Consider the following 69,232-nt stretch of genomic DNA (forward strand, 5'->3'; position numbering starts at 1 on the left):
TACCCCAGCAGTAAGACACAACTCTGCCATCTGCTGCAGACCAAAGCTGACTCACCAACATAGCCTGGTTCATTTGCTAGCTCCTGGCAGGGGCATACATGCTGTCGACAGACACAAACACAGGGAGGCTTTCAGAATGCCAGAGAGGCTGTGTCTAAATCACAGCAGCACTGCTGGAGCACTAAACAAGCTGCAATGTGCTGGATGAAGAGCCACAAAGGCATAAGACCTTCCCCTCCCTTCCCCTAGGAGAGGTCCAACATAGGCACCATCATGACAAACGCCATCTCCACTACCTCTTATCACTGTGTTTCAACCTAACCCTACAACAACCTCCTTTGGGCCCTCAAAACAGCCTGTGCTCACTGTCTTGCTCCACAGGCTCTCCCTTCTGCTGGGACTGCCAGCAGGAGAGCCACTGCTGTGCCAGGTTAAAGTCAGTGATTCTACCAGACCCCTGTTCTGCTACAGACTGCAGCCAAATTCTGCATTTTTGGCAGCAGAAAGACAGTCAAAGGGTCTCTTTTCCTAGATTCTTGTATTCAGTCTTCTCTTTCACAGCACACACCCCTACTGCAAGAATATAAGTAAAAAAGGAAATGAAAGAGAAATAGAACAAACCAAGACCTAGCAGCAGAAAACTACCACATCAACAGCCTCACCACGTAAGAATGTATCTACCAGATGAACCTAATGAAGAAAGCAAAGTTCTTCTTTAAGAACTTGTCTGTACCTTCATGATCTACTTAAAGGTACAGAACTATCTCAAGAAGAATTTAGTATTAGCAATCACACAAGTGGTCTGGGCAAGTTCTAGACCAAGAAAGAAAGCATGTCAAATGCTGTAAGGGAAAAGGGAAATTGCCTAAAGCAAAATGTCAGCATTAAGAGTTCAATAGTTACTGATGGGAAAGCAGTAAATGCCAGTGTTTGGCCTGGCTCTGTCTGAAGCGTAGCTGCCTTTTTTGTAGCAGCCTGTACAAAGGCATATTGAAACACATCATCCTGAGGGTGCAGCAGCACACAGAACTTAACCCAGCATAACTGTGGTTTGCTTCCAAAGAAGCAGTCACATATTGTCCATCCCGCTTCTGCCCTGTGGCTATGTGCTTCCACTCCTGCTTTCCTACTGGCTCCAGCAATCACACAGCTGGAGGGCAAATCAATGGCAGTTTGGCAGTTGGACACAAAAAACTTGAAAAAAAAGCAGTAGTTTTCTGCTGGTTCATTGAGCTGAACTTACTAACTCTGTAGCCTCACAACAGCTAGATATGCAGAAAGAGGAGGCACTGAACTTGTCAACTGAAAACACAGTAAGCTTCTTTTTGTGTTCATTTATTGTTTCCAGTGACTTGAGTCATTCCTGGTGCCCCAGATAAATGGAGAGATTCTCAGATCAGAACAAGAAACCCAACACTCACCCAGCTGGGAGAAGCGAAAAAGTTCATCCTCATTCTCTGTCGTATGGTCCACGTTGAGCTGAGTCACCTGCAGCCCATCCACCGTGGACTTGCATAGCAGTGCCCGATTGGTACCTGTGGTGGGAGCAGTGAGATGAGGCACCAGATAACTTTGCTGTTAAGAGGGGGAACATATCCAAATGGAAAAGGAATGGCAGAAGGGAATAAAGGCAAAAAAGAAAAGAAAGCCTCATGTGCTGTCTCATGATTATCTCCAAAAAGTAGCCTTGCTAGCAGCATAGTAAGCCTGTTAGGCAGCTCTTCAATCAGGCCTGAGCCAGTACCTCACAAGAAAGCCCTCAAATTCTCAGTGAACCTGCACTACTGCCTCTCAGCCCTTTTTCCTCTCCGTTCTTTGGTCATAACACATTGCATCAGCCAACGCGTGTAGAGATAAAGAGCCAGGCTGATTTCAAATGCTCCTGTAAGTAACAAGCATATCATTTCTTGGCCACAGAGCAAAGAAACTGTCCCCCACATTCAAATTTCTTTCACTTCCCAGAATCACAGCCATCCTCAGAAACACCTAGACTGAGCTGCTGATAAAAAACAACTCACCCACATTGGCAATATAGAGCTTGTTGTTGAGAACAACAGCCACAATAGCCATGGCTCCTCCAGAGATCTCCTGCTCTACAACCTTCAATCTCTCCACAATCTTCTGGTACTGAGGAGGCAGCTGGTGATGAGGGACACCCTGGAAGCCAAAATGAGGGAAAAACTGAAACGCACAGTCCACAGTACAGAAATCACACCTGGAATCAAAATTCTGTAGGGAAGGGACTTGTCTTGGCATATCTTAGCCTCATGCCAAGCCTGTGCAAGACATAAAATTATTTGCTCAATCCTAACAAATGACACAGCTCCAACAGGTTCAGGAAACAAGGGTCCTGTTCACTTGAAGAACATGATCCACATCTGCCCAGATGCCATACAAGTTTGAGGCCTTGCCTCTCATCTGTGCCATATGGCTTTGTCCTGGAAGAGCCATACGTACAGGCTGAGCTCTTCTCCATGATATATCCACTCCTTACTAACATAACCAATAATGTGTCAAAGTAATACCAGCATGAACAGTGGGAACTCTGGAAAATGGAGTTTGCTTCACTTCATGCAAGCTCCCAAAAGAGAGCCACGGAGAAATAATTTTCAGTTACAGCCTCCCTTGCACCAGACTAACAAATATGCCCATATCACATCCAGCAGCCTGGATGGTGGGACCTCCAGCAGTGTCTGCTCTTAAGGCTACATTACCTCTGGTAGCTGGGACTGCAGGCTGGCCTTCTCTGCCAACGCATCATCAATAGACTCCAGGAAACTTCTTTCCACCACATCAAAAGCCTAAAAAAGGCCATAAAGACAAAGTAAGCTTTTATCCAATGCCTACAGACCTTTAAGGCTGCCCATCACCACCTCCATAGGACAAGCTCATGAGGGTAGATGATCACTGTACATTCTAGGATCGCTACATCAACACTGAAACACAATTATTTCAGCGCAACTAGTTAACAGCTTGTAAAAACAATCTGCAACAGCTCAAAATAGGCGACAAAAACATTGAAATCACGTTCTCAGCAATGTCAGAGACCTATCTGATCTTGTGTGCTGATTGTAAGAACTTGCCTGTCACTCAGGAAAGCACACGCACAAATCCATCTCCCCATACATTAACTTTTCCCTTTCACCCACTGTCATCTCCTTGGCAGGCTGACTTGTTCCTACATGTCCAGTGCAGACTAGCTGCAGCTTTCTGGAGAGCTCTCAGCAGTGTGCTGAGAGAGCCAGAGGGACAGATGGATATGAGGCGGGAGTGAAACAAAGCCCCACAGCTGCTCAGGATGAGTGCAACTGCAACCATTGGCAGATGTTTCCAACTCCCCCAGAAATCAGATGCTGCTCCCCTGGCGGCAGAAAGAGGAGGTGGGTAGTGTGAGAAGCAGGAGCCGTTCAAAGCCAAAGCTCCTTTACCTGCAGCAGAACTCGACGCACATCAGCATCACTGTGATCTGCGTGTAGCTGACCCAGCAGCAGTTCTGCAGAAAGCCTCTGACCCACGAAGTTGGTGACTCGGTTGCCGTCGTAGCCATTGAAGACACCATAGAGGTAGCAGTTGTTCTCGCTCCTGTCAAAGAAGACAGAAGCAAAGAGGTCACAGATGTCTGCAAAACACAGTAACAAGTTCCTCCAGACACCTCCTGCACACTCAGGCCCCACCCTTGTCTTCCAAGACCTGTGTGACAAACTAAATACTGCTTTTACTTGCCCTTGTGTTGGCAGGAGCCTGTGCCCCAGGTGCAATCCACGTACCTGAATTTTAACCAGTTGTCTTCCAACGGGTGACCCTCTGTCCCCTTGCCATCAGCACTGTAGGAACGGTTTGGAGCTGAGCCAACCCCAGAGAGATGGCAGGATGGTAAATCATCTGTCCAACTGGGCTGCTGTTCCTGGGAGACAGCGCAAAGAGAACATAAAAACCCCAAGCAGCCTGAAGGAGGATCCTGGTCCAGTACAAGTTACAAGTCCATCCCCACCCTCTTCTCAACCCTTCTTTCTCCCTTTGCCAACTGGACAGCACACCACCCCAGCCAGTAACTTTGTATTCCCTGCTGCAGAACTGCATCACTTACCACTTCCCTTCCCTGTGAAGCTGAGCTCTTGCAAGCAAGAAACCAGAAGTGAGATTTGCACCTGAGTTTCACACTCCATACAGCACAGCACTATACTCAGCTATACACCTGGTGCACCAGACCTTCACACATTCATGGCAGGGAAGGCTCTGGTTCCCCGCTGGAGTCCACTCTCCCAGGACAAGGGACTGGGGCCCTGCTGCTGGCAGCCATCCCTGGAGCCACCACCTCCTTGGCGCACACTGCCAGGTCATACATACGCGGCCTGCAACCCCCAGCTGCCCGCTCCCACAGTGGAGCACCTCCAACCCCGCAGCACAGGCACGGCCCCACAGCCACCTGCGGCCCCACAGCGCTGCAGAGCGGCGGCCCTGCTGATTACGACCACGCAGGGTCCCCCGCAAGCTGGGACCCCCTGCCCTCAGGCGGCACAGGGGGCAGGAGGGCAGCAGCCCACCTCCCCTCTGAGAGGGGACGCTCCCCACCCCCGCCGGACCTCCCCTTTCCCCACACGGCACCGCAGGGGGCAGACGAGAGGGAGAGCCGAGTACCCCCTCGCACCCACCTGGGGGGTGCGTGTGCACGGAGGGGGGAAAGGTGCCACTCACACTCTGCAGCAGACTCCTCCTCTGCGCCGCCATCTTGGAGCAGGAGCCACCTCCTCCTCCCGCCGCCCGCCCTGCCTCCCCCAGAGCAGACAAGTCTGCCGGGTAGAACGGCCACTCCTCACCGCCCCGGCTCCGCCCACCTGCGCGGGGGCCAATGGGCGGGAGCGGCGGGGCGCGCTGCCTGGGGTCGGTGTTTCCGTCCTGCGGCTGTGTGTGAGGGATCTCTGTGGCGGTGGTGCTGGGTGGGGCGCTTGGCAGTGTGGTTTGAGCGGTGCTGTGCGGCTCCCGACCGAGGAACCGCGGGGAAGCTCACCCAGTTCCAACCCCCTGCCATGAACAGGGACGCCTTCCACTAGAGCAGGTTGCTCCAAGCCCCGTCCAACCTGGCCTTGAACACTGCCAGGGATGGGGCAGCCGCAGCTTCTCTGGGCAACCTGTGCCAGGGCCTCAGCACCCTCATGGGGAAGAATTTCTTCCTTACATCTATTCTAAATCTACTTATTTCAGTCTAAAGCCATTCCTCCTGGTCCTATCCCTACATGTCCTTGTAAAAAGCCCCTCCAGATTTCTTCTTGTTCTCTTTAGGCAGTGGGAGCTGCTCTAAGGTCTCCCCAGAGCCTTCTCCATTCTGAACACCCCCAACTCTCTCAGCTCGCAGGGAAGCTATTTACACCTATGTATTTAGCTAATTATACAATTAGCTGTGTATGTAGTTACATATACATTTATATAATATATTATTAGAAATCTCCATTTCTTACCTTAAAGCCTTTAGTCACGTGAGAAAGAAGCACCTTTTGGCCGCCACGGCAAGTGTGTGTGGAGGGGAAGGAAAGAAGGGCAGGGTTGTAAGAGTCCTATTAAATGGGGTCACTTTGGGAACCAGGGTGCCCTGAGGGAGCCTGCTGATGAAGTGTTTTTCTTAGCACCATGTCATGTTGGGGATTGGACTAGATAACCTTTGAAGGTCCCTTCCAACCCAAACTATTCTATGATTCTATGCTGTTCTGTGCAGCCTCTAGGGAAGATCAAGATACCAGCTCTCGGTCCCACTGCTGCTCCAAAGACATGACAACAGGCACCCATTTGTCTCTGCTTGGAGTCTCTCTCCTGCTGAAGCAGTCCACAGACCCTTCCCACTCTCTTTTGCAGGTCATAACAAGGATGTAGTGGAACCATACCCTCAGGCCATCTATGGGAAGGTGTGTAGAACAGCTGACAGGTGGTTCTCAATACCCACCACAGTTTGGAGCAGTCCTTGGTAGTTCTGAGTCAGGCCCAACAATCACTTCTTTGCTTGTCTTAACAATATAGACAAAGCCAACGATCACCGGTTTTGCTCTTCTGTAAGATCCTTTCTAGGCTATGGTAGCCTGTTTCAGGAGGAACAGTTTCCAACTGAATGAGCTCAGCTGGAGCAGGAGGGAAGACAGAAGAATCATTCCCACCACTTTCTTAACATTATAAGTCAGCGGAAGAGCCCACCAGGTGTGTGAGTGACAGATCTTGAAGTGAGTGATGGTTGGCAGACAGGCTGCGGCAGTGGGGCGCTTGGGGAAGAGCACGTTTACCTGTGTGGATCAAGGCTGAAAGGGCTGCAGTGTGAGAAGACGTGCAGTTTTAGCCATGTGTAGCAGTGCAGTTGTGGTGAGAGTGGGAGTTGTAAGTAGTCTGGGCTTCCAGCAGTGGCTTGATACTCTTTTAATGACATCGTTGTGGCAAATATATTAGATTCAAATGCACTTCAGAAATTACCCAGTTAATTAACCTCATTCTATGGAACAATGGTTTCTGCTGCCAGGGATCCTGCTGGCTGGAGTATTCCAGCTCCTTTTCCTGTAAATCCTTTTTCTATTGCTTTGTTACATCTCTTTCTTCCAAAAATACAAAGATTACAGATCCTTCTGCTTCATGCAAGGTTTACAGATATTCAGCCATTCAAGTGGACTTAGGCACACAGACAGAATTATGTTTTTAAAGGTTATGTTGGCCAAAGATAGAAGAAAATGCTAAATGTAAAACCGCAGTCTACAAATAAGTTCTCACATGTTCAGCTTTCTGTGTAAGCTTGGTCTCATCGATGTCATTTGGAGGATTCCTGTGGGCAAAGCTGTGAGTGGGTACAAATAATTACAGGAATGGGACTCAAGCCTGCATAAAATCAAAAGTTGTATGGACAGGTTACTGATAAGTCATGTTTTCTTACCAATATCAGGAAGAGTTCCTGGTGCTGCAGAAATATGTGCAGAACAGCATTGTCCATGTCATTAAGAAGCAACAGGCAAGTTTGTCGGCTTTAAAACGCGATGACAGTTTTCCAGCATTGCAGCAGAAGCTTATGCCTTTTTAATGACATTCAAGGTTGCAGTCATGCACCTTGATGAGCAGAGGCAGACCCTGTCCTTGCTCAGAGCGCCACTGAAGTCAGCAAGTATGCTTAGAGACTGCCAGCATGTACCACATTGCAGGAGTGGGAATTCAGGAATCATTTCTGTCTTCTTAAATCCATAAGTGAGTCCTTTTCAGCCTACCAGGTGCAGAATCTGCATGTGGGTGCGATAGGGCAGAATGTGATCTCAGTGTAAGAGCAAAACAATGTTCCTGAAGATACAAGATAAGAAAGCTGCCACTTTCCTTGTTTGTACAATGACTACTCACCTCTTGCAGTTAAAAATGTGCCCTGTTCCTAATTTAAATGCCTGGCTTCAGCTCATAGTCACTAATCTTTGTCATTCTGGTGTATTTTTTTCCTGCCCCTTTGAGCTGGAACGCAGACCTGGTGCAAAACGTTTCTTTCCTTGGTAAAAATACTTGTCCCAGATTCTGTCTGGTTATTCCTGTGGTTGTGTCACTGGGCTTCTGCCCTAACCTTGAGCGAGGCAGTTAACTACTTGGCCTGCAAGGAGTAGTAAGATTTACCAAATGCAGCTGCTTGCAGTGCTAAATGCATATTTGTCCAGCATTTCACAGCCCTCTGAAGAAAAGTGCTGCTGAAGCTGGAGTGCTGCTTCATGAATATCTGCTCATAGCTTTATGCAGCACTTGCAAGATGAAATACTGCACTGGTAGAGTCTTTATTGGTTATATTGATCAAGCTTATTTTATCCTTTGGTCTATTTATGCTTCTTACCTTCTGTAAATCCTCTCAGAAATAAACCGTGTTGTATTCTTATGCAGCCAAAATCTCCCCAAGAATGCAGGATATTGGTCACTGATCCTCATCATCCATGCACCAATAAATGAATTATATGATTCAATGACTATCAGATCCACAGCTCCCTCTCTCATGTTGAACTCCCACATTTCTTATTCTCGCCCTCTCTCCCTCCCTATCTTTTTATAATTATCATTTCTCACTGTTTCTTTGTCCCCAGTGCTAGGGATTCTACACACAGAATTGCTGGTGCCAAGCTGTACTGCTGCCTTCCTGGGTTTATTAATATTTTCTCTGTAGAAAAGGAAGCAGTACAGTCACTGCTGGGATGTGGGATCAAACATGAACAATATGACATGAAAAACATGTGGGGAGCCCGGAGAATGGGGCAGTCCCAGAACAGTGCTCATTTAGGTGCTCAGAAACCATACATGATGGGAAGCAAATACAGGATTGCCAGCATTGACACTCATTTATTTTCTCTCTACTGACCACATGTGAGATATGTGTAGGGAGATTTTTGTTTTTTCCTGCCTTTTGATCATAGTGGAGGTTGGGGCTGGAGAGGAAAGTCATGATTTTTGGCAAGGCTTGCAGGAGGTGATATGGAAAAAAAAGAAGGGTCTCTCTAGTAGAGCCAATTTGCTGCACTTGCTCTGCTCCTTATAGCAGAAAGGGATGCTGGAGGGGGTGGCATTTGGCATTGCAAGCCCTCACACAGCTTCACTCCCAGCTGCCTCTACCAACTTCAGCCTGGTGCTTCCCGCAGGCACAGATGCTCCTTGCTCCTCTCTGCAGGCCACTATTTCCAGGTAGGCTGAAATGACAGAGAAATAGAGAACAGGCATTCTGGAAGGAGAGCTGGAAACAGCAGCTTCCTTCCCCCAGTCCCCCAACACCCTCCAGAAAGCTAGAGGGCCAATGTGGAGAGCTACTGTCAGGGGAAGGGGGAATGGTGAAGTGCTGATCCCCCAAGAATGAGCCAAATATCACTGCAAAGCAGTTTGTACAGAACTTTAGGCCAGCTGGATTTTCGAGGCAGGGAAATAGGGTTGATTTAGTTGTGCCAAAACATACGATTTTCTTGAATTCCTTGATAAACTAAACAAAGTCTCATCTCCTCGAGTCCTGAGATTTTGTGAACTTTAGAACAAACAAACAAAAACCCCCAACATGTTCATAATAGAATTGTGTTTCTAGATGTCACAGCTGCTGGGAGAAGCTTCAAAACATGACTCATAAAAGCTTGAAATACCAGCAAGCAAAATTAAAGAGATTTCAGATGATTAGGAGACACAAACTAGTAATGTTGGAGTATTACTCATCTCAAATCCTTTTTCAACATCTTGCCTCACCAGTTTTTAACTCCACCTGTTGCTGACACAGATACGTGCCTTTCTGTGGGCACAGTATCTCCACGATGCTCCCACCCCAAAAACTGGGGCTGTAGAAAGGGTCTTTGTCCAAACAAAAGATTAGTCAAGAAACAGATGGGTCTATCAACGCTTTTGCATATAATCTGATGTGAAGCTGCAGCGTGTTCGTGCTCAGTCGTGGCCCCAAGAGGGGTGACAGTTTGGAGGACTGGATAGAGCCTGTTCTCTGGCATGCACCTCTGCTTCCTGGCTTCAGACTGCACACAGGCTGGGAAATGTGACACTCCAGGCACTAGAGTGACAGTTGAAAGGGGATGAGAAGGAAGCTTTGCTTAAGCATTGACAGAGGGTGGTATTTTGAGTTTTACTTTGATTGCAGAGCCCGCTGAAAGGAGATCCTTTTCAATGGTGGGTTTTCAGTTACCAACTGCTGGCAGTGCACTGAGAGCTCTTGTTTCCCAGCACATGGTAATGTTTTGCAAGTGTGTGCTAGGCTGGACACCCAAGTGATGGTCATATGTAAAGGAATAGAGGTAAAGACACATCAAAAGAATAAACAGGTCTGCTTGCCCAGGTGTGGAAATACAGATGTTTGTTTTCATATAGGTTTGTACTCTATATTCCTATATGTCCCCCACCCACACCTCCTGTAGCCATATCCCTTTCACAGTGAGAGGCCACTTCTAATACGGCATGTCAAGCTCCTTCTCATGTCTTCCTACTGGTTAGGTAAGAGACACTTGACGGTGTGTGTGCTTTGAAACTTAGGCCAAGCAAAACAACCAACCCTTAGCTCTCCCTGAAATATCTGTCTCAATAAGGGCAGTTCTTTAGGTGTTTTTCCTCCATTTAAGCCACTGATTGTCACTAAACTTCCCAGCTGGCCATGCAGGAGCACAGGAGCCATGCTGTCACAGCAAACAGAGCTAAAAAAGCCATCCCTCCCCCCAAAAGAAAATCCAGACCATGTTTTTTTCCATATAGTTTGGTTATTTTGAACGTTATAACTTTATTGAGACACCAGTAGTTACCACCTTCACTTTGTTAACCACAAATATATAGGACATTGTAAACACAGGTGCCAAGGTGGCGGGGTTCACTGTAGTTGGTTTTCGGAACGGACAGGGTCCAGGGATGGAGGGGAGGAGGGGTGAAGGGACACTTGGGCTTAGACAAGACCACTCAGGGGATCCTGTATGCGGCAGGCCATCCACGAGTCATCGTATATACGTATATATGTATAGCTTTATATTATACATCTTTTTAAATATATATATATAATATATATACTATACACAGGCAGTAATGTGGCAGGGGAAGGGCCAGGGCAGCCCAGGTGGTGTTACGGATGCCATGCAGGCAGCAAGGATTTGTCTGAAATGGATGGTTTGGACTTGCTTCATGAGGTGGCTTTGCTGGGTTCCTTGCCTTGTACCTGCTCTGGGGACTGGAGCCGAGGCTCCTGTGGGAACCACACCACAAGGCTGCCTTCCCAGGTCCTCCCAAGTGCTTGTGAGGGTGCAGGGACAAAGATGCCTCCTCCCCTGAGGGAACTGCCAGGAATAATGTGGAGGGGAAGGGTGCGTGATGAGGTGAACAGTGTGGTGGGGACGTGGGTGAGTCGGGGATGGGATAAGTCAGGAGACTGAAGCCATAGGTAGAACTGGGGCAGGGTTTCATCATCCCTTTGCCCTTCACAGCCTCTCCTTCACAGAAGAGTCCCTTACTAGGGGGGTTTCGTAAGATAAGAAGACATCAGGGGGCCACTGCTCCCAACAGGGGATGTGTAATCATCCGCAATCTGGACAAATGGCAGAGGGGAAAGAAAGCCGCATTATTGTTTTGCTTATACAGCCTTCCCTCTGATCTACTAATCCCTAGAGTGGGGCTGAGCTCACCCACGTTTAAGATCTAAAAGGGACACGTTCCAGCCAGCTCCTCAGGTCTTGCCTATGATCATTAGAAATAGGCAGCACCTTATCAGAAACGCCTAAGATAAGATAACCAGCCCTTTGGGTAGGTCTGTATCTCTCCACCAGCTGCAGAACCAGCCAAATGCCACAGGAAATTTCATTTTAAATTGCTGCATGCAAACAAGAAGAGTCCCACCCCCAGGTCTGTCACCACCATGCGAAGGCTGAAAGCATGTCAACCCAAGGAGAGTATGTCTTCTTCCATGAGCCAGAGCAAGAAGTTGCCCAAGTATCTATTATTGTAGTGCCCCCTGTCACACCAATGCCTTCCCTACGACACAAAGCAAGGAAGAAAGGACAGAGAAGTGGCTAATTACCCAGGATGAAGCCACCTGGTTCATGTCTCACTGAAGTGCCAGCTCTGAGGGGGAGGCTCATTCCTACCTCAAGCCCACTGGAGCCCATCAGCTGGTTACATGAGGGAAGCAAGCTAAAGAGGATGAAGAAAAGCTTGCTCATTAGTCATCAAACCCAAATGGTGTTTAGCCATCTATATAACTCTGATGGGAGAAAGGACATGTAAAATGATCCTGTGCTACATCCCAAAACAGAGCCCCAGCTAAATTCCCCATGTATGGTCTGTATGTCTCCTCATGCACCAGGTCCCTCACGCCCTCACCAAGGACTGGGGACAGGCAATGAGCAGTTCCTCCCCAAAAGTACAGCATATATTTGTGATGAGGCCTGGGTATTTATAGCTGCCTCCTCCTCTTGGTTCCTCCCCCCCCGGCCCCAAATGAAAACATGAAGGATGACACAGATGAGTTTGGGTGAGTATAACTAGTTTTTCTCCTCCTCCACCTTTGTCATTCGTTCTTTACTCTCCCCCGGTGGGAGAGATGGACTGGAGGGAGCACCCCCAGTCCTAACAAACTTCTCTCCATAGAGTAACCCCCTCCCAAGCCTAAATATTAGGCTGAGCCCACAAAATAAGAAGCCCAAGGGGCTTCCCTCCAAAAAATAACCATCCTATTTACAGTATTGCTTTCGCTGACAGCCACAGAGCAAGGGATGCATTCCCATTCCCTCCTGGTGCATCCATAGGGTTTGCTGGTCCCCCTCTCCTATCCTCACCACTGGTTAACCACCAGCAAAGGGGTGCAAGCCATGGGGAGGACAAGCCATAGGGACAGCCACCAGCAGCACGAGTCTGCAGTTAGAAGCAGCTAGAAACAGCGCCTATATACAGCAGAGAACCCTTTCCCTCTTGGGGCCTGCAGCTCTACAGTTTCTACCCCTGCCCTATGACTGTGGGGCAGCTGGAGAGGAATCATGCTGGGAAAAAGAGAAAGCCTGGTAAGATGTGAGATGTTCACACAGCCACAGGCCAGACCTGTGTCCCATCCTCCCAGCCCCTAAGGGTGCTACAGGGAATAGGCTGGATGCTCACAGGGAGAACCTATGGGTTTTAGATCTGCTCCTGACCTCTGCTACTGGGGCCAGTGTTGCATGGTGCAGGGTAGCTACGTGGAGGATGATGATCCTCACGGCTGCAAGGCATACCCTGCTGCTTGTGCTCTGAGAGATGTCTGGGCTGGGGTGAATTGTCCAGGTGACTATTGCTGAATTACTTCCTTTTAGGGACCATCTTCACACATAGAGCTTACTTCTGTTTTGGAATAAAGAGTGTGCTTCCACAACTGTGTCTTTTTACCTGAAGCAAAATCATGAGGAGTGTGTACTGATGTGCATACAAGGCTCTATCTGAGAGTCACTACTGCCACCTAGGCGAGGCTTTAAAGACAGGCAGGAGCTGAGATGCTGCAGAAGACACATTAAGACTATGGCAAGTTTAAGACGACCAGTTTTCAGAGAGCTGAGTCCGTCCCCAGCCAAACCTCTGCAGACCAAGATCTCCTCCTCACCTGAGTGGGAGGCAGAGCACAGCCGTGTGGGGCAGAACTCTTCCCTGCCTGGTTGCACCCCTTGTGCAAGAGCCAGACATGCCAGCAGCAGTACTGCTTCCCAGCGGGAGTCCTGCTCCATTCCTGTGTGCTGTAAAGATGGTGTCAGCAAGAGGCTTTGCACTGTGGTAGCAGAGGAATGGAGGAGGGTACAGCAGGATGTGAAGAGAGAAACTGGCTTTCTTCTACTTGTCCTGCCCAGAGCGAAATGTCAAAGCTCTCCTCTCCTCCTCAAACCAGCCCAGTTCGGGACAAGGGCTCTCAGCGCCCCTTAGAAGCCAAACTCCTCTATCCTTCCTCCCACAGGCACTGTGTCTGGTGGCCAGGGACTGGTCATGACTCCCCTCCTGCCTCCCCAAACACTGGTCTGAGAAGAGCTGTGAGCAGGACATAGAGGTGAGGGGAATCACCTCCACCTCAGTTCAAGGGAGCTGGGAAAGGAGTGACTCTCATGGCACTGCCCCTCTGCTCTGCCGAGTCTCTTGCTGTAACCTACAGACATGCATGTGGTTTCTGATTGTACCTGCAAATCTTTTTCCTTCCTTCCCATTTTATCTCTTTGTATACCCCCCCATACCACTTCTCCCCAAAACTTCTCAAAAGAAAGCACCCCTCCTTCACTAGCATGTGTCAGAGAAATGCCCCTCTATCTTTGCATTGGGGGGTGCCATTTCCACTCCCCCTCACCCTCACACTCCTGCACTCTGATTTCAACACCATCTCTCTCCCGAGCCACCAAGCCCTGCAGCCCAATTTGGATGCTCCCGCATCTACTCCAGCCTTTAGCAACATCATCTCTTCTAGGAAGGTCCCTCTCACTACTCTTCTGCTTCCAACGTCCTCTCCCTTGTTCTGCTGCTGCTGTAGCCCCTCTCCTGCCCACAGCCAGACCGTTCCCTCCACAACGAGGCAGGTGGGAGAGGAGGGAAGGGGGGGACCTTCCTATAACAATGTGGTGGCAGATTTTGGAAGAATTTGGTTCTGGCAGGTAGTTTTGGCCGGGAGGAAAAGGAAGAGGTGATGGGGAAACCTTTTTTCTTTTTTTTTTTCTTCCTTTTTTAAAAACAATAAATAAAAACAGATGACCCAGAAGGCTGGAGCATAGCTGAGAGCCACCTCTTGTGCCACTATGCACGTGTCTGGTTTGTGCCTCGGCTTTCTGCCAGCAGCGGGAAAGGGGGCAGAAGGGAAAGAGGAAGGGAAAGGGGCATCGGTGGCTCAGTAGTTCTGCGTCTGGTACCCCTGTGTCTCGGTGTCGAAAGCATCTGCTGGAGGGGGCTGCTGGTATGTCCCCACCGCATCTGTAGCATCCTCCTCGTTCGTGTAGGGAGCGTAAGGCATGCCGGAGTCCTGGCTTGGGTCCATGTAGTCCTGGGAGAAGAGGGCCGAATCGGCACCCAGCCGGAAGCGCTGATACGCTAGGAATGCCTGGCCCACCTTTAAGGAAGGAGGTGGAGGGAAAAGACAGGAAGCAGAGAAGGGAGGGGAGAAAGAGAAGGGGAACATACCAAGAAAGAGAAACAAACAAAAGTGGGGTTAGTAGTGGTTACGGGTTAGTGAGCAAGGCCTGCAGGGCAGACCACTGGTGAAACACCCCTGAGAGCACGGTGGTTCAGATATCCTATAGAAAGCACGAGCTGCTGGGAGAGAGGAGGGAAGACAGGGATGCTGCCTACCCAGGCTCCCTGCTGTCTCTGGGGTGTGCTAGGCACCTCCTGCCTGGCAGTGGGCTTTCACTTACATGGCACAGGTCGCAGAGGCTCAGTTGGCATGTGGTTATCCCATTCAGCCCCTCCTGCCCCTGAGAAGGCAATGTGTTTCAGCAACACAGCAGACGGTTCACCTGCCGGGCTGGAAGTACACAGCCAGAGGCCAGGAAGGAGAGCAGGATTTGACCTGGAGTAGCGAGGTAGTGGTCATCCCCTATAACCCCCTCACTGTCCAACATCCACAGGGTGCAGCACAGATTTTGGGAAGGAGCAGCAGGAGGCAAGGTGGCAGCTTCCCAGATGAGGGGGCGGTTAGCAAGCATACTGCTGCCTCCTACCCCAGGCACTTCAGGAACCGTTTGGTGGACTGCGGGAGTCCAGGGATGGGTTCTGAATTGTGCACCCCAGCAGGCATGGCTTCTTGTTCCATGGCATCCCTGATAGAGGTGAGCAGTCTAGCAGGTGATGGAGGGAGAGGTTTTTGGGGAATAAAGGCTGGGAGGAAATGGAGGAGATAAAGTGGTTGGGGCAGAGGGCATCTCCTGAAGTATTAGGTCTGAGCAGTCACCATAAGAACGGCACAGCAAGCAGTGTTACGCAGCATTAGTTAGGGTACAGGTAAGGGAGAGAAGGGAGCAGAGGAGGAGGAGAAGAAAAAATTGCCAGTTCCAACTCCCTGGAGGGAGATCCCCCTTCAATGGACAACCCCACTCCAGTTCAATGGCCCATGTCTTCCCACCCTGTGCCCTACAGTGACTACACTCCGATGGTCAGGGCATTGGAACTGTGTCTGCTCAGTAACCTCCTCCAACTGCTTCCCTCCATCCCTTCCCCTAAATTCCCCCATCAGTGAGGGGTGCTAAGGCAGCAAGGATGGGGAGTTAGGGAACAGGGTGTTGTACTCTTCCTGAAAAGTAATGTCTCTGAGTCTCCGGAAAGCCAGAAATGTGAGGGAGGCCTGTGAGGAGAGAGAGGGGTGTGGGAAGGATAATCAGGAAGAGCAAACCAGAAGGTCTGACTGAAATAAAACCCCCAAGGATCTGGGGGAAAAGGACGCCTATTTATCCACTTGCAAGCTCATGCATCAGGGAAGACCACTGGAGATGGTGGCATCTCCAAAAGGGTCCTGAGAGACCTCTTGCAAAAGCCTTGCTCCTTGTCACACTTTCTGCTGGAGCTTGCAAGAGGCTTTCAGCAGCACCTGAGTGCAGGGCACAGCTCAGGGGACCTACACGCATGCTGCTGTCCTTCCCTCTGCTTGGTGTCACGTTGGTAAGGCTGCTGACCACAAAACCCTTTGCAGCCCCCCTTCCTCTGACAGCTTCATAGTCTTACAGCATCTTCCCTACCTGGCCTCTGAACAATGTTAGGGCCTGTAGGGAGAGGAGAAGATAAAGGCACAAGGACTTATGCATAGAGACTGGCCTAAAATATTTTTCTGCTTGGCACTATCCTGTGACTTTGGACAAAAATCATGTGGGCTTCATGCTTTCAGAGATGGGAGGAAACTGTGGGGGATGTTTATATCACACACCATTTTTCCAGGGAACTAGCAATACAGAACTGCTGAGGAAAGGGCAAACAGCACCATGACCTTCCTAAGAGGTGATCCAGTGTGGATCCTAAGGCAGTGCTGCAGTGTGGGTGCAGATGGAGAGCCTAGAGGGACTCCCACTGCAGCCTCTTGTGGCCACTGATGACTCTTCGTGTGATGGGAGCAAAGCAGGAAGGGAGATGGGTGCATCCACAGACCTGGAACTCCCTTCTCTGCTTAGCGTCCCCCCCTTCTCTTCCTTCTTAGAAGCCATTTGAACTGAGATCTCAGAGGCAATCACTCTTAGATAGTCATCTTCCATTCCCAACAAGCTAATACAGTGCACAGGACACTTGATACAATACCAAGGTTGCTGTACTCACCCAGGTGAAGATGGAGAAGAACGAGAATGTGATGGCTGCTCGGGCTGCATCCCCTCCCTCATTCATTGGGTTGTCTTCTTTCTTTGATGCTTGCCACTGGTTGGTCAGAAAGCAGAAGCCAACGAACCAGAGGAATGCCCAAAAGGCTGGGTTGGATGACCACCAGCATGCAAAAGGGGAGAGGGAGAGACATCAAGAAGGTATGTGTGAACAGAACATAAACACAACAGGGGTCTCTGAAAACTTCAACTCTATGAGACTCACCAGTGTGCTGCAGACTGGGCTAAGCTCTGACTGTGCAGCCTGTCTAAGCTCAAGTGAGCTGGCATGTGAGCTGACAGCTAAATTGTCAAGGTGATGATAGGTGCCTGCAGAGAGTACCTCAGGAGAGTTCATTTGCTTGTGTTTGGATTGATCACAGGACTTGCATGTGGCCTTGGGAGGGAGCCTGAAGGGCTTCTACTACAGAAGCAATTACCTGGGCTCTCTGAAACAGCCACTGCTTTGCAGCTCTGTGCTGCAAGGACGAGCAAAGAGCAATTCCTTCCAAGGGAGCTGCAGAAGAGTGGGAAGGAGCCAGCCTGCAGTTGCACAGAGACCAGCTTTTGCTGAGGACAGCACAGGGGGGGAGTTTTCTCCATATCAATTCACACTGAGGAAAGGTGCTAAAGAATCATTAACATGCTGTACCCCTGGGAAAGCAGTAAAGATGGGAGGAGTGGGACTCATCCTCTTTGCCAGGTGCAGACAGCTACCTGGCAGCGAGGGAAATGGGCAAATCCTAAGTGGCAGCAAAACAGGGCTCAGTCCTTCCCCTCCTGTTAGCTGTACACAGGACTCCTCAGCAAGGGGTTAACCATGAACAAACTTGCAAGCCAGAAATCCTAAACAAGTCTAGGTGCTGCACCTAATCCTGTCCTCACTCCACTCCTGGCCCCTTTGAAAAACTAGGATGGGGGACAGCCTAATGTGGAGAAATTTGCCTATATGGCTGCAGTAAGCCAGGAGAGTAACTCGGGATCACAGCATGAGAACAAAGCACCTCCTCATGATGCTGCTGACTGGTGTTACACATGCACGTACACACGCACCATGGCTCTGTCTGTCACTTCAACACAGTATTGGGGATGGAGAGATCTCACTGTAAGTACTGACTGCTAGTAAGCCTCAGGGCTGGATGTGGTCCCGCACAGCTATTTACATGGGGAATGCCACATAACCTAGGAGGACTGGTTTAGTCAGTCTGCATGAAACCCTCAACATTTTTTTATGTTAAAATATATAGGGTTCAATCACCTGGAGCTGAAAAAGAAGGAAGTACCATCTCCAGAGGTATTAACACTTGGCCTTAGCAAGCACAAGCACGCAGGGAGGCAAGACCTGCTGATCCTAAAGGGTTCCCTGAGCTAAGCCTCACAGCAGCAAGGCATCAGCCAGATTGGCTGAAAAGAGAAGGGAAGAAAACAGAAAGAAAGCCTCTTGAAAGAGGAAGGAACTCAAAGACCTCCCTGCTAGCAGGGACCTGACCTGCAGGGTAGCAGAAACTCCCTCCTCTCCCTTGCCAGTGGAGGAGAGGGGCACTATGGCCAACTGGCCAGGAAGCTCACCCGAGACTCCGATGTCCGAGAGCACTGCCTTCTTGCGGTCCTTGACGCTGCTGATCTGCGGGAAGTAGGCATCCAGAGCCAGGTAAAGAAGGCAGCTGAGGAAGGCGAGGACACCCACTGTAATGCCATAGTTGCAGGCATTGCGATTGCGGTTGAAAATGCAGTGCTCTTGTGTCTCGTCCGCGCGGTTCACGTACCCTTCATTGACAATGGAGCCAAACACCACGATGGAGAACACCTGGTGGGGAGGGAGAGAGGCAGGAGATAGGTCAGGGCAAGCCCCATCTGTCTGGACCAGCACAAAGGAGCAGAGCTCTGCAGGGGACAGAAACCCTTCACAGGCTCCACTGAGTTCGTATCCTGCTGCCTGGGCTGTAGCCATGAGGAATTTACTGGGGAGATGGTCTCATTTTATTTCTGAGGATTAACGTAAAATAGGACACTTTTAGATTGAGAATTTTTATTCATCTGATCTAAAGCAACGTAAAGCAGTCACAGTCTGCAGTAAGGGTGGCTTCCCACAGACACACAGGGAGGCAACATGGAGTGTAAATTGGGATATGGTTTTGGTACGGATGAAGGGCTCCAAGTAGTGGAAATCCTCTTAGTCTGCACTTAATTCTCCCACCCACTCCTTTCCCTTCTAGGAATTCATTGTTTCTACCACGCATTTGTTCACTAATTTTATCTATTCAGCTACTATGCTCTTTTTCCCCATTCACGCTCCCACAGTCCACAACCCTGCTTGCTCTGCAGCTCCATTCTGCTGGGCTCCTGCTCTCCCCATCTCCCACAGTTTTCCATCAGCCCTGCCCATGACACCACGTATCCTTCTGCCTACTGACCCTTACACCAACACCCTCAAACCTTTGGCATGGATTTCATGTGCCAAACTCCAGGTCCACTTGGCAGGCCCACCATGAGTCCTCCCTACCCATCACCACTACTGCCACTGCATGTTATTTTTAATCAGGTAGAATTAAGGATGAGTCCAGGTAGAAATGCCATAATCCGCACTCGCTGGTCTAATCTTCACTCACGGGCTTAGCCTTCATCGCCTGCCACAAAGCTGTCCCTCTTTGACACAGCAAGTTCACCAAAGCAGAGAGCTATTTACAGCAGCCCCAGTCCTGCATCTCAAATAAACAGCTTCCCCTCACAGCCACAGGAGAAAGAGGGGAAGATTAAGGCAGCATGTTTCTTTGCAAGGTATCTTGAGACCCTCAGTAAGGACACCCTGTCTGCAGGCTGACTGCAAGGGACCCAAGCAGACAGGAAACGGGACCTCAAGCATGGGGTGAACATATGAATAATGTGCACTGGGACACCATCAGGGCACTCTGCTAGCCTGGGAGTTGTATGAACAACAGAAGCCTGGCACCCTTGGAACCACTGCCCAATCCCCAAGGAGAAGCAATGCACAAGAAGATGAGGTGCCCAAGTCTCCTGCAGGGAGTGGAGGTAGGTCTGGTGGTTTGCTAGGTGAGAAGGCCCCCAGTACCACTTAACCCAGCCAAGCACCAGAAGAGGACACGACAGGCAACCCAGAAAGTGGAGAAGCAGCTTTGTGAGTGCAGAGAAAATTAAGCTTTGATTAATGCCAACTCAATACACCACCTATTACTGGTGGGATCGGATGTCTGAGGTCCACAGCACAGACCTCTGCTGTTTGACCTAAACTAAACTAAAAACACTGCAAGCCAGTGCTTCTAAACATGGGGACTGTATGAGTTCTCTGAAAGTTCACAAGAGCTTTTTAAGCTTAGAAGTAAAACAATTGATTTGTCCTCCTTGTTCTTGAAAATTGAGATTGATCATACTTTGCAGAAATTGCCCATGAAAATTAAATAAAACTCTCTTCTGCCTGAAGCAAAGGCCTGGTCTTCAAAATTTCAGCATGAATGGTTTGGAAAGCAGTTAAATTGCACACAATTACAGCCAGGCTGTTTCACTGGGAAGCATTGCACACCTTCACAACAGGCTGGGCTGACAGGTCTGTCCAGGACCATTGACAATAGCAACTGGGATACTCTAACCTGAGGGGGAGCTGACAGACTCCTGAAGTGACATCCTGATGTAAGGCTGTGACCAGCACCAATACTGCCACTTGAAGTAGCAACCTCCATATATTGGAATTACAGAGCAAGTGCCCCAATTTCCACAGCATTACACAGAAAGTATATCTTCTCTTTGGAAGAGTAAAACCAATCTCAAACATAGCATAGTCTGGTGTTCAGTTTTGGTTTAGGGCTCACAACCAGTAAAATGCTGATTCCCTGAGTCAGGTCAACCCTTGAAGTTAGCTGTATAGCAACTCTCTGCTTACTCTTTTGAAATGAATGAACTTCTGTAACGGCCTCTTCCCAGAGACACCTCTGTTTACCCTGCTCATATTCTGCTACGCATCTTTCCCTCTGCTCTTATCTTTGGGCTTGCTGTTGACCTGGGAGAGCTCTCATCTGTGAGGGAAAGAAGCAGAATAATTCCCTTTTGCATTTGCTCTTTCATACCTTTTTATGCTGGCACATTACAAAGATGCAGATCAGAGTCAGAAGACCAGAGGGGCATCTCCCTCTCCATAACTGTTAACGATGCTTCTCCACCTTAGGTATCCTGTAGCAGAGTCCCAGGCTTTAAATCCAAGAATGCAATTTATCTGAGTAGTACAGTGCTAGAAATATCTTGAGCTGGGTGCCTCCAGAGAGGGACCCCAAACCAAGAAGTCCCTTTACAATCTAAGTTTCCTATGCCTCATGCAACTGTTCAGTCCAACAATAACATTAGGGTCTGGAGCCTTCTTGTTCTCCATTGGGTATCTCAAAGTCTCTGAGTGGACCATTTCTTCTCTTATCTATAAGGCTGCAGCTTCTGCTGACAGGGGTAGTGGCCGTCCTTGCTTCCTTATCTTCTGGAATGAACTGGCTCTGGGGCCTCCTTTACTTAATCACAGAATCACAGAATCATAGAATACCAAGTTGGAAGGGACCTCAAGGAACACCTGCTCCAACGATTCTTGGCAAAAGCACAGTTTAGACAAGATGACCCTGTCCAGCTGAATCCTACAATTTCCAGTGTTGGGGAATCCACCACTTCCCTGGACAGATTATTCCAATGGCTGATTGTTCTCATCGTGAAAAACTTTCCTCTTGTGTACAACTGGAATCTCACTAGGAGTAACACATACCCATTATCTCTCATCTTTTCCATGTGACTCCTTGAGACAAGGGAGTCTCCATCTTCTCTGTAGCCACCCTTTAAATACTGGAATATAGTGATAAGGTTGCTCTATTTCAGTAGGTAAAAACCTCAGTGTACCTATGTGAAAGTTCACAATTTGCAGCCTGAGGCTTCAGCACATCTAGCTACTAATGATAAGCAAGTTATACTAAGGGACTAATCTCCTTTATTTCTTTACACTAATTTTCAAGCAGAGGTGGCATTCCTAACTCCCATTTTCCATCTTTGCTCAGCCAAGATGGCACAACTTCTCTCCTATGAAGAGAAACCTCTTTCACAGCCTGTAAGTGCCCCAGGTATGATTGGCTGGCAAGCATCTGATTTAAGATGATCTGAGGAGTTTTCTGGGGAGATTCCACTAGGGTATTCTCACTCATGAAAAGAACAAGTCACTGCAGATGCTTATCTTCTATGTCATGAGACAGCCACCCCAAAGCCCTCTTTGTCCTTAGGAAAGCTTTCTATGAACCAGAACACAGTAGCTTAAGGGATGTCCCATTCTCTCTGTGTTTTCCTTACCACTTGTATCGGCTCTGGTCCATGCTCTGATTGCTGGCTCTGCAAAGAGGGCAAAGTCAGTGGCAGTGGATCAGGCTTGGTCCCTCTGTCACCATCCTCATGGCACAGCAACATGCTGTGAGGATCCACTGTGCACAGCAGCCTTGACCTGCGCTGGACAACCCTGACTGGGCAAGAACAGGCAGGTTCAAATCAGAGGTTTCAGACCGGGAGGCAGAGCTGGACAGCAGGAGAAGAGGCAATTGCTGACAGGCAACGTTGCCCGTTTTATCCTCATAGTGTCTGTGCGCAGAAAGTGTTGCAACAGATGCACAAACAATTTTCTAGAAAAATGATGAGAGCCCAGATCTCGCAGCCCCCAGGAGAAACTGTTGCAAACTTAATCCATGGCAGCTACTTCTTGTTGGTAAGGGCGTGGGAAGCTCATTGATGTGGCAATTCATCTTAGAAAGAGCAAGTCTTTTTTGTTTCCTTGATTTCACAATCCATGCCCATGCAAGGATGATGCAGGCAGCAGGTGCAGCATGAATGTCTGCCTGGATTACAAAGCACCAAGTTTGCAAGGATGAAGCATTTACGTTCCTGCTCCCATCACATCTGCAGCACTTGTGAAGAAACGCCAGCTACCAGCAGCAGTGGCACAAGCCTCTTGCCCTCTGCATTACTGCTGCTTGTTCCTTCTACCCCAATCTGGCATAGTGAATTCTTGCTGCACAAAGTCTTGCCTACAGACACTAATAAAATGGTCCAAAATGTGTGTCCAGCTGCAAAGAGGAGGTGAGGAGAAGATGGTGGGAGTCCTCTCCTGACTAAGCACCAAGATGCAGGGAGGTGACTTGTCTGAAGGCTGACAGGAGGTGGGCAAAGCACTGCATCCAAATGATCCCAATGCTCCCCAATACAGGCCATCCTGCTCCACCGGGAGAGTGTGTTAGCCTCTCTCCTACACACAGCAACCAAAACCATCCATCCATCCTCAGCTTTGTGCACCTGCGTGGCCTCATTTCTTCAGCAAGGCTGCTTAAGTCACAGAATCATTACAGTTGGAAGGGGCCTCTGGAGATCATCTTGTCCACCCCCCCCGCCATGAAAGAGCCACCTAGAGCAGGTTACACAGGAATGTGTTCAGGTGGGTTTTGAGCTAACAGGACTTGAAGTAACTAGATTTTTAGGTTGAGAGGGTTTCTTTAAGCCTCCAAGAGCAACATTGACAGGGCAGGTGTTCACCCTGTCTGGAGGTCCTCATTTAATAAGTAATATATTTGGCTATGCTCAAAAAAGGGACAGAAAACAGCACTTGGAGAAGACCTGACCAACTCAGCATTGCTGCTGGGACTTGGCTTTTCTCAACTTACTGCTCCTTAAGCATTACATCCATGCAGGTTGTTGCAATGATCTTCCTAAACTCCTGTTTTCATCAAAGAGCTCTGAGACACCAAGCGAAGGTCAGAGCCAGATGCTTTGCAAAGATGACAGAGACAGAACTACTTTCTGGGAGACACAGCAGAATGAAAATGCTAAGCATTGCAGGGAGGAGATGGGGAAAGGCTGAGAGTTTTCCTCTCCTGGTTTCTCAGGAGGCTCATGCTGGCTGTTACAGGCATTTAAGGGCTCTCTACAGAGAGAGAAGTAGCAAAATTCTGCATCCCACCATAAAAGACCTTTTATTTTCCTCTCCCTAAACTGGGTGATCTGATTTTGCCAGAGGCAAGAGTGAAAGATGAGTCCTCAGAGGAGAGGCTCTTCAGTCCCTCCCCACCTTCCCACTGCAGACTCAGCTTCCCACTTCAGGCTCAGCCCTCCAGAAAGCCAGGAGAAACCTCCTGAGCATCATGTGAGGCTTTGTACCACGCTGCCCATCCCCAGCCATGCATCAGATGCTCCTGAGCATCATGTGATGAAGCACAGCACGCCCCAGCCTCCGGCAGTGCACTGGGATTTTCCTGCACCTCATCCCAGGAGTTTGTCATGCTGCCTGCTGAATTCATCCCTGAGATCCCCATGATGGCTGTGGTGGGGATGAGGCTGAAGAGGGTTTCTGCCAAGCTGCCTGCATGAGCTCGCTGCAGTGCCCTCCGGTTACAGCCTATGTCGCACTGCGTGTTGCACCTCCCTCTTCCACACCCCCCTTTTTATTCTATTAGAGAGAGGAAATAGTTTGGTGACATAATATTCCTGGTGGGAATTCAAATCAAATCCACCTCGGGCAGAACGAAGCAATAACTGCTCCTGTGTCTGATCTGGTAATGACCAGGAATAAATCTGTTTAAAAAGAATGCAAGAGCAGGGGAATAGTGCAAACAATAAACTGGCAGAGACGATCTGGCTTTCGTTTCCATTCAGCCACTTGCAAATGGAGTCTCTGGAAAGCTTTGGAGAGCCCTGCACAGACATAGATTATTATTATTATCATCATAATCATCATTAAATCTACTTGTATATAGCTCATTTTGAAGAAAACATATGAAGCTTTTGATATGCATGGGACTGGCAGCTTGGAAACAGGCGGCCTCTATTTATTCCCTCCAGCCGGCACCATGCAGGTGGCAAACGACTCCTGCCCACGGTCTCGACAGCATGTCTGAGCCCTGTGCTGGTGCTAGAGGGGACCAGCCTCCCTGTCCCCATTTATACCCAATTCCCTGGAGCATGGGACAAGGGAAGAGCATGGGGTATACCAGCACATGGCACCGGGTCCCCAGCCAGGGCTGATCCAGAGCAGGTGATGGAGGGGAGAAAGGCTCCACATCCCTAATTCCTGCCACGGGATCTGGGACAGGCTTTCCTGGCTAGCCAGCTTTTATTCCCACATGGCTTGGCAGCTGACAGGCTGGCCATTAACCCTTCTGCTTCCCATCAGACCAATGCCTGGGGTCAGTATTCCCCACCTTAGAGCAGCCCAAGCCCCGGGTGATGACTGAGCTAGCAGCCAGGAAGCCTCTAATGACAATAACATTGCCATGCCTGCCACCCCACAGAGGAAGGAAGAGCTTTGCCATGGGAAGAGGCCCACTCATGTAACTGGAGGTTGTGTCCCAAAAAGCAACTTCAGGAAGCTCTGTCCAGTCCTGCAGGTCTTGTCTAGTGAACCAGGCAGGTTGGAACCAGATGATCTTTAAGGTCTCTTCTAACCGTAACTGTTCTATGATTCATTTGAGGTCCCACTCAAGTCTTCCTGTGATCAAATAGCACCTTTTGTCCCAACACTAGTGACAACTCCCCATGGCCACACTTCCATGGTGGTATCCAGGTCCTTCCATGCTTTACAGATGATCCCTACATTGCTAGGTCACTGCTTAGCAAAGTGACTGCCCAAAACTCACATCTTTTTCCATGAGGAAGATGCCTTACCTATGTCTCACCATGGTGCAGTTTCTCTGCTGCCCACTTGTGCATCTCTCATGTTTTGAAACAGATTACATATGATTATTGTAATTTTTGCTCATATTTCTGACAGTCTTTGGTCCCTATGTGCTACTTCTCATATTTTTATCTGAAAATGCCATTAATGAGAGATTTGTTCCTGCTCCAAGACCTTTTCTGGACATGCTATGCTGGAAACAACATGACCTGCTATATCCAACCCCTAATCACCACACAGCTGCTCACATCTATTGTTCATCTTCTGACACGGCTTCTCACCCAATCCCAGTGACAGCAATCCCTCAAAAACCCTTCTGAAGCCATCCCAGGGAAGGGGATCCCATGAAAAACTGTACCTCGGGCTTGACTGAAAGCACATGCTTTGAACTGCCATGTTTCTTTCATTGCGTATCAACATACCTCACAAGAACACAGCCAGCAGTCATTGTGGCTGTGGGGAAAAATCACATGGAAGAGTAGAGGCACGAATCGTCAAGGAACACTGGGACAGAAAGAAGGTGGAGGCTGCAGCTCGTTTCAGAATAACAAGGCCCCCGGGCTCTAATGCTCGACTTAGATGCTCCCGCAAGCCCACGCTGGGTGTCCTTTCCATACGGTGAAGGATGGCATAAGGTATCTTAAGCCAAGCATCAGTGCAGCAAGCCAGGGATCTGCTGGCAAGGCAGGAGACAGGGCTCCCTGCCATGCCAGGGCTTGTCCCCATCTTCCAGATCACCGGTGCCAGCCCATCATGGTGAGTGGCCCTCATCCTTCACCTGCCTTGTCTGCTCAGGCAGAGCTGCCTGGGCCTTGCTGTGCCTGCAGGGACAGGGGACAGTGCTTCATGTCCTGGCTCAAAAGGTCTACAAGTTCCCACCAGCCAGGGGACACAGCGGCAATGGCAGAAGGTGACGGAAGAGCAGATGGAGGGCAGGCAGTGCCTCTCCTCATCAGACCTCCTTCTAGAGGGGCAGTACCCTTGGTGTCAAAGGGGGACTTAGCATCTTGGTGTGTGTGGCAAGTTTTAATGGTCTGCTTTGCCTGTGCGGCTGCAGTTGCAAATACTCTCACTCAAGCCACCTAGCAAGGTCTACTTCCAAAAAGCAAGTTGCTTTTGCCTTGTTAGGCTTTTACATTGAGCAGCACTTCAGTTTCTCCAGCAAGCAGGTTTCCAAGCAGGCAGGAGCACCTGGAACAAACTGTTTCGATTAGCATTTTACTTATTTATGGAGCTAGCACCACATCCAACGCCTGCGGGTTGCAAAGGAGCCTCCCAGCTCCCCCGCGCCGGCTGTGGAGAGCACTGTGGGTCAGGGTGGAATGGGATTAGGCAGGGATGTGCCCACACTTGTCTGCTTTATTTCCAGAACCATGCTGGAGCTGCACAGCTCCAGATCAGTGTGGGTCACCCAGCTCTGCTATTGCGTCACCTAAGCAGGCTGAAGGCAGGTCTGTGTGTCAAGGTGGTAAAACCCCATCCATGCACCTATGTTTCATCTACTGTGAGGTACCAGCTGTGTGATGCAGCTCAGCTCAGAACACCCTTCTGTGTTGCAGCCAGTGGCAAGCAAAGTAACACAGCATGGAGCAATGCCTTGAAAGACCAGGACTGGGAGTAAACCCAGCCATCCATTACAATACAATGAGTTGCCTCACTTCACTGCCACTGAGAATAAGGAGGAAGTTGTTCTGCCCTTCTCCACAGCGACATGGGAAAGCTTTTGGGATCTTCCAGCAGAATATTGCTTTAATCAGCCCGGCTGTATCGAAGAAGTCCCCTCACTGCAAGATCCAGATGCCCTTGGAGGCATCCTCAGCAGAGATGCTCAGAAGGGACTGCTCCATTAAGGCTACCTCCCTGCGCTACAAGGTGCTGCTTCATCCAGGGCATCAGGGGCAGGCAGCATCTGGGGGAGACAGCAGCAGAGAAATGGCCTGTGCTGAGTGTGAATCCCGTCCGAACCTAACACAGGCACTCTGCAGGACCAGCATCACTTGCCAGCACCTGTGCCAGGCAACCTTTCTGCAGGGAGATGCATACTTACTCACTGTGCCTGACCTCCAAAACACCTAAGAAACCTGAGCTGCTCCACAAAGCAGTTGTTGTGGACAGATGCTTCAGAATTGCTAACCTCTTTCCATAGCTTAGCATCCTCCTTGTCAAATCTATACCATCTTCTCCCCAGCAAGGAGCAACATAAATAACCTTGGGTCACCCCATCTGCTCCTGAATCTGCAACTCTCCCTGGAGATCTGCCGCTATCTCAACTGGGCTGCAAACTCCCTGGGGAGAAGCCAGTTTTGCTGCCTGTTGGTAAAAAGCCATAGACACCCCCATGCCATTATAAAGTCTGCTATAAAGCAGCCATGATCTGAGCACAAGGTCACTGCCTGCGAAAGCGATCATGAGAATTTCTGCTCTCAGTGACAGCTCATCAAATGAAACAGGACGAAAGAAATCTCCAGTTTGCCCTGGGAAGTAAATGGACCATCCAGACCATGGGGCAGGATAAAGGCAAACGAGAGCTCGGGAGATGGCAGGCAAAGTGCTTCCAGTGTGGGCAAGAGCAGGTGAAAGGAAGGACTCTCACAGAGACCATGGGGAGGGAGAGCCCTTCGCCACCAGAAGAGTTTGGCTCACAGAGCCTGGCAATAGAAAGGCTGAGTGCGGATGTGATCGCAGTCTATAAATACACCCCTGGGAAAACACCAGGGAGGGAAAAGCATCATTTAAACTGAAGGGCACAGAAGCATAAAAGCAAATGTATAAAAACCTAGCCATGAATAGATTTACAGTGGAGAGCCCTGACCATTGGAGGTGCTGAACCCTCTCCCAGAGGGAGTGAGAAGGGCAAAACACCATGAACTAGTCTGTTTTTCAGCAAAGTTCAACCAGTTTATGGAGGGAGCCATAAAGGTTCTGATGCTTGTGACAGCCTGAAAAAGGTCTTCAGTGACCATAAGGACTCCTCTTAGTCTTGAGTTAAAATAAAGACCAAAACCACAACTAAATATCTAGGGTGAACTTGTGGCTCCCTGGCTTTGCAGAGGGAGAGATGCTCAGGATGACGCACAAAACCAAGCTAATGGAAAAGCAGGAGAAGGAATTTGTATTTTGGGAGAGAAGAGGTGCATGTATAGCCTTGTGCCATGACAGCCCGGCCAGCGTCCCTTGCTGGACCACTGACCTGGTACATCTCCAGCTCCTTCAAAAAGCCTTTGATTGCCACAGCTAAGTGAAATGTGCAGGTATAAATCAGGGTAAATCCCATCCTGTCCCCTGCATCTGACCAATGGGCAGGGGGAAACATTGAGAGGTCCCAAGGAGAAGCCAGTGCCTGGGAAGCACTCCTTGCCTGGGAAGGCCTTGTGGGGCATGGAGCTGAGCTCAGTGAGCAACTCGACGGTGTCTGAAATAGTCTGAAGCAAAGTAGGTTCCTAATTAGAAAAATAAACATACTTCAAGTTCTCCCTCCCTCACCTGGTGCCTCTGGGAAGCCAAAATCCCGCAGTGCTCAGATGAACGGGAAAAAAACCACAAGCCACCAGACCGAAAGGGAGAAAGAGGAAATTCTGCCACACAGATTAGCAACGGGAGAGCCTTTGTAGGTCACATCACGTCCATCATCCCCGGGCATGCAGGCTGGCTCCACTCCACCCTTGTGTACCCCCTCGCGCGGTGCCCGGCAGCCAGCCTGCTCCCGGCGTGATGTGCTGCTCTGTAAACAAGCTCGGACAGACAGACCGCCTGCGTTAATCACGTCCTCAGCTGTCTTGGGGCTCTCCAGCTGCCCCCCGGGTCACAACACACAGAGGGGACATTACCCACACCCCCAGCCGGGAGCACAAAGGCTGCCTCTCCTTTCCCTCCTCATTCCCCCCGCCTGGCACTGCTTCTGTTTCATCTTCCCAAAGCCAGCCTGATGTCTCTCCTCCCAGCTCCGGTGCGCATGTGTTTCTCTCCCTGCCCTCCCTTTTCCGCTCCCGGCTGAGACCTCAATCTCTCCCCCACCAGCTCTGTACTGCAGCTCTCGCTCCCTTAATCCCAATGACCTTCTTCCACATATGCGCCAGCCCCACAGGCAGCCATGGGACCATAGTCACGGGAAGCGGGAAAGACCTTCCCCCTGGCACCCCGCGCCCTCCCCACCACCCTCCTTAGACCCCCCTTTCCGTCTGCCCCCTTCCCCACAAATTACAGGGGGGAAAGCATTACACGGAAAGGAGGTTGGCAGGGTGACAGGATAAGGATAAAACACAGAGTAACATCCAGCCCTCATCGACCCCCCAGCTTGCCCCAGCACAGCCAGAACTTCCCAAGCCTTGACCCACTGAGGACTCACACCAGGACTGCAGCATCACCGCCAGCTCCCCCATTCACCCCATGTCCTGCTGCCTCCCCGTGCCCACCATAAACTCACTGGCATGGGGATGAAGGGATGAGAAGACCCAATCACCACCCCCAAAAGAGCAGAGATGGAGATGGGGTCACAGTCCAACCCAGCTCACCCATTCCCTCCCCAGGGAAGAAACCCCAAACCAGAATGCTCTCACCCCATATAGCCCTATAACTATATGGCCCTATACCCATACACACAGATATATTTATATACATAGAGCTGTGTGCACACATATATGTGGCTATGCATATGGGCATATATACATATGGAGATATATAAACCCAGAAATAGATCCATATATCCAAACATACATGCATATATGTATGCAGATACAGATGGAGCAATATCCATATTTTTCTCCGTGTGTGTGGATCTAGATGTGTGGATATGTAACGGATATATGCTTATCTATATAGATGAATATATAGGCATACGTAAAACGTAAAATAATAAATATGTAACACATAATAGCATAGTTATAGTACTATATAATATAGAATGTATAATACATAACACAGAATGTATAAGAGATAAACAGAATGTATAAATATATATAAGGGTATATAATACTATATAGCATGTAACATAATCTCATGTATACAGACATACGCAGGTATGCAGAAAGGTCAGGGTTGGGGCGAGTAGCAGCTGCCCGCCCCGGAGGGAGCCCCGTGACCCCCGCAGCCTGGCGGGACATTCACCGTCCCCCCCGTCCCCCGGTGCCGGTGCAGCCCCCGGTGCAGGCAGGGCCTTACCCAGGAGAGGAGCCGCAGGAGGGTCTGCGGCTGCCGGATGAAGGCTTGCGGGTCGAAGGCGCCGCCGGCTTTCCCCGCTCCGAAGGCGCCCCCGTCCATGGCGGGAAGCGGGCGGGGGGCTCGGCAGGCGCTGCCGGGCCGTGCCGAGCGGAGCCGAGTCGAGCCGAGGCGCGCCGAGCCCAGCCGAGCCGTGCCTGGCAGCCCGGCGGCGGCGACGAGCCGCGCGCTCCCGCCCACGGGGCCGCGCCGCGCCGGGAGCGCGCACCCACCCCGTTCCCGCCGGCGGCGGTGTGGTGCGGCGTGGGGTGTGCTGGCGGGGTGATGGAGACCCGCCAGCTCGCAGCCCCGTCACCCCTCCGCCACACAGCCCAGACCAAGTGTTTCACCGCTTGCACCCCCCGTAGGGGTAAGGCTCGACCCCCAGGTGAGACCCGGCTAGCCAAGAGGAGCAGGCAGCCGTGCTCCCAGTCGGGAGCTGCCTGCACCCCCACCGGGCGCCTGCTCCCAGGCAGAGGGGCCTGGGGAGCCCCAGAATCGCCCTGCAGCAAAGCCTCGGGCACCCATCTCCAACATCTCGCATCTTACAGACATCTCTCACCCTACAGGCACCATGTCCCTGGGAGGACACAGCAGGAAAAAGGCCCTTTGCTTTTGAGAACGTGGGGAGTCCAGATTTTTGGGGGACACCTGCTGGTTCCTGGAGGAAGAGACTACAAGATGTGCACCTTGCATCCCTGAGGCTGCAGCCCTGGCAGGCACCAGGGTTTCCCCAGTGTCCACAGAACCCCCACGGCCACCAGCAGAGCCTGGGAGAAGCCTCCAGCCTTAGGGGCTACTGAAGCTCTGTGCTTTTTGCTCACTGCTTTCTGCAGAGTCCCCAGTAATCTGTATTAGTGGGACTGAAATGAAAAGCAAGCCCTTGTGTTGTAACATGGTTCCTTAAGGTCAGCAGCGGAAGCCAAAACCGTTTGGAGTCTGCTTGTCCGCTTCAGCCTGAAGACAACTGAAGGCCAACTGCTCGCATGCTTCAGCTGAGCAGAGGTGCTCTGCACTGCATTTCCAGCAGGCATACCACGAGACATCTTCAGCTCTTCATTATGGAGATACTCGATTCAAACCAGGCAGCAACTTGCTGGAGGCAGCCAGCCCAAGGCCTAGGCAGGAACACTGTGAGCACTGTAAGGGCTTACAGCACCAGGACTTCTTTGAAGGGCTCACATACAAAAGTCCCCACGTTGAAAGCTAAATCCCCATGAATGGTGGGGGAGATGAATGAACGAGAAGAGATAAATGAAGAGTGGAGAGGGTTGGTTTTGTGAGGTACGTGTCTGAAATGCTCTGGGGTTCTGGGGAAACAGGGTTTGGACCTGGCCAAACAAGCCATGTATGCAGCAAAACTGGCTGCTTCTCCTCTGGACCCAGGCAGAGTCATGGTGCTGCACCCAACCATCAGCACGTAGGAAGCTGAGGAAGCAGAATGACTGGCTGGATGGCTCATGTGCTGCTCGCCTCCAGGTCACACCTATGCAGAGAGTCAGCAAGGCAGCAAAGGGAAGAGCAGTGGGATGGGGAACATGTTTGATCCCCTCTACCACCATTGCATTCTCCCTGAGTCTCAATTCATTTTCTTGGCAGAGCCTATGAATGGTCTCCACAACTCAAGAACATAGCGCAGGAGCTAGAGGCAAATGCATGGGGAGGTAAAGAGCATTTAAATTTCACCCTTTGTCACGCATTAGGAGTAGCACCCTAAAAAGTGAGCAGCCATTCTTCATCCTTTTCGAGGCAGCTTCTGAGGGGCAGGTTGGAGGCAGGGGATGGACACCCCTCCATCACATCCATCCAGAATCAGAGAATAGTTTGGGCTGGAGGGGACATTTAAAGGTCACCTAGTCCACCCCCCTGTACAGCTCCCCTTGCAATGAACAGGGGCATCTTCAAACAGATCAGATTGCTCAGAGCCCGACCAATCTGACCTTGACTGATTGCAGGGATGGGGCACCTGTTTTGGGAAGATGAGCTGGAATGCCAGCACAGCTGGACCCTCAGCCCTCCAGTTCTTATCTGTTCCCTTCCCACTGTCGTCCAGGTTAGGGCAGGCAATTAAATGTCCTCCTAAAAAAACACCTCTTGATCTTGTATGGGCTTTTTCATGCAGGTTTGGACAGAGAGTCCCTCCAGCAAAGCCTCCAGCCCTGGGTTTAACTTAACCTGCAAGGACCAGAGCAGGGCACGGGAGGTGGAAGGTCTCTGGGAGTTGATTAAGCATGTTTAACACTTGCATATGCTCTTCTTAATTACTTCATGCTAGCTGTGTAACCATCCTCCCTGCACTGAATGCCTTAGCTGTTACACTGCCACAGCTGGTGGCGGGATTTGGCTCAATAGGTAGGTGTTTGCTCAAACTGTTTAATTAATGTTTGCAGTAACTCAATACAACCATAATGTACAGCACTTACATCACGTGTTACAGGTCAGCATCCCTGCCATGGGAATTGGGATGGCTTCTGCATGGTGCAGTGGTCCCTGGGCAGGGAGGGAGGAGGCAGGGCAGGAGACATCCTTGGCGGCACCAACCTCCCCACAGTGTTGTGTTTGTCAAACACATCTTTTCTGTCAGCCCCAGGAGATCCTGAGGGCAAACTCTGTAAGGTCCAGCCACTCAGCTCTGGGTACCACCATCTTTATGGCCTTGGGTTTGCATCCCCTCTCATACCACAGGCAGAGGTGGATTAAGGCCCATGTTCCTTATAAAAACACACAAATATCTACTTAGCCTCTGGATGTGGTGGATATTACTATTCAGCAGTTTGGCTATTTCGCACAGGTAACTTCGTGGTTATATCTGTCATCACCTCAGCCACTCCTTGGCTTCATCGGCTTCCTCACTTTGCTCATGTCCTGCATCCTTACCACAGCCAGAGGCTGCAGGCAGCAGGACGTGTCCAGCAGCTGCGCTGGCTGGGCTCTTACCAGCCATATGATGCCTGATGCTGTGCCAGTTACTGGAAGCCTGGGTTCAGCCCATAGTACCTGAGCTGAGGCTCTCAGACTGACCTGGGGTCAGTGTGACACCCCAGCATTTTGAGTGAGCAGCCAGGAACCATTAATCCAAAGGGACTAGCCTTTGGCTGCAGGAGCGCAGGGTGGATAAAAACACACACACTTCAGAGGTGGCTCTGCTCCAGGTCCCTCATGGCAGTCCTCCTTCCCCCTCCTCAGCTACGAGCTGTGGAATTCCTGGCTGAGCACCAAAAGCCACTTCAAGGGGCGTTTCAGCCAGAGCTATGCATCATATCTGGCTGAACATGAGCCAGCTTGTGCCCAGGCAGCCAACAAGGCCCACAGCATCCTGGCTTGTATCAGCAATAGTGTGGCAGCAGGGCCAGGCCAGAAATCATCCCCCTGTGCTGGGCACTGGTGAGGCCACACCTCAAACACTGTGTTCAGTTCTGGGCCCCTCAGTACAAGAGAGACATTGAGGTGCTGGAGCGGGGCCAGAGAAGGGTAGCAAAGCTGGTGAAGGGTCTGAAGCACAAGTGTGATGGGGAATGGCTGGAGGAACTGCGGGTGTTTAGTCTGGAGAAGAGAAGGCTCAGGGGGACCTTATTGTTCTCTACAACTGCCTGAAAGGAGGATGGAGAGAGGTGGGGTCAGTCTCTTCTCCCAAGTCACGAGTGACAGGACAAGAGGAAACGGCCTCAAGCTGCTCAAGGGCAGGTTTAGACTGGATATTAGTAACAATTTCTTCACAGAGAGGGTGCTCAGGCATTGGAACAGGCTGCCCTGGGCAGCGGTGGAATCACCATCCCTGGAAGTGTTCAAAAACCCTGTAGATACAGATACCTTAGTGACATGGAGTTGGAAGTCCTGGGGTAACAGTTGTGCTTGATGATCTTACAGGTCTTTCCCAACCTAGCTGATTCTACGATCAGTTATCCTGCTCATACAGTTCTCAATCCAGGGAAGCTTCTTCAGCTGAGTCCTATCCAATTTCCCGGTGTCAATGGAGGGGAAGTGAATAATTTATCTGCTGTCCCCCTTCGCCCTCCCTCCTCAGGTTTCACCTCAGCTCTGCTCCACCCCTTCTCCGAATAGCCGCTCCGGTGCCAGCTCCCGTGCCGGTGAGCTCCAGCCAGCCAATGTATCCCAAGCCACAGCGGGCACTGGTGATGCTCATCCAAGTGTCAGAACAATGGGAAGCAGGGCAAGAGAAATGACAGTGTGGATAATAACAACAGCCCCAGACAGCTTCCACAGAAAGTCTGGATTGCAGCCTCTCTCTGGCAGCATAACCTGAGCATCGCCGTTGTTTTTATTGTTCATTATTAACTCAGCAGTAGCACACAGAGGCCCTGATTGAGTTTGGCACTGTGCTGTACCAAGCACTGGGGGGATACGCAGCAGGGTACAGCCCCTGAACAACACACAATCGGCCTGAGAGCACGTCCCTGTGTCACAGAAATTATTTCTCTGTGTTGAAATACATGCGACAGTAATGGCTGCCAGTGCCAGCAGTGAAACCTATTTTATCTTATTCTTTCTCTCTTGTTACTGCATTTCTTCACATTCCATAACATCTCTTGCAAACTGCAATGAATATTTGTCAGGCCTCAGGGGCCATTACACCTTCCTGTGGCTCCGGAGCTTTTCAATAAAACCATGTCACCACCACATCGGGATGCTCCATTGTGACAGATACTCCCTGCTTGGAACAAGCCCCTTATTTCCATGGAAAGAACACATCAATCCTATTTGATGAGAAGCACTGCCGTGGGACACACTGACATTCTATACATCTGAACCATGAGGGATGTCACGGGTTCGCGTAGCGCGTACGATTTTCCCGCGCATCCGCTGCCCGCACCCTTTTTGACCCCGCTCCCTACCCGTAGCACCGCCCCGTAGCCGTTCTCGCGAGGCCCTGCGCGGCACTCACCTGCGTCACCCGGGGGCGGAGCGACTATTAAAGCCTCTTGGGCGGAAGCTTCCGTCCCTTCCGGCCCGGCGCGGGGACGACATGGTGGGTGCTGGTGGCGGCGGGGCTGACCGGGCCCGGCCGCGCCATCCTTGGGGCATCGCCGCCATCCCGCCACTGGCGGGTACCCGGCCGTGCCTCCGCCTCCCCCGGACCTTTCGGGTTACGCTGCGGGGCTCATTTCGGGGCTCGGCCGCGGCAGGCGCCGGGTGCGGGGGACGTTTCGCGTTAGGGGTGCAGGCCGGGCCTGCTCGGAGGCGCTGCGGTGTGGGTGGCGCTGGTGGCGGTGTGCCAGGAGCCTTGTGGCGGGGTTTGCTGTCCCTGTGGTTTTTAAGAAGGGGGCTGCTCATCTTTAGGGAGCTCCCGGCAGTAACGTGTGCCCGGCCCGGCGCTCCGGTCACTGCGCGTCTGGGGGCCGGGAGCGCGGCTGCTTCGTAAGGGCCTGCAGTGAGGCAGTGGCCGGCGGTGGTGTGAGCACGTGGAGGAGTCAGTCTGATAATGCAGTTCACCGCCTGTCCTCTGTAGGCTCACGTTTCGTGTTTGATTGTGCCGCACAATGCGAAGGCATTTCGTGTGGTGTCAAAATTCAGTTCTCATCCGCCCTGCCACAAGATTCATAATCCTAAAAATCCCTTTGGGGGCTTGGTGAGCTCCATCTGCTTAAAGCAGTTTGTGTCCAGTGTTCTTTAGTGTGACACATTTGTTAGCTATTGGTTGTTCGCTGCGTGTACAACATTTGTCTTAAATACGGATATGAGATTGGATGCGTGATTCTTTGTTGGGCTGAGTTCTCTGGAACCCAGCCGTGGCTCTCTGGTTTCAAAGGGAGGCTGCTAGGAATACAGCGTTGTATTTTTACTGCATTTATTCCAAGTGACTTAATTCATAGGTGGAAGTTGAATTAGTGTTTTATTGCCACTTCAGACTGAAATGCCTTTTTTAATATTTGATTCAACGAAACATATTATGAGAAGTTATCTGTGCTTCCTCATTGTCTAGGCTTTTAGGAGCACTGAAATTCTGGTGGCATGCTGCGGTCAGATGGCAGCTTGTGTGGCTCACTGACTAGAGTGGGACTTGATGGTGTCTTAAAATAAGCTTGAAAGGGAGGGGTTGCTGAGGAAATCCAGGAAGGACACAGTTGAGGCATAAGGACTGCATTCTTATAATGTCATTCAGAAGCCAAACAGCTGATACTGAGAAAAATTCCTAGAATGCAAAATGCTTTATGTATATATGCAATATTAATGTTTCAAGGCAGGAAGAGAATTGGCCTTGGGCCCTTGACTGGGTGTAAGTGAAGAGCAAGCACTAAATGTTTGTTTTCTCTCCAGTCTCACCGCAAGTTCTCAGCTCCGAGGCACGGCTCTCTGGGCTTCCTGCCCCGCAAGCGCAGTAGCAGGCACAGGGGCAAGGTGAAGAGCTTTCCCAAAGATGACCCCAGCAAGCCTGTCCATCTCACTGCCTTCTTGGGGTACAAAGCTGGCATGACCCACATTGTCCGTGAAGTTGACAGACCTGGATCCAGTATGTATTGGCGTTCCTCTTTAATAGAGGAGGTGTTTTTCTTTTCTTTCTGAATGGCGAAAGGTGATCTCTCTGTTGGTAGCTCTGAATTTTAGTCCTAGCTTGACTTCACTCTCTTTAAATTCCTTGAGTGGGTGAGGTATAAAGCACCCAAACCCTTCCCCCTCAATAAAGCACCCAAACCCTTCCCCCTCAATATGAGTGGTGTTGCAGCAGCCTCACCTCATGTCTAGCAGTGTCTGTCTTGTTAATGGTCCTGTTTCTAAGCTGCACAGTGACCTGATGGTTTAGTTTAGTGTACTGTAAGGGGCTACTTAGGATGACTTCTTGATGAGCAGGCATAAGTAAATTGCTTTTGGAATTCTTTTCCTGATTGTGCAGTCCTGAAAGTGGTTTTATTACTGCCATCCATTTTGACTTTGGTGGGCTTCAATAGCTGATGCTGGTGTTAATTGTGCCGAATTTCTGCCTTCATCCAGAGGTGAACAAGAAAGAGGTGGTTGAGGCAGTCACTATAGTAGAGACTCCTCCCATGGTCATTGTGGGCATTGTGGGATATGTGCAGACTCCTCGTGGTCTCCGTAGCTTCAAGACCATCTTTGCTGAGCACATCAGCGATGAGTGTAAGCGTCGCTTCTACAAGAACTGGTAAGGAAGCAGGGCTTTTGCTTATGACCTTAATCTCATGACATGGTTTATTTCTTTTACTGGGCTGAAGATAATGTTAGTACAGTGTTTTGAAGAGGCTCTTCAGCAGTTAGTGTTTGGCTTTGGTGAACTGGCCTAATAATGGGATAGGCTGTAGAAATGGCTTTGTGAGGGTGGCAGCACAGTGTTAGCACCCTTCTTGGCATGGGGGTGACAGTGTTGGTTCTTGCCTGAGATCTCCTTTCACAGGCTACACATGATGATACTTCGACGGGCGGACATAAGGAAATCGCCTCTGGTGCTTGTTGTTGAGTGTCGAGTCCTGACTGTAGCCCTGTTTTCTCAGGAAAGGGGAAGACAAGTGTTACTTCTGATTACTGTTCCAGGCACTGCTGTTGTGATTCAAAGTATGCACATTTGCCCAAGTGTGGCTTCAGCGTGTCTAGAGCTTACAGCCTGTTTATGAACTTTGCAGGCTGAAAAGACGTCAGAGTAGAGCAATAATGATCTCAGGGGTGTTACAGTAATGACTTTACTGTTGGGCATAGCTTGGGCTTACAAGGGGGGAGGAGATTATGGTATTCTGCAGCAGATAGCATCAACTTGACAATTGCTTTAAAGATCTGTTTTTTTTTCTGTTACTGTTTGACATCTCTCTACAGTCTTTTGTCTTCTGTACTGTGAATGTTATGTGCTTTGGAATTCATGGCAGCTCCGCTCAGCTCTGGCAACTTTGCCACTGTCTGATGAGCTCCAGGCTCCGCTTGCCAGTGGAAAAGAGTCCTTAGAAGCTGGCAATGAGCCAAAACCAGCCGAGGTGGCAGCTCCTTCCGCTCATCCCCACTTCCCTGGGGATCGATGAAGGGCTTAGCCAACCTTGTCTCTGCTCTGCTCCTGAAGGCACAAGTCCAAGAAGAAGGCCTTCACCAAATACTGCAAGAAATGGCAAGATGAGGAAGGCAAAAAGCAGTTGGAGAAAGATTTCAATAGCATGAAGAAATACTGCCAAGTTATTAGAGTCATGGCTCACACTCAGGTAAGTGTCTGTGGGACTCAGATGTACACTGGAAACAGCCAAGGGAGCAAGCATAAAACTTACTCCATCTCTGCAGGGATATTGCTGCCCTCTCCTGCAGCCTGGTGCTAACTATTATGCACAATTCAGATACTAGTACTCTTCACCCTGTGCCAAGTGTGCGCTCGCAGGGTGCTTGAAGAGTGTCCAAAAGAGACTGAACCCTGGTAGGAGCTTCTTACCTGTCCTGCATGCCAAATAGCAAAGGTAGCATTGCAGCTGCTGTTAATAGTTGTATCAGTCCCCCTCTGCTAAATATAGAACTAAATGTGACCCTACCCAAAGTGTCCTTCAGTGTGGCAGAATGTACAAAGAATTGTAGAGTGGTTTAGGTTGGAAGGAACATTTAAAGATCATGTAGTGCCACCCCCCTGCACTGAGCTGGGACACCTTCCACTGGATGAGCTTGCTCAAAGCCTTATCCAACCTGGCTTTCAACACTGCCAGGGATGGGTCTGTCCACAGCTTTTCCGAGCAGCCTGTTCCAGTGTCTCACCACCATCAGTCATAAACCGTTCCTTATTTGTGCCCAATCTAAATCTCTCCTTTTTAAGTCTAAAACTGTTCCCCTCATTATCTCCTGTTCTTCCTGGATGGAGTTTGGTTGGTGGCTGTGGGATAGAGTTCTGTGTTCCTGTGGGTGGCATATAATTTCCAGATAATGTGTCTTGCCATTTCAGCTACAGTAGAGCCTAGAGCCTTTCTACCTGGTGTAGGGCCTTTTACTTCAATATGTTAAAGTTCATCTTGGGAAAGGATATATTTAGTTGAACAGATTCAGCCAGGGCTAGGAGGATACTGAGCTGTTAAAGGTCTTTCTTGGAGGAACAGGAGCTAAATTTCGTTCTTCTTGTTTCCTAGATGCGTTTGCTTCCCCTGAGACAAAAGAAGTCTCACTTGATGGAGATCCAGGTGAATGGTGGCACAGTTGCTGAGAAAGTGGATTGGGCCCGGGAGAAGCTGGAACAGCAGGTGCCTGTGTCAACTGTCTTTGGCCAGGATGAGATGATTGATGTCATTGGAGTCACCAAGGGCAAGGGATATAAAGGTAAACACATAGAAGTTCTCCTGTTTGTGATTGGATACAGTTTTGAGTTTTCAGAAGTGTGTAGATGAAGAGCTGAGGGGGTGAATCCATCCTGCTGTCATGGTTCAATGATGAGACCATGGAATGAGCGCTGGGCACGGCGCCTGACATCCGTGAGGAGTCATTCCATGCTGCCTTCCTTCTGAGAACACAACCAAGGGACAGCTGGGGGGACGGGCTGTGGACAGTTGAGGGGCAGGGTGCTTCACAGGGAAACTGAGTGAATTCTTGGGATGTGGGTCTGGGCTTTGCTTTGTGGCCTAGGGCAGCAGCTTGAAAGATGGCTTAAACTCCAGTTGAACAATTTGATGAATCTCTGTTTGACAGTAGTTAGTGACAGTGCTGCTTTGGTTTCTTCCAGGTGTTACCAGCCGCTGGCACACCAAAAAGTTGCCCCGCAAGACTCACAGGGGTCTGCGCAAAGTGGCCTGCATTGGCGCATGGCACCCTGCTCGTGTGGCTTTCTCGGTGGCCCGGGCTGGTCAGAAGGGCTATCACCATCGGACTGAAATCAATAAGAAGGTTTGTTTCTCTGACCTGCTGGGAAGGAACGTGAGCTGGCTGGGCTCACATGCTGCATGACAGTGAATAGAGTTTTGCTTTGGATGTTTAGCTCTGTTTGAATGTAATCTCAGGGCAGTAATGTTGAATAACCATCAAATTCTCTCACAGCCACGTGTTTTCTAAGTGCAGTAGACATTTTTCTCCAACCCTGTGTAGAACAATTTGTGCTTTGGCTGATGACAGGTCCTTTCTCCTGTCTTTTAGTAAGTAGAAATTGTTGTCATTTTTAGATCTACAAGATTGGCCAGGGTTACCAAATCAAGGATGGAAAGCTGATCAAAAACAATGCTTCAACTGATTATGACCTGTCTGACAAGAGCATTAACCCTCTGGTGAGTTGCTGAACTCTGGAGAGTTTGCTTATGAGCTGCCATCTTATAAGGCAAATGGGCCTGGTGTAAGCTGCAAAATGATTGAATGAAGAGCTTTTGAGATACAGCTTGGCAGTTGTGGGAGGCAGTGTTGCTTAGTCATTCTCAGTATGGACTTGTGTAACTTGCTAATTTTGTTTGATATGTGGCAGTAGTAGAGAGAGATGTTACAAACCTCTACTGTAGGTGGTACTTGTAAATAAGGATTAACTTAGCAGGGAGAGCAGCCTGTGCTTTTGTTTTGTTAGCTGCCTCTTGTTGCTGCTGTAAGGCATTTGCCTTTTTAACCTTGATACAGCTAAATTCCTGTATCAAAGAATTTGACCAGCAAAAGGTAATACTGGAAATGGGATTTTAGTGAATGTGGGAGTGGTTGAGACCCAGAAGGTGAAGTGAGAGCATCAAGCTGTAGGCAGATGTGATCATTGCTCCTGCTTCATACAAAGCACTAACTTGCTCTCTCCTTGTTCAGGGAGGCTTTGTCCACTATGGGGAGGTGACCAATGACTTCATCATGCTGAAAGGCTGTGTTGTTGGGACCAAGAAGAGAGTCCTAACCCTGCGCAAGGTGAGTAGTGTGACTTGCTGTCAGATGGGCTGGTGCAGCTTAAGGTAGCTGTGCTGCCTTTGGTACAGGTAGTTGTTGCTGCCAAGGGGACTCTATAGCCAGCTAAAAAGAAAAGCCTCATGCATCCAGACACACCTCGTATTAGTGACCTCCACAGTAGTGTGAGATCCTTTCTGGAGTTCATTCAGTGCAGGGCTGTTTGCAGGTAAAGGCATGCTTTAGGGTTGAGAATTCTTGTGGACCATAAGGACACTGATGGGCGGACTTGGGCTCACCTGCTGGTGTGACCTCACCAGTCTTCACTCTTGAAAGCCAAAGATGTCAGCTAGCTTACTGGCAAGTGCTCCTTGCACATCATAGCAGCAAAAGCATGAGGTCAGAGTGACTTAGGGGAGGGTGTTAGCCATGGAGGTGATCAGAAGCAGTCAGCATACTGGCAGGCTGAAAGGGTGCTGCTGTGTATTCACTCACGTGGTGTCTCTCGCAGTCCCTGCTTGTGCAGACCAAGCGCCGGGCCCTGGAGAAGATTGACTTGAAGTTCATTGACACAACCTCCAAATTTGGCCATGGCCGCTTCCAGACAGCTGAGGAGAAGAAGGCTTTCATGGTAAGGACATTTCCTGAAGCTGGGCAGCTTTGTACTGTGTATTGCCTTGTCAGGTAATAGCAGTTGGTAGCCTGACCCTTGGGCTGCCACAGGTCTGGGATTCCTGTGAAATGAAGTGTGTAGCTTCAGTGAAGAAGGTTCAGCCTCCAACTTGGTTATGACCACAGGCTGGATTGGGGTCTCGCTTCCCCTAAGGCAGTACTTGGTTCCTGAGGGATGTTGCCTTGTTTGAGTACAAGTCATCCAGTGATGAGGTGTGGAATAAGCACTGAACACTGTCTGACACAAGTGGGAAGTCCGTCTGCACTGCATTTCTTCTGAGAGCAGCTCTGGATGGTGCTCACAGTGGGCTCTGGGTTGTGGTCTCATTGTCGCTTGCTGGAGAAGGCCGGTCTGGAGTCCTGGGTGTGAGGCCCTTGCTGGGTCAGGGCATGGTTCAGGTGCCTGGGGGGCTGCACACGCTCTTCCCCACAAGGTGGCACCAGCCATGTGTAGAGTCTCTGCTCCATGTAGAGTCGTGGATATGGTGCACTGTGGCTCTGCTGTGTTCAGTTTTACCCTGAAACCTGTAACTGTGGGGATGGGGCTTGCGATTTCCAACGGCCTGCAACATTGAAGGTTTTTTTTTTTGCCTTAATTTGCTTTGCAGCAAGGGGAGAAGAAATGGCAGGGTTGTGATTGGGGTGTGATGTGCTCTTTGGTGTAAGCTGCTGTTTACATAGTTTATTCTCTTTTTTTTTAGGGACCACTCAAGAAAGATCGCATTGCTAAAGAGGAAACAGCTTAATGTCTGCAAGGGTCTTGTGGCCTGTGTGCTCTCAGGCCAAGAAAATAAACATTTTAAAGAAGTTAACTTTGTCTCTTGGTTTATTCATAGCTGCATCAGGTCTGATACTCTCACTGCAGGCACCCGGTGCAAAGGAGCAAGTAAAGCTCAAATTCCTGAACACCCAAATCAGCAGGGTTCCTCTAACAAGGAAGAAGCTGCCATTACTGGTTTTGGAGAGCAGAGATTGTGGGGCACAGAGCAAGACTTCATTGCTTGGTTGAAATAGTGAAGCAGCAGGAGCCCTATATGTGTTTGCCATTTCAGAGGCCTTATTCCTCATGTTAATCCTCTGCTGGGTGACTAAAGAGCTCCTTTGTATCGAACAGGTTTTGAAACAAAGGAGATTCCTTCACACAACTGAAACCACTAAATCTTAGGTGGGTGGCTGGCGCTGGTTGTTGCTGTGGAAACCCTCCTCTTTCTCTGTGATGGAGGGTATGTAACCTGCACACTGTTTGCAAATGCAGCATGCCTCACGTAAGGTGGGTATTCCAGAATTCCTTTCCCTGACACATCCAGCCTTGCAGCAGCTGGGTATTCCCAAATTAATTTCCCATTCTGGAAGTCTTTGCCTGGTGAGAGGAAACAGGCTGGCCTGACAGGGGAGGAGGGTGATGACTCTACATCCCACCCTCTAAGGAGGAGGGAGAGCTGCCAGTGCTACTGCTGGTGTATTCCGGCATGGCTCAAAATACTGGGGAGACACTTTGGCTGGTGTTCCAGCCCAGTGTGATGGTGAAGGGCAGATGAGACAGTGCCTGTGTGCAGGGACCAGCTCCATGCACAGCATCAGTCCGGACAGAAGCGTTGTGGTGTCGGGGCTGAGGCCTTATACCAAGAAAGGCAGTGACTGCCCCCAGTGCTTGTCTGCCTCCAGCCGCAGCAGTGAGATCACCGGCACTTTGGGCATGGCCCGACGGAGGGCTCGTGTAAATTTAGATAACGGCGTTTGGCGTGCCCTTCACTGACCATAATTGGAGACAACAACTCCATGGATCTACACACTGAAAGTGCGGTGCTGCTCTGAGGCAGACCCCTGTTTTCATGCCATTTGCTCAAACTGAAATAGGGAAAGGTGGATGGTAGAGGGTTATTTCCTGTGGGGATGTGTACGAGCCCTTTCAAGAGTTAAAAGGTGGTGAGAAGGAGGAAAAACATTTACCTTGTTTCCCTAGAAACCAGACTCGATGACTGCACAAGCTGGCTGGCTCCCCCTCAGCCTCCTTTAACACATGAACCTGCTGGCTGGTTTCAGCTAAGTGTAACAAGAGAGGTCTCACCCGCTGATTTTCTTTCTTTTTATTCCCCTTTGAGTTTCAAAGGTAGCAGCCTTAAAATTAGTATTCCCCTGAAGCAGGAAAGTGGAATTTCACAGAATGGTTTGGGTTGGAAAGGACCTTAAAATCATCCAGTTCCAACCCCCCTGCCATGGGCATGGACACCTCACACTAAACCATGCCACCCAAACCTGTGTCCGTCTTGAGGCTGCAGTTCCATGAGCAGCTCTGAAGAGAGAGGTTTTCCTGCCTGCTGGTAAGCCTTAGCTGTTTTAAAGCATGTATGTGCTAGTTGGCTAGCAAGTACATAGCTCTAAGCCAGCCCTGTCCGCTCCTGACACCTCAGTCAAACCAGCTGGAATCATCCAAGGGAACTGGGTTTATGAGGATAAACTGGGATATGTTGGGGATAAGCACCTATGCTAAACTATGCACAGCCTTCATGAAAATCTGTGCAAGTGCCTCATTTACCAAATTGTGCCTTGTGGTGGGAGCTCTGTTGGAGGCTGGGAGCTGGTGAGTGCGTTTTGAGGTGGTGATGGTAGTGGAGGGAATTTTCAGTCAGATTAGTCCCCCAAGCAGAAGGAAGCAATCCTGAACTGCTGCTGTCCTTGTTTAAGATGCTTAGCATGTATCTAGCAGGAGGAACTGCTTCAGCTTGGAACCCATTGCCAGACTTGGGTCTGTTCACTCTTGAAGTGATGGTTGCTGACTGATAAAAACAATGCAGGGCGGGAAAACCCCACAAAAGTGGTTTTTACTCCTTTTCCATCCTGGAATCCTGGGGACAAGAAGACACCCAACGTCGGGAGGTGGCGCTCCTCCCTCTGTAGATGGCTTGTGGGACATTTGTCCCTAAGAGCTTGCTGGTGGGGCTGGCCTGGAGAAAAGCCCTGCTGGGTTGAGGCCACCAGGGCTATGTGGTCCCTGTCAAACCCTCCAAGGGCTCCCTGACGTCCTGCAATGCCAGTGAGCACTTTGCTAGGGAGCTCCTGGATTCAGGCTCAGGAGGTCCCCATCAAGCTCTGTGGGTGGGGGACAAAGTCAGTGGATGCCAAGCTGGCTTTGGCAAAGCCTCCCACTCCCAACACATCATCCCCCCAGTCTTCCTGCTCCTGCAGAGCATCCATCCTCTACCTTGGGGACAGTCCCCAGTGCAATAGTCAGCAATCAGCAATTGGTGCAGGTCACACATGAGTACAAAAGCTCTCAAGAGCCCAGAAACTGCTTTTAGGGTGGCTTGTGCTGATTTTTAAACCAACTTCCCTTAATATTGAGCTTTTTCTCCCTGACGTGGTCATCTCACCCCATGCAGCCCCCTGAGTGCTGTGGTTGGTGCTGCTTGAGCACATCTTCCCTGCTCCAAAATGGCCAATGTTATCCCTGTCCGTCCGGGAAAGATCCCGCTCCCCTCTGATGCTCAGACCAACCCGAGGGCCGCGGGAGGACATGCACAGCCCTGACCCTGCTGAAGCATCACCGGGCACCGTGGGAATGTGTCTCATCCCAGCTGGCGCCGGGAGGCTGCGGCATGGAAACGGGGCCGGGTTTCACCCCCAGCACCCGCTGCTCCCCAGCTGCCAGCAGCACAGGGGCTGGGACCTGGCGTTCCTGGGGTGGGGAGCAGCTTTTCCAGCCTTCCCGGGGCGCATCTGGCTCCGGCGCTGCCTCTTCCCTTGCTGGAGATGAAACGAGACGCAGCTGTGAGGCTGGAGCAGAGATGTTAGAAGCGTGTAAGGATGCCCGGGGGGGGGGGTGTGTGTGTTTAAAAAGAAGCGGGTTCAAGTCGGAGGTCTTGGCTCCCACAGTCGGCTTCACAAGTGGCCCAGCTGACACCCCTGCCTCCCCCCAGCGCCTGCCTTTGATCCCGGTGACAGGCGGGGAGCCTCAAGTATGCTTGATGGGGAAGAGGGGCTGACGAAGGTGCCCCGGGGGACCCGCGGCCGGGTTCACACGCTGCGCAGCGGCTTTTCGGCTGCTCTGCCGCAGCAGCTCTGCTGCACTCTGCTGAGCGCGGCAAACGTTTGATTTGCAGCCCCCCCCCCCTCCGGCCTGAGGGCTGCTTTCGTACCTGACAGCTCTCTGGCTTCCCACCAACCCTTAGAAGTCCTTTGCAGGACCCGGGGGGCAATGGATGTGGTGGGGAGATGGGTCCCTGCAGAGGTCAGGCCCTCCCTGTGCTCCGGGACTGCAGTCGCGCAGGCACGCTGTGCTAAGGCAAAGCCAAAGCAGAATTTCCCCCATCCCCATGGCCACCGCAGCCTCCCTGCTGTTGGGTGTCAGTGATGCCAGTGCAGCGCTGTTCCCTGGCTGAACACAGGGCTTATGGGAGCCCACGTGAGTTTTGGGAAGCATGGTGCTGGGGAGTCATGTGCATCTGTTGTTGGGCACAGCGGGGAGCATTATATTTATCACTTGCTGCTTCCCAGCTTCCCCAAAACACAGCCTGGGGCTGCCCTCCCTTCCTGGTGGGGACAGACGCTGTGCCAGGGGCACTCAGGATGCGGCAAAGCCCCAAAGCACCCTGACGCCAGGCACCAAATTCAAACCCAAGGATTGAAGTGGGAAAAGGTGTATGCCCGGATCTGGCCTGGTGCCCTAAGGGACATGGGGACACCTCTCCAAGGTTGTCCACTGGGCTCATGTGTCCCTTCACACCCAGCAGCCTCATCACAGGGTGTTTCAAATACATACATTTTAATTTCTTTATTGGCACCACCAGTGGCAGAGACTGCATGAAACCAACACGGGCCATGCACAAAGCCGTGCATGCTGCCGATGGGAGATTCCCCACACGCACACATCACGCTGCATGGACAAACTCCCCCAGCTTTGTGGCTGGAGCTGTCTGCTGTGCGCTCTGCTCCTGTCTGCCATGGTGCCTGAGGGCTGGATGGAAACCAAAGCTCGTTTTTCCCCTTGGGCCTCAGCCAGCGAGTGGGTCGCAAGGAGCTGCTGATTGTGGGAGGTATTCATGTTTGTTTGGTTCCAGGGAGGCTGGACGCCCACTCCCGCTTCCCTCCATACAATAAGATCAAACAGCTCCAGGACATTTCCTCACTCCTCGCAGATGAAATCCCTGCATCTGCTGCCCCGCTTCGCCCTGCCCGAGGCTGCAGCCTCTTCCTTTGCCCAAAGACCTGGAGGGTCATCACTGCTCTTTCTTCTGCTCCCAAGTGGGGGATTTGCTCATTTTTGCCACCCCCACGTCCATTTTCAGGGCTCATGGGCAAGGGATGCAGGAGGACAGGGACAGTGGCACCTTTCCTGCCTTGGCTTCATCCCCTCTCCCACTTCTACGGGACCTTGGTCAGGACCCACACCATGCCTGATGGCTCCCGTGCAGGGCATGCAGGCTGTGCCCATGGATGTCACTGTGGCCAGGGCTGACAGCAGGAGCATGCAAGCTCCTGGTGAGGAGAAGGTGCCCAGCAGGAGCTTATTTCCCTGTCCCACACCTCCATCCTCTTCCTCAGCGCCCAGCCCTTGCAGGGATAAGGGGAGGGTGAGGTGCCAGAGTGTGGTACCCAGCCACCAGCCAGCAAAGGAGACAGTGGGTGAATACCAGCCCCTCTGTGAGGCAGGAAGACACCCTGTGGATGCTGAGCCTTCATCAGGAGCTGCAGATGACCATATCCGAAGCTGTGCTGCGCTGTCCCACCTGTCTCCTGAGCAGGTTCCTGCTCCCCTCTCCCAGCAGATGCCTTCCCCAGGTGTCCCTGGTGCCGAGGGGCTGCTGGTGCAGTGGGGGGAGCCTGGCCACGGACAGGGGCTGCGGCTGCTTTTCATTTCCCACCCTCCCCAGCCCTCGTGCTTGCTCTTTCAGCAGGTCCCTGTGATCTCAGGGGTAATTACGGGTGTCAGGTTTGGGGCAGCCAAGAGGGAATTTGGGAGGGGGGAGGTAGCAGGAAGCAGCATCAGGATGATGAGGAACCAGGACAGGACACAGTGAGGGGGGTGCTACTGGGATTTCAGCACTGTTTCACCTGGCTCCCGTTCTGCTCCATGTCAGGGTGCCACAGCAGTGCTTCAGCCCATGCAGTTGAGTGCTGCCCTCCCTATTTCAGGGTCTGCAGCTTCCATATGCAGCATCTATGAAGACCAGGACACTTCAGCTCCATGAATTGCGGCTCCTTGTGTGCAGCCTGGCCCCATCCTTTTCTGCACACATGCAGCTCCTGCCCAGCACCAGCCAAGGCTGGGGAGCGAGAGTGTGGATACAAGATCAGCAGCCCCCAAGGCAGTTCCTTTTCCTTGGCAGCACATCTTTCCCCTGTCCATTGCATGCTGCTCTGCTTCTTGCATCCCAGAGCTGGACCTTTAGGGCTTCTCCTCTTGAAGTCCACTGGGGTGTCAGGGTGCGCTTGGAGGACCCAAATGCATACATCCCCCCACCTGAGCCCTCAGCATCCCTTCTTCAACCTGAGCCTTCCTCCCAGCGGGAAGCCCTAGGTGAGGGCCCCCCCATGCCTCCTTCCTCCTCCTCGTCCCAGCGCACAGAGCTGGGTCTCTCTGGGGTGGGGGCATGGGACAGGTGCCAGGAGCTCAGCCACCAGAGGAAATGGGGGAGACGGAGGCCAGGCAGGAATCCAGGTGTGAACCTGGGCCGGTAGCAGGGCCATGACTCAGCCATCCAGGAGAAAGCCGCTGTGGAGGGGAGGGCTCTGGCAGGGAAACCAGACTGCCCTGGGGCTGCTGGGGTACGGGAGCAGTGAGCTTCTGATTCTGGCTTCCATGGGGCAAGGCACCTCTTTCTCTTAGAGACCCAAGGGGCTCGCACTCCAGAGCTTTTCCACCCGTGGCCAGCCTAATGTCAAGAGTTCAGTGGGGTCCGATGGGTCCCCCCATCCGATGGGGACCTTGTAGGCAACATTCCCTCTTCCTCCCCTCTCTCTGCAAAGAGTTAAATCTCTCTCCAGTTCAGCACTTCTCCCCTCCCTCCTGCCCCCCTCCCAGGATAATGGTTAACCAAGCCCATTGCTAATTAAATATCGATGACCTCAGGCAGGTTTTGTTATCGTCTGGAAACACCTGATGCATGTGTCACCAGCAAGAGCTTTTCTTGTCTCAAGTACACCGGCAGCCCTTGAACTTGCATTGGCTTTTCCCTTCCCGCCCCGCCACCGGCCGCCTCTGCCCGCAGGCACTGAAGCTTCGCTGGCTGAGTGGTTGTGTGGGCTTGTCACGGCTGCTCTGAAGAGCAGGGCACAAACACGGTGGGAAGGAAGGATGTATTCCTCCTCTCCCTCCCCAAATCACGGCTGTTGCTGCCCTCCATCCGCTGCCGATCAGGCTCAGCTTCAGTTTAGCGGACCTTCTTCTTGGGGCCTCAACCTGTGCTTTCCTACCTCGTGTGAGCAGTGGGACAGCCTGGCTGGGAACTTGGATCTCCAAAACACCTCCTGACTTTCCTAGCAGGGCCCCACAAGGAGAAGAATCCCAGTCTTCCCCTATACCCCAGGGCAGACCTGAGACAACATCACCGGGCTGGGCAGGGTGAAGCTGAAGCCCTTAAAGGCTGCAATGGAGAATGGGAGAGAGAAACGGGGCAAAAAAAGACAGAACAGGGAGGCTGGGAAGGGTTTGGAGATGTTCTGTGAGAGGGTTATGAGTCCACCTTAGGCAAGACAGACTTTTACGGGGCAGAGCCATACCCTAGGTGAGTCTGGGACCAGTGGCTCCCAGAGCAGGGTGCATGGAAGTGGAGGGGACTCTTTGGGAATGGCAGTTGGGGTTTCCTGCCAGGTCCACCAGCCTTGTGCGCAGCCTGAGTCCTGCTGCTCGAGGAGGGCTCTTGGCCCTGCAAAAGTCCTTGGGGCTGGTTTTCTTTGCAGTGAAGAGCAGAGGCTTTGCTGACATCATTTTCACACTGCATGGTATAAATAGCCAACCTGAAAAACAAAGGAAAACTCCCCACGAAGACCATGTAAGGCAGAGCCACAGTTGCACCACTTATTTATTCGCTCACCGTAGCTATTTCCTGCCTCTGTTGGTCACGGACCTCCTGTGTTGGCCAAAAGTCAGCTTTTCCTCCCTCACCAGGAATTTATGGATCAGCAGCCCCACTGGTAACTGGGGGATTACAACCCCCTGGCAGGACACACTCATGCCTATGGTTGGCCTCAGTCCCACCAGTTGCTTCAAGGCCCTGGGCATCTGCTGGGCATCTACAGGGTAGGGCAATGGCCATCACCCCTTGGAGCAGCAAGGGCTAAGTCTGGAGGGATCAGTAAGGCTGGAAACTTGCTGAATGTTGCAGCAGGCAGGGCTTCCTTGAGCTCTTCCACTTCTAGGGTATCTCTTGTGGTACACCACCTCCAAGACACCCACAGAGCCAGTGGGAAGCAGATGCCCTGTTACAGTGGGGAGCATCAGTGCGGTTTCCAGGCTGTAAGCGGGGGGGATGTCACTCAGGTGGGTTTTATTGCCCAGTCAGCTTTTCCTGCTCCCAAGCTGCAGGTCCCTGTGCAGGCAGCACTTGGGTTGGGTGGGTGAGCACCTGCGAGGGGGAGGCGGCGCAGACACCACTGCGTGCACAGACCCGGCTTGTTCAACAAGCCGGAGCAAGGCTACAGATGTGTCTTCATCGGGCTCCAGCTGTGCTCTGGCTCTGCAGCTCCTTCCCAGCACACGCTGCTGCCTCCAGACCTGCAGCGGATCGGTCTGTGCATGTGCTTCCCTGCTCGCTCCAGGCACCCGCAGCCAGGCTCGCTCAGGACCCTTCTCCTCTTGTCTCAGCTGTGCACAAAGGAAAGCGGGTGATGCTTTCCCCCATGTCTCTACCAATGTGCAGGGAGCAGTGGCAGTGGCAGTGGGATGGGATCTCCTTCAGGAGATCCAGGCACGGTTTTGGGCCATGGGTGAGGGTTGTCCAAATTTCAGATCCCCAGTTTTGATGCTAAGCAATCCCAGCTCAGGCATGAGGGGTGGAGGGGGGGAGGGATGGACACAAAGGTCCAAGGCTACTGCTGCACAGGAGCATGTCTGCAGGCATTATGTCCCTCAGTCCTGCCTGCAAGCCAGAGCTGCCTTCAGCTGTGCTCACAGATGAAGCTGGATCAAAATTGGCCTTGGCTGCCCCCGAAAACACTCTGTTCCCTGGTAAAGGGAGCTGGGTTGGCAAGGGAGAGTATGACATGGTCCCTGCTACTCTGCCAACCAGTGGTGGGGACAGGAGCTGTCATGGGGATGATGTGAGAGCTGCTTTGCCAGGGCACCATGGCCAAGGTGTGGGGATGGAAGGACATGCTGGCAGACGGCAGGTCACCCAAGATCTCCCTTTTCTGGCTGCTCATTCCCCTGCCTGCAGTGCCCTCTGTGTACCAGCAGCCCCAGAGGACAGGGAAGAGGGGATGCCAAAGGTTGGCGTGTGCCGGACGGGGCCCTGCTCGGTCTGGCTCCTGGGAGGGTCCCATCCAGCGGACTGTCTCCTTGGTCATTGTTATCAGGGTAATTCTCCAGCAGCTCGAATCCTGTTTTTGTGCTGGTGTTGCCTGGCTCTACAGGACAGAGGGGGAGAGAGAAACACAGGAAACGGCAGCGACGGAAGCAGAATCATCTCCTGGAGGGAGCGAAGAGCCGCTGACGCCACTGAGGGGAACAAAGACAGAGATTCAGAAGGGTTTATACACGAGTTTGTGCTGGAGGCTGCCCAGATAAATCGTCTCAACCCCAGTTTACAGCAAACCTACCTCCCACCCGGCACGTCTCTCCCAACCCAATCCCCCTGCACTGAGCTCTGGGCTGCAGGGAGACCTTTGTGTGGGGGGACACAGAGGCATCTGTGAGCCAACACTGATGGTTTTGGCATGGAGAAGCCCTGCAGAGGGTGACCCGGGGGGATGTCCTCAGTCTTGGCCCCAGCTGCTGTGAGAACTTTGGCATGGCGGAGCGAGGGTGGCCGTGGGAACAGAGTAGTGCATGGTGGTGGCGTAGGCACCAGCCTCGCCGCTGCCTCAGAGCTGTCCCCACCACCACCCCGAGATGCCACGGGAGCTGTCCCCACGCCCCACACACACAACGGGCCCTCTGTCCCACAGGCACAGATGGAAACTGTGAGTGAAAAGGCCAGAGGCGCTGGCTGCCAGCCTTACCCAAGGCAGGGAGGAGCCTCCAAGCCTCTGTCTTGCCGAGGTGTGAACTGCCCCTGTCCACATCCCTGTCCGTGGCACACCCTGGGTCCCAAGGAAGCCCCTGTGTGCTTCCTCTCCTGAGGGTGCAGATCAGCAGTGCCACATCCCAAGTGCCAAGGGCTCTTCTGCATGGCTCTGGGGCAGGAAAATCACTCTTTGAGCATGGGGCAAATCCCTCGGGTCTCCCAGCTCCTGGCCCTGCAGGATGCAGGTGTCCCAGTCAGACTTGTCCAGGGAGCTTGCTAAGCCCTGGCCTCATGCACAGCACTGGAAAGCAGTGACAGCGGATGTAGCCTTCTCCTTGACACACTTGTGCCAAGGAAATTCCCCCCACCCGGTCCCTAATTCCAAGAAAAGGACGTGTGCCACAGCTGCTTGCAATGAAGACCTTCCTTTTTGGTGTTACACATGGCAGCACTTACACCTCAGGCCCTTCTGTGACTAAGGAGCAAAATCTTGTTCCAGCCCCAACAGATGTAGGACTCCCTGGTCAATAACCCCATCCCCATGCCATGGTCATTGCTGGCTCCAGAGCCAGGGTAGGGATCTCCCATCAGGAACACCCTGTGAGGGTCAGTGATGCTGCGGGGCACTGCTGATGCCTGGGAGAGCAGTAAGGACCATAGAGCCATACAGGGTGGCACTCCTGTGGGGAAGCTCACAGCACTCCTGCCTTGCTGCCTGCAGCAAGGGTGGCACAGCTAGGATGCTACTGCTGCCAGGAGTGCTGCTATTCCCCGGGTCTGCCTTCGTGAGCAGTTTTTGTGGCTGGAACATTTGCACCAAAATGTCATCAGTCCCTTATCTGCAACATATCTGGGTCCTTTTGGTACCCACTCAGCCTCCAAAAATAGCCTCAGCAGAGGGAAAGAATACATCCCTAAAATAGCACCGCCACTCGGGCTCACTGGCGCTGGAGCTGACACCTGGTCAAGTGCCCATCGCGGATTTGCAGGGAGATTGCAGGTCTATTCTTCAGTGCTTTCCCAGCCTAAAATAGCAGCCGCAACCTCTCTGCACTGCGAGACCAGCAGGTGCTGGGCAACCTTTGCCCAAGGCTGTGCCCAGGCTGCAGCCTGGCCCCTCTGTGCCACCCCACAGCACCACCAACTATTGCCCTGCAGGACCTGTGTGCCCACAGCAGGGCAGGGAGGTGTGAAGCTGTGGAGCACAGTGAGGGCCAGGTGAGTGACCCTGAGGGATGCAGAGGAGTGGTCTGGCTGGCTGCCTCTCCTGAAAAGGAGAGCTGCTGAGGAGGAGGAAGTGGGGAGGAAGGAAAGCCTTGTTTGTCTGTTCCCAGAGCAGTGCAGGAACTGCTATATGAGGAATTACTTGACCTCACTTACATCTCCAGATGCTCTTCATCAGTTTCACCCCCCTTCTTTGTTGGAGCCTCTCCCCAGCTCCTGCATCTTGCTCTTCACTGTGCTGCTGCCTCTCCTCTGAGCTACCCCAGCACTAGCAGCTGGTTTCCGCCAGGTTGTGAGTCCTCTTCAGCCTCCTTATGCTTCAAATCCACCCACACCTGCTCTTCCTCCTGAATGGACCACATTCACCCTCTGTACGTGAATCCAGGAGTCTGGCTCTGCCTGGCAGACAGGGCATGGCCATAGGTCTCTGCCAACCCAGGAAGGCAGGGAAAGCTGTGGCAGATGGGATGAGATGTGGGCTTTCAGTTATGGGGAGGACACTGCAGGCTTGTGGGGAGCTCTGTGGTACCCAGCTGGGAAACTGGAGATCAGAAAGAAAGAAATTTGGGCTCAGCATCTATCACTGACACGCACTGGCATTTTGCATCACTTTCAGACCCCACATATCTCAGTTTGCTCCCCCTCTGCAGCCCCCTGCCTCATGCAGTGTTGCACAGCTGGACTTCTCAGCATCCGTGAAGGACGAGTGGGTAAGACCATGACGCAAAGGTTTCATGCTCTTTGTAGACTATTGCTTCCTCTCTCGCCTGGCCCTTTAGAAGATCTGTGTAAAGATGTTTATGCAGAATACAAAAGGTTTAAGGATGTGTGTTGGATACTGAGGGATGAAGCCCGGCATGAGATAAATGAGGATCTGGAAGCAGGATCCACCACTGCTGCTCTTCATATTGAACAGTGTTTCCTGGGGCAAGTGGAGGAGGGGGATGAGGCTGCTGAGGACAGGTCTGGGAATCACAAAGCTAAGGTGCTCCCAGGGAGTAGGACACAGACAGGGGCTGGAGCCAGGGATGGAGGCACATTTTGCTGCAGAACAGGGCTGGGCTGTCACATGTGGCCAGGAGCAGGGCTGAGAAACGAAATGTGGAAGGGCAGGCAGAAAAGGGGGAGACCGTGAATGGCATGGGCTGAATGGAGGTTAGAGCAGTGATGGTTTTGGATCAGGGGAGGCTTTTTCAGGAACGATGCTGGGAAGGGAGTAGATGCTCAGAGTGCCTCCAGGGATAGAAGGCAATAGAGATGGATTGCTGAGGTATGCCAGGGAGGGCTGAAAAGGTAGGGAGTGACAAACCCTCCACACCCTGTGTAAAGCTTTGTTTTCCTCCAGGGAGGCCCTATTCAACTGGACACCCTCTAGTTCTTTTCAACCTCACAGCATCCCATCAACCCGTGGTTAAATTAGGGGCTGAGATCCTTCCAGGCTGGGGTGGGAGGAGGAAGGGGGTATATGAGTAAAACAGTAAACATAGCACTCTTGACAAGGCTAATTTCAAGACTGGGAAGGATCTTCCGAAACAACAGGTTATTCCTAGACTTAGGAAATGAACCAAGTAGCCCACTGGCCCAGAAGGGCCATGGGGAGGACTCATATCTCTAAATTCAACAACCCATTGAGCAAGCTGAGCTCACCACTCATTGCAGGGGACAGGAACTCAGGGAAAGGAAGGGGGGACCGGATGCTCGGCCAAAATACCTTAAGAAGTAATGTTAAGGATATCCCCTCTCCTCCAGAGCCAAGATGTGACAGTGCCTTCCCGGGGCTCCACAGAGAGCAGTGGTGAGGGGGTTGCTTGCAGCTGGTGTTCCCAGGAAGAGTTGTCCCACACCTTTTCCCACCTCCACTGTTCCTCCTAACCTCCTTCTGACTACAGTGCTTGATTTTCCCTGCCCCTGTGTTTTGTTTTGACACGATAACCATCGACTGAAACCTTCCAAGCCCAGGCAAACAGGATACACATGGGTCAAGCCTGACCAGGAGCGGTGTAGTGGCAGAGGGGTGAGACTTTTGACCCAGCAGACGCCATGGGTATGAAGTGATGGGTTTTGGGAGGTTTGGAAGAGCAAACAGGCTGGTGTCGTGGAAGCAGGAGAAGAAAGAGGCCAGCCTGAACATCTTTCTCTTCTTTGAGGGACCTTAGAAACACATTACCCCATCCAATTCTACTACCCACCTGAGCGTGTGTTTGACACCGCTCAAGTCAGCTGTGAACCCCAGCAGTGCTTTCCCAGGGAGGTGCAGGGAAGCCCTTCCAACATGGAGATTGGAATTCCTGAAGGCCATGCCCATGCTTCTTGGCCCTGCCTTTGTCTAGCAGACAAGTCACGGCTGAAGGACTCAGGTGACATCATGCAGGGAAGGTGGTACAGCCCCGCAGGGTCCCTCTGGTTCTCCGACAGACAAATGTGGCTGTCTGGGCTTTAAAATCCTCAGTACAGTCCTGTGCACTGCTGATAGCTATCCAAAGACTGGGGGATGTGGTCATGAGTGAGGACGTGGCAGAACATGAGGAGAGATGCACAGCTTTTCTGGTTCCTGGGAAAGGAAGCCACCATCTGTTAACAGAAAGAGGAATACCAATGGAAGAGCAATTTAATTAGATAATATATCTAATTAAGACAGGTGACAGGCTGCAAATTTCCCTCCTGGAGAGACCTTTGGAAAGCTCTCAAGCAAGGATACTCCATACCTTGTCCTTTCAGCCAAGGCCAAGTGCCAGGGCAAGAAGAGGAGCTGCAGGTTCCCAGGACCCTCCTTGCTGCTTCCCAGTGCTTGACTCCACTGGCCACCACCCCATGTACGGGGGCCAGATGAGACATGGTCTCCAGCGTGGCTGTGGTTCTGCAGGAGCTGGGCAGTTCTGAGTGCCCAAGGCCCTTGCTCCCTCTAAGTGCCCTCTCCTCCACCTCACTTGGATTCCTAGCCTTTCCCTCTGCCAGGATGAAGCCATGGTATTTGCAGATCAAGATGTGGTTTGCAGCCCTTTGTGGCCAGGCGGAACACCTCTGCAGGGTGGTCATCAGCACTCGGGGACTGAGGGAACCAGGAGCCAGACCACATCCTTGAAACAAAGCACCCCGTATCTAGGACTGGGGGATCCCACAGCAACAGGCCAGGCTATGCACAAACCTGCTTTTCTTTGCAAGCCAACATCTGCTGAAGGCCCAGCTTGCTTAGGCTGCACTGAATCCTGGTGCTGCGTCAGTCTTCCCCTCTCCCCACCCCCTTTTTCCCCTGAAGAAATTTCTAAGAGATTTTTTTTTTGTCATTGGCATTGTCTGTTTGATCCCCAGGTCCTAACCAGGCAAAATAACACATGCATCTTACTGGAGACAGGATAGAGGACTCTTGGAGTTAATCGTTTTCTCCATTGTCTTTCAAATGTGTGCTGAGATGTCCGTAGCTGGGGACCCATTGTGCTGCCTTCCTGCTTGTTTTTCGACAGTCTCCAGTGAATAAAACCAATGCAGGGCTTGTAATACACTTTCCATGACCTCTAATCTCGCTGTATGATCTATCTCAATTGGCAGGTCACAGACAGTAATCCTTAGCAGCAGTTTCAGCTCCATCTCACCTACTCCAAAACCCAGCCCAAGCTTTCCCTGTCTGGCTCCAGCTTCCCTCGTCTGCACCAACATCCCCACTGCTTTCATCCATACCTTCTTCCCCCTCCTCCCTTCTTGCTGCTCTCCCAAGAGGTCTGTCTTCACACTTTCCTCCGAGCTTTTGGTCTCTGGAGGTGTTGGCACCGAGGTGTGCTGTGGCAGGGAGGTGATGCCATTGAAGGCAAGCTTGCTGAAGACCATCCTACCTCCTCATCCCACCACAAGTGGGTCGGGCTGATGCCACACAGCAACTCAGCTACCACCATCAGCAGCACAAGTAGCCAAAACAAGGGCTGGAGGGGATTTCAGGGCAGACAAAGCCTGTGGATTTGCCTTCCCACCCTGGCCATGAGCTCACTCTCCCGCGGAGGCTTGATGAGATTCCCAGATGAGGAGGTACACAATGCAGGAGGGAAACCCTTGTGGAGTTATTCCACACAACTTCTATGGAAATGTTTGCCCTTCCTACTGCTTTCCTGCTATGATGGAAGCCCTCAGGTGTCCCTTGCTAGGACAGCCACCTGGGCTTTGAGGGTGAGTCACCCCCTTTTCCTGTGCTCTCCTCAGCCTTCCCTTTGGCAAGGACTGGCAGCAAACAGCAGGAATGAATCAGAGGCAGGGGTGGCTGAAGGACCAGCAGCCCACCCCCAAGCATCCTGGCATGCATGTGTCAGCTGCAGCACCACAGGGGACTGGGCATTTCCCATCACTGACTGATGAGGACTGGTGATAGCAGGGGACAGAGAAATCTCCACATCATCTCACTGGAAAGCGTGCTCAAGAGTCCCTTCCTAAAAGGACTGAATACCAGCTGGAGTCTTTTCCTGCACCAATGGGACATTCCTGGAGCCTCCTCTGATAGAGCAAGGATCCCGCTCCTGCTCAAAGGATTTGTGTCCAGGCCAAGGATAAAACACCAGCCTCGTGCTTTGGCCTTCTTGCTCCATCATCCAGTCTTTTCTCCGTGTTTTTTTCTTTCATTTTCCTCTTCACACTAATGGGTAGCCCCTGGCTTGGGTGTCTGTGCCCACCTTGAAAAGTCAGCAGGTTATTCCTCTTGAACTGCCAAAGCAAATGGCCCATCTCCCTGCTGTTGGCAAGGGGATACAGGCAGGAAGGTGTGGAGCTGGGGCACCACCGCAGCCCAAATCTCCAGCCAAGCCGTTCGTCAGTCGCATCTGCTGAGGAGGCAACCAGCAAGCCCAGTCATGCTCTGGGATTCCCGAGTGCTGTGCAGCTGAGCCTCTCTTGAGAAAAATGGCAACGGGCTGAGTGAGCCGCACTGGGTCAGACCACTTGCAGCTCTCCCGTCGTCTTCCCATTCCCAGGAGAACCCATAAGGCGCTTCTTTCTCACTGTGCCACATGGCCAGGGTAGGTCACTGGAGGCATCGCAGCCACAATGACATGGGAAAAGGCTTGGCAAGCAAGGTTTTCTGGACTGTGTCATGCAGGGCAGGGGAAAAGGAGATTGGACTGATCATTCAGAGGCCTCTGAGAATTAAGAACGTGGCCTTGCTAGGCAGAGCCTGCAGAATGCTGGGCTGGGGTTCTTCAGCTGGTCACTGTCAGAGGTATCAGTCCTTGCCTGCTCTCTTTAGCCTGTGCACACTGACAGGTTTGGGTACTCTGAGTTGCTCCAGGTACTCTGCAACCTTCCTTTGGTGCATGTCCGTGGTCAGTGAGTGTGAAAAAGGCCCATCACCATTAAAGGAAGCCATTAAAGCCTTGCAGTGACCCAGCAGCAGGCTGTGAGAGCTGGATGGGCCAGGAGAGGGAGGGCAGCAGTAATTACAAATATGCTGAAGGGCTCAAAGACTTTGAGAGCCAAGAGGGACCGACCCTCCCGACAATGTGTGCAGCCAAGGCTGGAGGCAGTGTGCTGTTCAGATGCTCCCCCCTCCCTCCCAGGTAGGTAGCACTGCAATGAAATGTTAACCAAACACTCTGCCACCTTTATCAACCTTGGCTTTACTGCCCATAATCTCACACCCCTTTTCCGAATTGCTCCTCAGGTTACAGCTCCTGGTGGTAATCGATGGGATGGCATGCAAGGGTACCCGAGGACACAGTCAGATGGGGGGAAAGCAGACGGGGCCGTGACCAGGCTCCTCCAGTGGCCCACCAGATGGAAGTGCATGTCCATGGACACAGACACAAAGGTGGCTATGGCTGTCCCTTCTTGCGCTGGCAGTTCGGCATCCCGGTAAGCTGCCTGAGACTCGCGTTATCTCTGATGAAAGGCAAACAGAAAGGGGAAAGTGAGAAGGAATTCCTCATCCGAGAGGGCTCTTATCACCTTTCCGCTTCCTTCGCCTGGAGAGATACGACAGCTCAATGTTCTGTTGTTCCTCAGGGGGCCTCTCCTCCCCTACCCCCAGCAGCATGCGGGTGCCATGGGGCCTCCTGGCCACAGCGCTCCCTGCCCCACAGCTCAACAGGCATCTCTAAGCACACATTCCCCCCTCATCTGCTCCTCTGCCCTCACCTGAGCACCCACCACAGTGCCTCTGGGTTTTGCAGCCCTCACCAAACACGCCAGAGGTCTTCCAGGGACTAGAGAGCCATTTGCCTTGTATTGGGGCACCACGATCTTGCGCTAGTCCCAGCCCACACTCAGCTGGGTAGTCAGCACAGGCAGTGCATGGTGGCCCCAGCCATGTGACAGTGATAGAACTCACCACAACCTTGATCAGTCACGTAACTGAGGCCAAGAAATAAAGCTCAGGCTCTTATCAGCCCTGCAGTGAGTCCCAGCACACTTACACAGTGACCAGAGCCAATTACATCTCCGGCAGAAGCAGAACAGGTCAAGCTCGTTGGCTGAGGACAGTAGGAGGTAGCCACGGGCTGTTAGATGCCCCTATAGCAGGGAGGTCCTTAAGGGAGGCAAGAAAAGCTGAAATCGTCTATGACATTGCATATGAGAGAGGCAGAGATGGCGGAGACCCATGCTCCATTCTTGTGGCAGCAGGAAGAAACTTGTGGTCAAAATGCTTGTGAAATCTGAAGGCTCCTTTCACCTATCCATGTAAGAAGAGGACTTGGGAAAGATTCTGTGCAGTACACCAGCTGCCAGCAATGGTGAAGCTATTGATCGTCAGGTTACAGAGCTACGGCATAAAATCACATGAATCCAAAGAGTGAACAGATGGCCAGCCTGAGCGGGGATGAAATTATTTTGTTGCAGAAATGACAAGCAGCTCAATTCAGCGCTAGTGCAGGAACCGGATTGGATTTGACAGAGAAGACAGGGTGCTTGCAAGGCTTGGTAGTGCCATGTTTACTCAGCTCTTGGATTTCTGTTCATCCTGAGGTTGTCCCACTCAGGTTGGGGACCCACGTGCAACTCAGCTGTGGTTTGATGCAGTCGCCCAAATACTGGTATCCAGTTTCATTTTAGATGCACTAGTGTATCCTGCCCGGCCTCCAGCTGTTGCTCCAGACAGGTCTTGGTCTCCAGTAAGTGCCATGGCTTATCTGCCATCGCCCTTCATGTGTCTCAGATGCCCTAAGACATCTCAGATGGCTATGGCTCTGAACAACTCCATTTTGGCAACAGGGTACCAGGATTCTGGACATATTGAAGAAAATACTTCATGGTGCTTAATTTTTGTCCTTTTCTGATAGCACCTTGGGGATTTGAGCTACACAGACAAACCTCTGAGGGACCGGTCATTAAGCAGCCAAAATAAAAGTGTCTGTTCAGCACAGGGATGGGAAACAAAAGCTTTGTGGAGCCAAAGTCAAAGAAAGCACAAATATTTCTCACATTGGAGGTTGCAAGGACCCTTCTCAGAGTAACAGAGGGATGGAGAATTTAGAAATGCCTGCAGCTGCTGTGCTGATCTGGAATTAAACTGACCAGGAATCATGACTGGAGTCTGAAGAAGCAATTGGACAAAGAGAGGAACTCCGACCCTAGTAACAGCCACCACAGCTCCTTGCAGAGACAAGCCTGGTGAAGGCAGAGGGGTATTTGGAGCTGAGAATAGTCCATTCTTGGAGCCGTTTCATTTTGGTACCGCTAAAGGAGGATGCTTGGGAAAGTCCCCTTATTTTTTCGTTGAAGAGGAGCCGGTGCCAATGCACAGAAGCCTGGCAGAGCGCAAAGGCAGGTTCAAGCAGGCTCAGGAAGTTGGGCTCCAGAGGCTTTACCAGCTCTGTGCAAGCAGCGCTGCACACCCTCCTCTGCTGGGGTCTCCTGCTGGCCGCGTGCTTTGGTGGACCTCCTTTTGCAGGCAGGGTTTGGAACAGTAGCTTTGCCTTCCCCCCTCTTGGTCCCCTGACTTGCATAGGAAGGACAGGGAGAACACCGGGAGGTGAAAGTTTAGGAAGAATGATCCCAAAATGGAGAAGCCTCCTGGAGATCTTCAGACATATCCAGGGGCACAGTGAGGTTCCACAGGGTCTGGGGCAAAACCCAGGTCTGTGATCTTGCCTAAATGAGGATGTCTCATGAAGTAATGAGCCAGGCCTCTCTCAACAGGTACCTGGGGGCAAACTGCTCTCGCTTTTCTTTCTCCCCTGTTGCCCTGCCCACCCTCCAGCTCATCCTGGGCATGTTAAATGAATTAAAGTTAAATGCATCTCTAATTTATCTCCATTCCGTTCTCCCCAGAGAATGATTGTCCCAGGGTGATCCCTCCGATAATGAGAACTGATTTGGAAAATAAAAGAATACTTGTTATAGAAACCCCAAAACCAAATGCCTTGAGACTAACGAGGAGGCTAAAAACCCCAGTGAATGCAAATCTGCAGAGATTAGCAGCTGTTCAAATGCAAGATGATCACCCAATGGCATATGCTTCCAGAGCATTGACTAAAGACCTGCAGAACTATGAATAGATGAGGAAAAAATGTTGGCAATTGCTTTGACTTTCTGAGTGGTTTCATGGATATCTTTGCAGGCAGGATTGGTGGAGGCAGACGCCCACCCTGGGATGGTAGAAGCTGTGCTAGAGAAACCGGGGTGGGACTCATGACCCAGACATCTGATCGTGAAATTGGAAGAATATTTGTTACTAAAATTCCACTGTGTTTTCCAGAGGGAAGAGATGAGGGGAAAGGAAACGACTGCCAGAATGGCTCCAGCCCCACTTCTTTGCGGTGCTTCAGTAAGAAGCACAAAAATGACCCAGTGCTAATAGGCTGGGGAGCAAAGCTCTCACTGAACAGGCACAAAACTCCTCAGCAATGCAAACATAGCACCTTGTCAGGACAATGAAGGCAATGGGATCCTGTGCAACGGACATTCCTTCATTATGTCGCCCAGCGCAAGGCCAGACATACTAAATCACAGCACTTGTCTGGGGACCAAGACGTGTAAAAGGAGATTAGGTGATGTTGGCTGTAGGTGTGGTGCTAAAGCCATTAAAGCCCTGCAAGCGCTGCTTTCAAGGCGGGAAGAAAAGTGCAGCCAGTTATGGGAAAAGCAGATTGCCTGGGAAAGCCTTGAGCTTTCTGGTGTCAGATGTTTCCCAACAAGGGTCCAGGTGCTGCCCACACAAATGCAAGCTGTTAAGGCCTGTGGAAATCAGCCTATTCCTCACTCCGTACAGACCCCAAACCTTCTCCAAGGAGAAGGCAACTCAAACCTCCTCCAACAGCCTTGCCCCTTCTGCCCCCTTAGTCCCCTCTGCCCCCACTTCCCTTCCTTGTGCTCAGATGTTCCAGCAGCAGCCTCCACGCTCGCTGGTGTCTGCGTGCCTGGCTTGAGTGACCTTTCCCCGGGACAATGACTGCTATTGAATCCGGGCAGGCATAGCCAGCGATGACATGGAGCTGCAGACGCAACGTCCCATCACTGCAAAGAGGGTCCGGCTCAGCACAGCTGGGAGCGGGGGAGGCTGGCCTGGGAAAAAGGCTTCATCCATGAGCCTGCCTTTCATTGCACTCGGTGGCTCATGCGTCACACGGGTGGCTCCATGGTTAGATACGCTTCTTAGCCGATTTAGTCCCACTGCGAGGTGCCAGAGCCTCAGCACTGAACATTAAAGCCCGTAACAGGACTTTCAGGATCTTACAGTGGTGGTAAATACCTTCCCATGTGCCTACACACCATAACAGCTTTGCTGGGGAAAATATAATCTCAGATAGTTTCAGAGAGATGGTTACTTTGATTCATGAGTCCTCTGTGGCTGGGGTACCATGACAGGGTAGTCATCTTTTAGTAGACACTTACCATGCAGAGTCTTGTGGGCATGGAAATAGAAGTCAGGGACCAATTTATTGACTAAACCCCACTACTGCTCCTCTCTGCAGGGCTTGAGATTCCTGGTTCCCCACATCTGCCATGGGCTAACAATTCCTCCCTGTCTCACCAGGGAAAATAAATGAGTCACTGCACACACAAAAATTGCAAGATGGAAATTGATATCTGAATACTGCGGTGATGATGAATATTACTATTGTTGCTGTTATTGCTACTGCCAGGCAGGACTAAAGGATCTGTTCTGTATAACTCACACTCCCTCCCCCAGCCCCTTCCAGCTTGCCCACTGAAACATCAGTCTGGGTTTGTCATTTCTTCCCAGCACCACCTCCCAGCAAAAATCACAGGTCTTTATGATTCAGAACCCATTGCTGCATCCCTGCCTGGAGATAGAACACGACCAGAGAACACCTTGCTGCCACTGGCTCCTGATGAGCCCAGTCCATCAGCAGAAGGAGGTCAGCATCACTCCATACCTGGGATGCAGTAAAGGTGCAAATGAGGGGGAAGCCTACTCCTTTAATGTGCCAGCTTGAACATAAAAGGCAGAGGGAAAGATTCTTCTAGTCCCACCACGAGCTAAACTGCAACCCCTCAATTCAGAAGAAGAGGCAAGAAAACAAATAAATACACAGTATTAATAAACTTAAGTCTTTAGATTGGTAATTTTTGGAAACATGCGGAGTCAAGCAGGAACCTCAGGGCAAACCCTGAATGAGGAAAGGCACTGCATTAGAAAAATACACTGATTAGTCCATCATCATCAGGTCTTACAAGATGCTCACCACCCATGGCTAAGCCAGTAGTCTGAGAGGCTCTGTTCCTAGGTAGAAAGGCACCCAAAGGAAGGGAGCAGCCTCCCTCCAAATCCAATAATTTCTCCTAAGCCACAGAGCCAGGTCACGCTCCAGAAAATCAGAGAACCAGTCTGGGACCAGCAAACACCTTGCCAATGCCTCAGTGCCTGAGAGCTCTCACACCTTTACCAGCCACTGCCCTCTTATCTGCTGGTGCCCTGCGGGGTTGCTGTCTGTAGGGTGAGACAATTTCCAATTGCACAATCCCAACTCTCCCTTCTGCTCTTCCTACCATCCTCAGTGAGGGTGGGAAGTGTCCCTGCACAAACACATGCAGGGGGGTTTAAAGGTCCGTATCAGCCAGCCCTCAACCCACAGGTCACTCCAGCTGGAGTTCCCACACATGTCCTTGGGAATGTGCCTCCCTCAGAGCAAAGAACAGATAGCCAGGATTTGCTTTGCCCACTGGGACTGTTTCCCTGGAGAGGGGGGAGAAAAGGGTGGTTAATTCAGGGTTTCATTAACCTAACAGTTGATTGCAACAGAAACTTGTCCTATATAGGAATTGTGTCGGGAAACAGCCTGAGAAGGAGGGGGAGAAGACAGTGGGTTACAGCAACCCTGCTGCTTCTTCCAGCCTCACTTCTCCTAGAGGAGGCCCAAAGAACAGAGCAGCTCATGTGGGTTTGGCTCCCAGCTCCAGGCTCATCAAACTCCATGTGAGCAAGTTAAAAAAGGCAAAGCTGTGCCATAGTGCATGGCTGCCTCGCATAAGAAACATAGATGATCTCACAGGCACAGATAGGGACACGCACATGAGCCTATAGAGAACATCTGGGTCATTTCTATGTAAGAAATTACATGGCAAAAATCTCCCTGCGCACGCTCCTGTGGTCTGCTGGAGATGTGTGGAGCATCCCTTGCATAGAGGCAGAGCCACAGATACATCCTGCATAGCCATAGGGATACTCCCCAGCATAAAGAGAGGGGGATTGGGAATGCGTGTTTCAGGACTGGTTTCCACTGGTCTAAGCTTCAGATGCCAGCAAAAAGGGCTGGTGCCTCCATCATGGCCATGCCTTTTCCATCTTCCATGAGTGAACAGGTGGCAGGGTGGCAAGCTGGAGCTGATCCGGCTGAAAATGATCCCAGCAAAACACACAAACCAGGGAAAAAAGAAAAGAGGGAATACACAGCTGGAGGGAGAGGGGAGAAGGCACGGGAGACACTTTCTCCAGAAGCTTTTTTCCAAAGGGATCGCGCCAATTTTGAAACCACACCCTCAGTCACAGACAGAGATGTAAATACGTCTGTTCCCAAGCAGAGCCGCATCCCAGGGATACCCCTCCTCCCCAAAAGCACCCGCTTGGCTGCCCTGCACAGCAGGGGCCAGCCAGGCTGGAGGAGGAGAGTAGGAGGGGGGGTTCTGCTCAGGACCTTCGGGAAAGCCCTGGGAGCAGATCTGGGAACGTGTGAGAGCTGCAGAGGTGGAAAAAGGAATGGAGGAAGGAAGGAAGGAGCTATTGTCACCGGAGAGGGCTTTGTGTGACTGGCATTGCTGAGATTCCCGTGGCCACGGCAGCTCTGCAGAGGGTCCCACTGGGAGCAAGTGGCAATGGAGGGGGGTGGAAGGAGAAAGAGAGACCAAACAGGTTGACAAGAGGGGCCACGCCATTCCCGGAGCTGTGTTTTCTTGAGATAAGTCTGACCTATTCGCAGTCACTCCGGAGCAGTGGCAGGGGCTGGCCTTTACGTCTGATTTGACCTTCTATTGTGGCTCAGACACTGCAGAAGATCAAGGCAATAATCAAACAACTCCCAAACTTTGAGGCATACCCGGCATGGGGCCCTGGCAATGCACAGAAGCACAGACTTGCCAACAACTGCCAGGTCCAAAACAGCCCGTCTGGCATATCCTGTCTTGGACCTGTACCAAGCAGATTGAGTTGGTCTAGAGGGGTCTAACTCACAGCATATGCATCCAGTGACTGTTCGTTCCAAAATCCTGCAGGACATCTCTCAAAGAATGAGCCAGCCACCTAGATTGATGGCTTGGAGGCATGTCCAAGTTGCTGTGGCACACGAGCATGCCAGAAGCATCCACCATGCTATTCTTTTCTGCTTAGTTAAGACAAGTAGAGAGTCAGGCTATAAATAATTGGGAGGAGTGGGGGGAGAATGAGAAGAAGGATGACAGAAAGATTGAGATGTGGCAAAGGTACTAAAATCCATGTTTCAAATATCCCTGGTTGGCTGCTTCAGTGGAAAGGACAAGGTCTTGTTGCACCTCGGAGCACATGCTCTTTCTCAAACCAGGGAGCAGTGGTTGTAGAGGGAGTGCATGCGATGAACCCTGTCTCCTTCTGTCCACACAAATAGCTTGGCAGGTTGGCAAGGTGGCGATAAAAAAGGAGATGTGTTCTCCTTCCTCACTTCTGGACCCTAGGGACCAAGACAGTCAGCCCAGCACCCTTCCTCAAAAAAGGGGACAGGAGCAACATAATGCCTTTGGGGAATCCCTTCAGGGTCACTATGAAGAAAACAAGGTGGTTTGCATGTTTTCAATCAGAGGTGTCAACAGGAGATTCTATCCCCTTGTCGTGCCTCAGGCTGATGAATGCACGCACTGTGTTAGACAATCCTAACGCAGTGGTGATGGTCCTCTGCCAGCACTGGCAGCACTATCTGCAGTGCAGTGTGTTTGAGAGGTGCAGGCAGCCCTGTCCGGGCAGTGCAAGGCTGTGAGGAGCTACCAGACCCTTCGAAAGGTCCCTGAGGTGCCACGTGGCCAATGCATGGGGAAGGGCCAGTGTTTGGGTGCAGGAGGTAAAGACCTGAAGGTGCTTGACTTCAAGAACCTGAGGCAGTTGGTATTTAAGAGAAAAATAGGGTTGGGGTTTTGTAACAGCAAGAAAGCATCCTTGGATCTCAGTTGGGTCCAAGGGCCTGTGAGACATGAGGGCATATCTGTACCATGCTCCCCTGCTTTATCAGGACTTTTCCGTCCTCTGAGGTATCTCAACCCTCCCTCTGCCCAAGATAATGGAGAGGCAGCCAAAATGGCATTTAAACTCTTGGCTCCCTCTACCAACAATTGGACAAAGCAAAGAGGCAGGATGGGAGAAACTGGCTTTCTGGAAACTTCTGCTCGATGGAGAGGGGTCACACCCCCTTCAATAGAGATTGGAGTCGGGGGTCATTTTACATCTGCCTTTAATGAAGAATGGTGGGAAGGGAAATTTAGCAATGAGCTAATTAAATATATATTTAATTTCCACCCTGTTAGCATGGAAAAGAAAAAAACCCTTGGAGCAGCTGCTAGGTCATTGTTTGAGAATTTAAAAATAAGTTTCTTGGCATGGATTTCAGAGATGGAGGCAGTATCTTGCACTGTCATTCCAGAGGGAAAGGGAGAGTGAGCAGGAGGATGAGGCCAGGCAAGGATAGTTCAGCTTGACTACGTGTTGCTCAGGTGTGTCTTGGCTTTTGAGCCTCTCTTCCCTCTGGCTGGTTTAGGTAATCAACATCCTGCCTGGATGGTGAGCCTCACCAGGGACGGATTTACAGGCCCCGCTCCCTGAAAAGCTGGGAATGCCTTGCCATGGGGTTGGCTGAGGCTTGGCAGTGCCCTGAGTGCATCAGTGCGGCTTAACATCCTCAGCCAGGCTCACCTGGGAACACAACCCTTCTGCCCGTTGGCTCTATTCAAGCTCAGGTCCAGATACCTGCTTCTGGCCTGAGCTATGTTGTAGGTGTACCTGTGCCTGCCCTTGTGCCCAGCTGTCCCAGTCTCCTGACTTGTTGTCCTAGATGGACTCCAGACCTTAGCTGGTGGTATCCTTGTCTCCAGGATGCAACTTGGACCTACGCTGCAGCCTTGTCTCCAGCCCTGTCTCGTGTTGCACCTAACCAGACAGTGCCTTGTCTAGGGCTGCGACTGGAACATGTCCCCATTGTCACCTTGGCGATGCTGATCACCTGTGTTGGAGGTGTGCTTGGTGCTGGGCTGGTGCCCTGTGTAGGGTAGCACCGCTGCTGCTGCTTGCTGGCTGTGAACTGAGATCCAGAGCTGCGCATGAAGGAGCTTGGTTCTTGGGCTGTGCAGGACCTGGCTTCACACCTCATCCTTGGGTGAAGGCCATGGGCCACTGCTTCCCCAGTGACCCTAGGGAACTTCTGCATCCCTTTTTCTGTCTCTGTGTCTCCTCAGTGCTGGCTTCCCACTCCATCTATCAAGGTGTCCTCTTGTGGAGTAAGCTCTGTTCTTGCTGTTCCCTCACACTGGTGACAATCCAGATCATGGTATACGGCCTCATCTCCAGTGGCCTTGATGCTGGTTTTTCCCTTCCCGCCCTGCTGCATGCCTTAGCCTGATGCTTTCTGGCAGCAACTGCACATGGAACAGGAGACCTGAACTTTTCCATTCCCCAGTCTTCAGCACTGCCAATCCCTCCTAGCTGGGAACGGGCATTAAACTCACTCTCCACCAAGAAATGGCTCCTGGCTCTCCCTTTCGTTTCTTGAGCTCCATGTGACATGCACGCTGGCTAAGAGGGAAGGAAGGATTGGGGGCATTCCCCTCTGCCCCAATGGGCCCAGCACTGCTCAGTTTCTTTGCCTGCTCACACGACTGTGGCAGCTTTCCTCCTCACTGTGAGCACCTGGTGCTGTTCTTTCCCTCTCCTGTCCCACCCATGGCTCTGGCACACTTGGTGTGCTGTCCTTGGCACACGCGAGAGCAGTTACAAAGACCCTGCCCCCAAACTCTTGGCAAAATGGAGATTAATAGTAATAATAAAAATAATTAAAAAAATACTCATAATCCCCCTCCCTGCCAGATTATGCAGCCAGGGAAACAGAGTGCAGCGCGGGAGAGTCTGGCTGGCTGGCAAGCTCCACCTGCTCACCAGCTCGGCCACCAACATGGGGAAAGTCGGAGGAGGCTCTTAGGAGACACTGTTCAAGGCTGAAGGAGGGCAGGAGGAGTTTTCCTTGCTTTTGAGGCAGTCCTCCAGCCCATCTGCCTGGATTCCGCTATTGGAAAGGACCTCTGCGCCTCCAGACACCCCACAGACATGCTGGCAAGCTTGAGTCAGCTCCTGGTGTCTATCTTTGAGCAGAAAATACTACTGGTCCATA

General features: G+C 51.4%; 3 protein-coding genes and 2 non-coding genes across 6 annotated transcripts in view; 3 read left to right on the forward strand and 2 right to left on the reverse strand.

Annotated features, from left to right (window-relative positions):
- The window catches only part of TAB1 (TGF-beta activated kinase 1 (MAP3K7) binding protein 1), an 8,871-nt gene extending 4,045 nt beyond the window's left edge, over nt 1-4,826 (reverse strand). The window contains exons 1-6 of the mRNA XM_062620494.1: nt 4,696-4,826; nt 3,768-3,904; nt 3,429-3,582; nt 2,715-2,801; nt 2,019-2,157; nt 1,422-1,535 (exon numbers count right to left, since the gene is read on the reverse strand). Of these exons, the coding sequence (XP_062476478.1) occupies nt 1,422-1,535; nt 2,019-2,157; nt 2,715-2,801; nt 3,429-3,582; nt 3,768-3,904; nt 4,696-4,728 (664 nt within the window). The 5' untranslated portion in view covers nt 4,729-4,826. The remainder of the gene's footprint in view (nt 1-1,421; nt 1,536-2,018; nt 2,158-2,714; nt 2,802-3,428; nt 3,583-3,767; nt 3,905-4,695) is intronic.
- Nucleotides 4,827-10,452: 5,626 nt separating this feature from the next.
- Nucleotides 10,453-30,842, reverse strand: SYNGR1 (synaptogyrin 1). Of its 2 annotated transcripts, none has more exons than XM_062620495.1 (4): nt 30,610-30,838; nt 18,336-18,573; nt 16,729-16,874; nt 10,453-14,539 (listed from the first exon to the last, which is right to left on the reverse strand). In XM_062620495.1, exons 1-4 carry the CDS (start codon nt 30,706-30,708, stop codon nt 14,321-14,323), a joined length of 702 nt encoding a protein of 233 aa, XP_062476479.1. In that variant the 5' UTR covers nt 30,709-30,838; the 3' UTR covers nt 10,453-14,320. The 2 variants fall into 2 exon arrangements, with proteins under 2 accessions (XP_062476479.1, XP_062476480.1); XM_062620496.1 differs by lacking the exon at nt 10,453-14,539 and adding an exon at nt 14,776-15,769 and having other exon boundaries at nt 30,610-30,842.
- Nucleotides 30,843-36,893: 6,051 nt separating this feature from the next.
- Nucleotides 36,894-42,887, forward strand: RPL3 (ribosomal protein L3). The gene is made up of 9 exons (XM_062620547.1): nt 36,894-37,114; nt 37,594-37,762; nt 38,663-38,798; nt 39,699-39,885; nt 40,286-40,446; nt 40,719-40,820; nt 41,332-41,427; nt 41,915-42,034; nt 42,777-42,887. Exons 1-9 carry the CDS (start codon nt 37,075-37,077, stop codon nt 42,819-42,821), a joined length of 1,056 nt encoding a protein of 351 aa, XP_062476531.1. The 5' UTR covers nt 36,894-37,074; the 3' UTR covers nt 42,822-42,887.
- LOC134164622 (small nucleolar RNA U83B) lies at nt 39,986-40,077 on the forward strand. The gene has a single exon (XR_009965193.1). It is a non-coding gene; the product is annotated as a small nucleolar RNA U83B (small nucleolar RNA).
- Nucleotides 42,273-42,362, forward strand: LOC134164623 (small nucleolar RNA U83B). Its single transcript, XR_009965194.1, has one exon. It is a non-coding gene; the product is annotated as a small nucleolar RNA U83B (small nucleolar RNA).
- Nucleotides 42,888-69,232: the final 26,345 nt, after the last annotated feature.

Source organism: Pezoporus occidentalis, unplaced genomic scaffold (genome assembly GCF_034315485.1).
Source record: "Pezoporus occidentalis ecotype Australia unplaced genomic scaffold, CSIRO_AGI_Poc_V1 ctg221, whole genome shotgun sequence".
NCBI lineage: Eukaryota > Metazoa > Chordata > Aves > Psittaciformes > Psittacidae > Pezoporus > Pezoporus occidentalis.

Coding starts and splice junctions, on each gene's coding strand:
- SYNGR1 (XM_062620495.1), bottom strand. CDS start 30,708: ATGGACGGGGGCGCCTTCGGAGCGGGGAAAGCCGGCGGCGCCTTCGAC. Junction 18,574..30,609: donor TCCTGCGGCTCCTCTCCTGG/GTAAGGCCCTGC, acceptor CCTCCCCACCAG/GTGTTCTCCATCGTGGTGTT. Junction 14,540..16,728: donor TCTTCTCCATCTTCACCTGG/GTGAGTACAGCA, acceptor CCTTCCTTAAAG/GTGGGCCAGGCATTCCTAGC.
- RPL3 (XM_062620547.1), top strand. CDS start 37,075: ATGACCCACATTGTCCGTGAAGTTGACAGACCTGGATCCA. Junction 38,799..39,698: donor GAGTCATGGCTCACACTCAG/GTAAGTGTCTGT, acceptor CTTGTTTCCTAG/ATGCGTTTGCTTCCCCTGAG. Junction 41,428..41,914: donor GAGTCCTAACCCTGCGCAAG/GTGAGTAGTGTG, acceptor TGTCTCTCGCAG/TCCCTGCTTGTGCAGACCAA.